We start from the raw sequence: 72,089 nt of genomic DNA, 5'->3' as shown, positions 1-72,089 counted from the left end.
TACTAGTGTAGGTACTACTAGTGTATGTACTACTAGTGTAGGTACTACTAGTGTATGTACTACTAGTGTATGTACTACTAGTGTAGGTACTACTAGTGTATGTACTACTAGTGTAGGTACTACTAGTGTAGGTTGAGCATCATTCATTCGTTGAAATGAGCTGTCAGTGACTTTAAGCCGGACCAAAAGCGGGAGCTTGAATTATGCCTTCACACATAAACTTGGTGAATTGTCCATAAGTGTCGTGGATAGGACGTTTCGAATGTACAAGACTGGTGTTGGCTTCAGGGTACTTCCGCCCTGTCTCGTGAATGAGATTCAGCGTTGGCTAAGGGGAAAAACCAAGTGCTGGTACTCGGTCAGCTCCAGAGGCACCACAATTTGTTCCAGTGTGATCGCAAACGCACCATCTGTAAAATAGTAAGGTAATAAAATCATGAACATCTGTGATGATATACAGGATTGTGTCAGCAAAAGTCAGAGTAGCTGAAATGAAATCTCAAAATGCACAACTTACAGAGTGAATCATTCATTCAGTATCTAGAAGGAGGTCTCTCCAGTACCCTTCCAATCTCTTTTCCAGTCGACCACCAGTTACTTTCAGGAGGGGACAGGTTCGCTTGGAACAGGGAGATCAGGTCTGTAGTAGGGCTGCCACGATTAGTCGACTCGTCGCGACGACGTCGATTACCAAAATCGTCGCCGACATATTTGGTAATCGACGTCGGCGCATGTTTTTTGGGAGCTGAAATAAAACTTTTTATTTTATTTTATTTTATTTATTTTTTCTTCCCTGAAGCTGCCACTGGCTAGCGTCTCCCAGTGTCTCTGATGTACATGCGCAGTGTCGGTCATCCGGGGCACACGTGACGTCCCCAGGAAAAACAAACAGAGAAATGTCTTCCCGTCCTCGTACCTCTAAAGTGTGGGAGCATTTCAACCACAACGTCGAAAAAAGAATGTAAAATATACATTTTGCAAAGCTGAACTCGCTTATCATGGCAGCACGTCTATGATGCGTGAGCATCTAAAAAGGAAGCACGTTGTGTCAGATGACGAGGAAGATGATGGCTCGTCTCGGTAAGCTAGTTAGCTTGTTATTGGCTAACGATATCGTTACGTTAAAAGCCTTCTTACATTATTTTACGTTATGTGCTGTAGGAGGAGGTGGTAGAAAAGTTTGACATCTCGCCTGCCAAAATAACGCACATTAGGGGCGTTTCCCCACACTATCTAAGCTGGCAAAATCTTTTCTGTGCATCCCTGCAACCTCCACCCCATCCGAGAGGATCTTCTCTGCAGCAGGGAACATCTGCTCTCAAAAGAGAGCAAGCCTCTCTCCAGAACATGTGGAAATGCTGACTTTCCTCGCTATGAATGAATAGTCCACACAGGAGAGAAACAATTTCTTTGCTCAGTCTCCTGCACTTTTCTTTGTTATGTTATTTGATTGAGACCAAAACTTTTCTCTACAAACATTTCTTTTTGTGGATAATTGCTATTTTTTAGTTGCCTTAGTGCCTACCTCATTTTATTTTGCAGCACTATTCAATACATTTAAAATGTATGTTTGATGCCAGAGATGAGTGAAGCAAAGCAAAACTTTTGTACTCTGTACAAGTATTTATTTTTGTTTTTGTATTTTTTGGGTTGCCTAGTCCCTAGTGCCTAGCCTACCTCATTTTACTCAGCAGTTTGCACTCTCTACTACTCTTTACATTACATTACATGCAAGTGATGCCAGAAATAAATCTGCAAAGTTCATTAAAATATCTATTTTTGAGTGAACAATCATTTTAATTGTCTTTATTTTTAGTTAGCACATGCCTACAACAACAACTAACAACTTCAAGCTAAATTTAGAAGCTGATTTAGAAGATGATAGCTAAATAAGAGCGATTGAGTAATTGTGCGATAAGCTGTAATTTATGATCCGATTAGTCGACTAATCGTTAAAATAATCAGTGACTAGTCGACTATGAAAATAATCGTTTGTGGCAGCCCTAGTCTGTAGCCTTCAGAGGCCTCTCTGATGAAGAAAACACCTCCCTTTCAAACGGCTGAAACATCTTTGTGAAATTGACGTCTGAGATCACACGTTGACAAACACGTTAACAACATGTTGTTTACGTATTGTCACTGTGTTGATATACATGTGAAAAATCAACACATAAACAACACATTGTTTGCATGTTGTTAACGTGTTATTAACATATAACGTGTTAAAATTCACATATTTTTGAACTGCATAGACTTCCATATGTGACACGGTTTCATTAAAAGGTCCGCATCTCGGCACTTGTGAAAGCTCGCAATCGAGCAAAACAAGTCTTGTTGTGAAAAAATGTGTTTTCCGTTTTTTGGCATAGATTGAAAATTGAAGCGATGAAGAACCCACTCAATATCATATCCAACAGTTTTACATTCACTAAATACCTACATTTAGTTAGCAAAGTCGGGTGGGGGGTATTAGTGTGGCAGTGTGTGCCACGTCCACCCCAGCTGTATGTAAGTAGCCATGTGCGTGTGGATCTGTTTACAAGTTTACAAGATGGATGCTGAAGCTAATGCTATCAACATAATTTCAAAAGCAGGCAGAAATATCGACAGTGGGCAATTAATGAACTCCTTCATATTGGACTATACATAATGGGAACTCCGAACGGGAACTCCGAACTCCGAATCTGACGAAGAAGACAACGGAATGTCAGACATTGATCTCCATATCAGTTCACTATTCATGGGACAGTCGTCTGCAGACAGACCTTCTGCTACCAAACAAGTGTTAGCTAGCTAGCTAGCTTTGTTAGAGATATAATAGATTATAGAAAAAGTAAATGCTTTTGTAATGAATGGTAATGTTGTGTGGAATCAAAAATAATGATTAATTCATTGATATGTAGATTTGCTGTAGAATAATACTGTGAATTGAAATGATTTCACTAGCCTACTTCTGTAATACAGTACACTGAGAGTCTATGGAAAACCTACACTAGAGAAGTGTCCACACCTCTGACCTGAAATGTGTGTTACAGAATGAGGAGGTGAGAGGTTCGGAGAGATGACACCTTCATGAGTCACCAGCACTTCAGGTATTTGTCATTGTCATTGTATAAGCAATTCTATTTTATGAAGATAGTAGTAGGCTATTTCGTAAATGTGGTGTTGGTAACAGTGGGCAATCATTTTAAATGTACTGTCTTCTTTTTTTATTACAGCTTTGATGCCCAGATGGGATGGGAAGGAACTACCTCGAAGTCCCACTAGATGCTTTATGGACTATAATGATAAATGCATACACACGGACACAACATAATAATGTTTTATCATTCTATTATTGTATTGCTCAATTGTATCTTGCCTAATTTTTTCCATTGCCATGAATTTTACTCTCTTGTACTTGTAATGGGATGTAATAAACGTTTGGCACACATGGCAATAACAAATCATGAATCTTGAATTATTATTATTATTATTATTATTATTATTATTATTATTTAGTAATTTAAACATGTCAGAACTGCAATTTTGTTACCTGAGGGTTAGCTGAAAACCCCACTGACAGATGACAGGTAGTGTAATGGGGGAGTGGTTAGGGTGGCGTTAACCAGCTATTGTTCCCACCCATTACCTCTGTGAAAAAACTATGTGAAGACTTTGAACCTGGTTTTCTCAAAATGGTCATTTGGAGGGTATCACCATTACCTGAAACAGATACTGGTCAGAAAAATACTGAACTCAATTGAAAACACACACTCATTTGAATTACTGAAAATCTCTTTTTATTGAAAATATACAGTAGTGTTTCCTCTTGTAAGAGTATTAAGCTTTTATCTAGGATTACTGGGAATTAAAGGTTAGAAATGTGTCGTTAAGAAAAACACTCCTTAGGCATATCAATAAGACCCCTTATCTTAAAGATCTTTTGCGAGTAAAAGTGATGATGGTGTTGAGGGTAGGCATACTCTAGCCCACATGCAAGATATCAACTTTGGCAGAAAATCATTGAGGGTGGATGCATGTGCATGGTGATGGATGCAGCCAGGCAGAGTGAGGTGTGATTTCATTGTTCTCCAACGGATTCAGTGAATGATGTTCCAGCGTGTCAGAGGCTGAGATAAGAGGTGTGTCTGGTCCAGGTGTCTTTGGAGTCCTCTACTCAACCCCCTTCATGAATTCAAGGAACTCTGTATGAGACAACGGAATCCAAGGCATAAGACATGTGGAACAAGTCGGCAACCAAATCAAAATGTTCTGACTTTTATTTCCGAAAAATGTAAATAAATGTCAACGTTGTTGAAAATCAATTACACACTCGCCAGTCAAGCCAAAATATTGGAATGGATTGGGTGAGTAATCCCCACTACGACCTAGTTAACTATAACACTACTTTACATTGTTAGCAGGCTTGTTCCCGCTTTCACCAGCTGCTGGTCACATTATGATAAATTGAAATGTCTCACTTGGATTCAAGCTGGGTGAGGTTTGGCATTGAATGGATGACTGTGATAAGTGATATCATTGTTAGCTACATGTAGCCATTTGTTGTTGTTCATCTTTGATATGTGCCCATCGTGGTGTTATATGATTTCCAGCAAAGTAAATAACTTTGAGCGTTCGTCTTCTTTTCCTACCATCGTAGTCGATTTTGCCGTCGTTATTTTTGTCTCCGTCCTTCATCAGCTCTTCAATGTCGTCCTCAGTGATCGCCTCACCAGTCGACTCCAGCATCATCTTCAGCTCATCCAGGTCAATGTAGCCGTCTGAGTTCCTGAAAGCATCATCAGGGGAGTAGGCACTTCTCTTATAACTGTACTGTATTATAATTGAATCTGTGAACACTCATAATTTTAATAGATTTTAAAAAATGTCATGATATTTTTCTTACAATATGTGTTTTGCAGTTACCTAGCCTGTCTGATGTTGTCCTTACTTGTCAAACATGCGGAAAAGTTCAGCCAACTCTTCCTCCGATTTTCCTTTGCTCTCCTCTTTCATGCAGCGCACCATCATCACCAAGAACTCGTCAAAGTCTACTGTCCCGCTCCCTGTGAACATACACACACACACACACCAACTGTAACATTTCTTTAGAAACAGCAATTCTATATAGCTTCATTATTTGTATACAAAAGATTAACTTCATGAGGCATTGTGATTGGCGAGTCTGACAACAAATGGATGAGAAATGTTAGTATAACCCATCCTCCCAGTTGACCTCTACAGTATGTGAACATGTGTTTGACTGAGGTATATTCATATCTACAGTATGTGAACATGTGTTTGACTGAGGTATATTCATATCTACAGTATGTGAACATGTGTTTGACTGAGGTATATTCATATCTACAGTATGTGAACATGTGTTTGACTGAGGTACATTCATATCTACAGTATGTGAACATGTGTTTGACTGAGGTATATTCATATCTACAGTATGTGAACATGTGTTTGACTGAGGTATATTCATATCTACAGTATGTGAACATGTGTTTGACTGAGGTACATTCATATCTACAGTATGTGAACATGTGTTTGACTGAGGTACATTCATATCTACAGTATGTGAACATGTGTTTGACTGAGGTATATTCATATCTACAGTATGTGAACATGTGTTTGACTGAGGTACATTCATATCTACAGTATGTGAACATGTGTTTGACTGAGGTATATTCATATCTACAGTATGTGAACATGTGTTTGACTGAGGTATATTCATATCTACAGTATGTGAACATGTGTTTGACTGAGGTACATTCATATCTACAGTATGTGAACATGTGTTTGACTGAGGTACATTCATATCTACAGTATGTGAACATGTGTTTGACTGAGGTATATTCATATTGAAGTGAGGTGGTTTAACGAGAGCCAGGTGTTTTTTCCAGACCACAACAGCGTGATGGTGACCCACCATCCTCATCCACCTCGTCAATCATCTCCTGCAGCTCCTCCGGGGTGGGGTTCTGTCCCAGCATCCTCATCACCTTCCCCAGCTCCTTGGTGCTGATAGCTTCATCCTCCGCATCCTGGATGAAGATATCAAAGGCCGCCTTGAACTCTGGGGGGGAAACCAACGTACAGGAGGTGAGAATAATAATAATAATAATAATAATAATAATAGTGTTTATACAGTAGGTTATAAGAACATGTGACCTGACCAGGAGCAACTGTGGGGCCTTAGTTTCAGCCTAGAACAAGACCTAGCATTTTTACCAGGTCAGGAAAAAATGTAATGGTCCTATACATTTCATTATAGATAAACATGGTGCCAAATCTTGTTAAGTGTGTTTTGTGTTATGTTCAAAGAAAAAAAGAAGGCTCTCACCATTTTTCTGCTCTTCTGTTAAGTTCTCAACCTGAAGGCAACAATGGGCAAGTCTTACATCAGTTAAGCAGTTTACATACGGTTATCATCGAGTTTTGCATTTTATGTGTATTTCTCTTTTTTTATGTATTCCATTTTAGGGAAATGCACCAGTCATGGTCATGCGACACTGGAAGCAATTGGTGCCAATTTCCTTATTGTCTTCACCTTGATCAACCCGAGTGCAATGCGTAATGCTCTCCATTACTATCCCAGAAGCCCCTTCTTCCTTTCCTTGAACTCGGCCCAAAACCTGTCAAGTACAGCCGCCCTGCTCTGGTGCAGTCTGACTGAAATGTCACGCTGCTTTCTTCACCTACTATTCTTGTCGCAAGGCAAGGGGGGCTCTGGCACCGACCCTGCCGACGGACATTTGACTGAGCCGACAGCTGTCCTCCCTCTTCTTCCTCCTAACTGTCCGCCCTCTTCTTCCTCCTCACTGTCCTTTGTTCTATTGTTGTCAGGCAGAGAAATGTCAGAAATCCCATACAACCTCACTGTCAGCTGAGCACTCGTTAAGTTAATGCCTCACCAAAACGGTTGTAATGCCATGACAATATACTACTGCACTGTACTATCACAGGAATAGGTTCAAACTTAACAGCCATTGCTATCAAAGTAGATGGACTCATAGAGAGTGATTCAATTGTTGAATCTATGTTCCGGCATGCTGGTTATTCAAAATAAATGAATTGGTTTTGAGTGAACTCCAAAGACCATAAATAAGTTAATCGAAATAGATAATTCCACGTTCTCCCGCCATGCAAGTTTGATGCACTGTACCTTTGGTTTTGTGGGAATACATTGAAAAGTTAATCATCTCACGCTATTAAAATGTGTCTTTTGTACATATGACAAGAAAACAATGCCCTGACAGTCATCTTCATCATAACTGTCACAATGGTTGCTTACAATTATGTTTGAACGACAGTGTCATATTGTCTGAGAGACAATGATGGTCAACACATTCAGAAAAGCCCTACTGGGCCTACTCGATTACCGCCCTCTATAAAAAGAAGGTGTTGAATGGCACGTGCACATGAGCTACGGTTTCCCAGCGTATGACCATGTTTAGTTTGGTCTCGACACTCTCAATATTTCTACATTTACTCTGGACCAATCAATGCCATGGAGTTAAACGTGTCTACAGACCGCTACCAATCAGTATCTATTCACCAGCGTATTGCTTATTGAGACACCTCAGAGGAATAACTTTACAACCACTCGTTTTTTGTGTTAAATATCTCTCAAATCAAAGTTCACTGGCAAACCATTACTCAGTTCATGGGAGCAGATTAGAGACTAGACGCCACGGACGTCCCATCTAATTCAGTTCAACCGCCACGCTACAGATCCTTCCCCCGGGTCTGTGAACCTCTGTTCACCCCCTGGCTAGTGTCCAGAGTGAGGATGTGTTGTACAATGTGAGCTAGAGGATACCCCACGGTCTAACTTGTGTTAAACTTAACACTACGGTCATGACAAGGCTGTTATTTTCACGTCCCTCTGTTGAGCCTCTCCATCTCTTCAACAGATACTCATCCACAATCTAAGCAAACAAACGCAACCTAAGAACAGGCATGTGATTTGAAGAGACAGGCTGGTTTCTCTATTCCACTACCTACAGTACAAATCAACCTACATGAACAGGTAAGCAGGTAACCTTGTATCTCAGATGATGATACCTTGTTGCAGACAGCTCATCTCATTCCAGTTCAATTCTAACTCATGGGTGCTGAGAGACAAGAAAGACTATATAGTATCCTCCAGTTGACCTCTTTTGTCCTCAGATCTGTCCTCGGCGTCTGTACTCACCGCTGCTTTGTATACATCATCCATGGCTACAGGCCTGTTTCTGTCTCACTCTCTGTCACCGGCACAGACACACACTCACTGATGCTCCAGCAGACAGACACAGGACAAAGGCTCCAAGCAACACCTACCTCCGCCTTTATTGTTGGAGGCGTGTAAGTGTAAAAAAAAACTCTGACCCCCCCCACCCACAATCCCCCACCCACAATCCCCCACCACCACCCCCCTGCGTCATCCCACTGTTCTCATCCCCAAGAGAGAGAGAGAGAGAGAGTGCTATAAATAGAGGAAGAACAGAGATGGACCAACAATAGGAGAGCATTAGGCTGCAGAACCTAAATTGGTGTCATTGTCTCTCAGCTGGAACTTGTGAAATGAGTGAATTGGTAGTCCAAGTAGGAAGTAAGCGTTTTTAAGGATGGCCGATGGTAGACTTACCTGGAGAAGGATAGGCGTGACGCTCACTCTGTAGTCCAGAAAACATTTATTCCAAAAGCACAAAAAAACAATACTCAACGATCTGACCTTGTTCCAGCTGCACCTTCACTCGCTGTTGAAAGAGCAGTGTCAGCCCCGAGCCCCCCCCTCTGGGACCAAGGCTATGTGTTTGCTCTATAGTGAGTGAAGGGTGAATGGTGTCTGGAGAATTATTTTTGTAAGTGACAATATGTTGCTGAATTCATTGATGCTGCCATGATAATAAAATCCTGAATAACGATGAGCTAATCCAAAATATCTGACCTCTCATCAGCCCCTATGGTTAGTGGTTAGCGTCTTTTGGTTAGCTTTTGGTTAGCTTCTGTAACTTGTAAGAAATGACCCAAAAGAGAGTTCAGACTATCATAGGCTTGATGCAGTTATGGCATGGAATGGATATGGGACCAAATACTAACATTAAGACTACTTTAATATACCTTATTAAAAGTTAATGTGTAACTTTTTTCCCAAAATGTTAATTATTTGACCAATTATTAATCTATTGAAATCTATTGAAATGCTTTCAAATGAAAGCTGACATTCTGTACATTTGCCTCACAGTCACCATTCATTTAATTTCTTTTGAATCAGTCCTCTTTTTGTCTCCTTCCGAACATGGATCCAGGATATTATTATGTACATGGTAGCTCTCAAAAGGGTCAGCGTGGGGAATTCTAATTAGCGCTTGTATTCCAATATCCAACAGTAGCGTATTACCATACTACTAAGAATGGAGCATGTATTGGAATGCTAGTGTGGATATTTGAATACAGCCAGTGTCTCCCAGCAAATCTACTTTCTATGCACAGTTCTCCAAACTATATTTTCACCTCTTGGTCTGCCCTCTCTATCTGGCTATGGAGTAAAGTGTCAACTTCATTAGAGAGTTGTGGCGTCAGGGTTGGGGTGCAGCACCATGTTAAGCCTTGCCATATGCTGTATTTAGGTCCTCCAAATAGCACACTAACACAAAGTGTTACAGAGTATACAGATCTCATATCAATTTCATTGTAGTCGTTTAAGTCTCCCTATGTCCTGTCATTTTAAAGGCAATTTGAAAAAGCAATCGCATGAAAACTGTGTGAACAGAGATTTGTTCGTTTCTAGTACACTCTTCATATGCGTAATAGCAACTGTGTGAAATGTAGATGGCCAACTGCAATTGGATGAAGAAGAAGGAAGAATATCCCCTGCCTATCAGAGGGGTGGATTTTACAGAATGGGTATGGGGAGTCATCATGACAGTAGATACATAAATAAAGCTATTTTGAATGTGTTGTGTCCTTGACTCAAAATAGTATGCCTGCACCAACATCTCAGCTGTCAGAGAGAGAGAGAGAGAGAGAGAGAGAGAGAGAGAGAGAGAGAGAGAGAGAGAGAGAGAGAGAGAGAGAGAGAGAGAGAGAGAGAGAGAGAGAGAGAGAGAGAGAGAGAGAGAGAGAGAGAGAGAGAGAGAGAGAGAGAGAGAGTGAGAGAGAAAGAGAGACAATGGTATGGTGATAAATTTAGTGCTGGAGAGACAGACAGCACCTGCCATTGTCGGGCAGCTTTATTGCAGGCCACAGGTCAAAGTTCAAATCTCTTATTCTGGACCTAAGATATACACAGTCAATAGTGTGGCAATTTATGGGGACGAGTGACCCCAAACTGCACAGAGGCAAACTGTGGTTATGTCAAGTAGGGTTTAGTAATGGGACTCTCATGATTGAGTTGCTCTTGATCACATGACTTGACCAGCCATAACTAGTCCAGAATACTTCCTGGTTAGGTCACATGGTCACAGGAAAAAATCAGGGTCGTTTTCATGTTAAGTGAATAATCGTGTGATAATTTCTTTGAATGTCTTGAACTCTGAGCCAAGATAAACCAACCACATGTTGCTCAGTGACCTTGCGGCTAGAGTGTCCTCCCTGTGATTGGGAGGTCGTGAGTTCGATCCCCGGCTGAGTCGTACCAAAGACTATAAAAATGATACCCGATGCCTCCCTGCTTGGCACTCAGCTTTAAGGGTTGGATTGGGGGTAAGACCCTGCGACATACCAGCGTCATGTCCAGGGGGTGTACTTGTACATCAAGCTGCCTCACGCTACTGAAACAGAAGATATGCTCCTGCCCCCTAAGGGCCATTAGGAGAGAGAAACATTGGTTCTCAAGGCTACTTACTTTAGGCTACTTATGTTGTGACATCTCTGTAAGTGTGGTGCAAGGTCTTGAGTAAGAGTCATTATTTTTGAAAGGTGTCATAAATTTCACATTGTTGCATATTTGTTTTCCTCCCACACTACACTACCCCTCTGAAATAACTTTCCCTGGAATCTAACTATAACTTTGTCTGTAATTATTATGATGACTTTGAGCACATACTACTACTATATACTATTTTTTGTTTCTAATTGTGTAATTCTCTTTTTGTGGCAACAGATACTGTCCTTTATAAATACAGTGGGAAATAAGTAGTCAACAATTTTATTTAATTCAACATATTTCCATTGCAGCTATTCACATGCAATTTAAACCAGACATTGGTATTAACCCAATACAACTACACAGCTAAAGAAATTGTGACACTCCACTCCAAAAAAGTTATGTATAATAAAGGGGAATGACACAGGAAAGAAGTATTGAACACGCTAACTGAAATGTATGTACTATTTAGTGGAGAAGTCTTTGTTTCCAATGACAGCTTCAAGATGCTTTCTGTATGAAAAACATTCTCTCTCACAGTGATCAGGTGGGATTTTGGCCCATTCTTCAACACAGACAGTTGTGTAGCTGTGTAGTTTTATTGGGTTAATACCAATGTCTGGTCTAAATTTAATGTGAATAGCTGCAATGGAAATATGTTCTGTTCCCAAAACAATTATGTGTCGAATACTTATTTCCCCCACTGTTGTTGGTACAATATACAAAGCCTAATAAATAGTAGTAGCTATTAGTAGTGACAATGCGCGTCACACTAGAATGACAACTCCTGTCGTCAGACAATGAAGTGCAAAATTGTAACATATTTGATCTTAAGTGTGAATGAGAGAAGTAAGTAAAAGTAGCCTTGAGAACCAATGGTTCTCGAGCCTAATGGCCCTTAGGGGGCAGGAGCCTATCTCCTATTTCTGTAGCGTGAGGCAGCTTGATGTACAAGTACACCCCCCTGGACATGACACTGGTATGTCGCAGGGTCTTACTCCTAATCCAACCCTTAGTGCTGAGTGCCAAGTAGGGAGGCATCGGGTACCATTTTGATAGTCTTTGATGATGATGATGATGATGATTTGTTGAATGAGGAATTTTGAAATGACCTGTATGTACCGGCCTCCTCCTCAGTCTGTTTACAGGTGTTCTAAAAACAGGATGCTGGAGGAGTGTTTACTTCCTCCCTCTGAGTGGGTTTATGTTTACGGCACCTTTTTAAATATCTCGTAAACAGGATGTGGAAAGGCTACAATGAAAAAAGAGTGGTATGATGAGTGTGTGGGTGTGTGGGTTCTGTAAAATTGTAAAGATAAAAAAAAGTGTAAACCAGGGGCGTAGGGAAGGGCTGTTGACAGAGTTGTTTCAGAGTGCAGTAAGTCCCTGCAATTGCGCTGGACATGCTGTGCTGTAGGCTACTGTAGAGAGCTGTATCAGGAAACATCGATGTTGAGTTGTGTTGTGGTTGTCATAGTTACATACATGTGTGTGTGTGTGTGTGTGTGCGTGTGTGTGTAAACAGAGGCCACGATGACACTGCATGGGGAAAACCGTGCGGTCAAGCAGGGTCGCAAAGCAGAGAGAACTGAGAATTTCTCAGGAGCGTGGTCTCTGTGTCTGCCTGTGTTTGGGGGTTGGGGGGGGGGGGGTCGACAAAGCAGCCATTCATTCACGTTGGGTTCCTATTGGAGAGCTTGCCCTCTGAAATGTAGTTTTTTTCTCCCTTCCTCCCAACTGTACAGGGTACTACTGCTGGCACATGGTCAAGAGGGTGCAGATAACTGTCTATTTGGGGCAGTCAAAAAGCCCTCCGTTGGTTGACGTCACAGTAATTTCTTGACCCTCGATAAGCATTTTGGAACTGAACTTCCTCTATTGGTTTGTTTGTTTGCTATCAGGGGCTGGGGTGGCAAGAGGAGAGGGTGTGGAGAGAAGAAGTAGGTGGTTTCTTAAAGACGAATGAAAGAGGGTCTTTGTCCATACATGTTTTCCTTTTTATTCCCCTCCCTTCCCACTCCTCTGCTTCCTCTTTCCACTCCTTCCTCCTCTCTCTCCTCTCACCTTTGTTTCTCTCCCCCCCCCCCCCCCCCCCCCCCCCCTCTAAAATATAATTTCTTGGGGGTGAGAGTATATAAAGGTCCTGCAGGAGTGGAGATTTGGAAAGTTGTTTCTGTCACCAGAGTGAGCAGACCATGGCCAGACTTGGGCTCTTTTGTCTCTGCCTATGTGCAGCCGCCTCACTCGTTGTTGGGAAACCGAGCAGGAGAGGTGAGAAGCTGAGGACCTCTAAACTCCGGGTAGCAACGGAAGACGCATCTGAACAGGACGACGCTCTCCTCCCCGGTAAGATTTGCGATGCGCCTGTGAAAAAAGGAGAGTTGGAAGCAGCCATGTGCATCTCGTGAATTCATAGACATTTGAATAAGAAAACTAAAATAAAAAAAAGATTGTGAAAAGAAGGAGAAATAGGTGTGCATGCTCCTCTTAGTTTCTAGTTTGTGTGGATTTTCATCACGTTTCCTCAACTCCAGGTTGATCCACAACCTTCAGATACATCCGCACCTCGGTTGTCTAAGGCATTTTGTGTTTGTTTTGGTGTGGATTGTCCCTATGGATTGTCAAGTGCAGGTTAATAGTGTGTGTGTGTGTGTGTGTGTGTGTGTGTGTGTGTGTGTGTGTGTGTGGGGGGGGGGGGGGTGTATGTATGTGTGCATGACATGTGCATGTGTGTGTGCATGCTTGCATGTGTGTGTGTCTGCAGGCCAGGAGGGGCAGTGCGTGGTGAATGGGATGTCCCTGTTCGACGGAGCCATGTGGTCGCCTCGGCCCTGCTCCGTGTGCCAGTGTCAGAGAGGCGATGTCAGCTGCCGCTCCGTCCCCTGCGCTGGTAAGGCGGCAGCTCCAACAACCTCATGAACCAGCAGCCTGTTTGCAGTCACTTGACACTTGATTCGGACAGTCCTTGTTGTCCATCGATGTTCAACTGATGGTGCACAGGGGTTCCGATTGACATGCAAAGGGTTACATATTTCAACCGTCGTCGCCAAGAAGGAAAGATATGTTCCTTCTTGATGGAACTATCCAAATAATAATAATAATAATAATTGCTTCAATGCTATCGTTCCTGATTTACTCTGCAGATTGTTATTTATGAATTCTATGATTCTTATCAATCATTTCAGTGCTCTCTCACTGTGACTGCCTTTTATGTGCCGTAAAGTGACGTAAACATCTGATTCAGTTTGCTTTTCAGATTGAAACAGTTTTGCTCTTTCTGCCTCAGGTTCAAACAGCCAGCCTTCAGGAGCTCCTAAAGGCAAGAGACCCTCCGTTAACGCAGAGAACAAAGAGGGGGTCACAAAACCCAAGAAGACTCTCCAAAGGAGAGCTGAGACGGCTAAACTCTCGGACTCCCGCGGGGCGCAGGAAGTGAAGGAGAAGAAGAAGGAGCGGGTAGTGTCTCCATCCAAATCGGTGGGTGGTGGTGATGATGATGGTGGTGGTGATGATTATGATGGTGGTGGTGATGATGATGATGATGATGATGGTGGTGATGATGATGATGATGATGATGGTGATGGTGATGATGATGATGGGACTCCATTGAAAAAGGTAGGTTCAAAGATAAATACACAAAAGTGGGAAGGCCTAAACCTCCACAGCACACCTGCCTCCTGTAGCGACTACTCGATATGGATTCAAGTGCTACTTGTGCAGACACTGAGCTCTGAGAACATTGAACCTTTTCTATCATTTGAAAACACAGTGATATTTTGTGAATGCTGGTCTATCATGGTCTATGATGGTCTATGTTCTTTACAGGCGCCTTCCGTTGTGACCGTGAAACCCGCCGCCACACAGAAGAGGACACAGGAAGCGGCTCTTAAGACCAACGTCAGGAGGGTTGAGCTAGCGGCCAGAGGGGGACGAGGGGGGGGTCACGAAAGACCGGCGGCGCATGACCGGAAGACATCCAAAGACCTCAGCCTTCCCTACCGGCCCGTAGCGTACGATGACGACGACGACGATCATGATCACGACCACGATCACGATCACGATCACGATCACGATCACGACGACTCCGACGACGATGACGATGAAGGCGACGACTTTGTTGTCCTGCCTGCCGGACGACTCCTTCTGAGAGCCACCGGGCGCCCGGTGACGGCGTCGACAGGACGGCCTCTTCTGACCTCGCCAGGCCGAGCGGCTCCAGCCCCCCCCAGGCGGCCTGTTGTTCCCAGGTCTCCAGGGTGGCCCGTGGTCACCTTCCCCCAGAGGCCCAGCTTCATGGAGTCTCTCCCTGCCGGCTGCCTACTCTCTGAGTCTCTGATCGCCTGTGGAAGCACCGGCATGGCCCACATGCCCATCCTCACCGACCAGGGGCTCACGACCCTCTACCTCGCAGGTGAGGAGAGAGACAGCTCTGACATCATGTGACACGTTCTAAGGTTTTGGTCCGCATGTCGGCATCCGATCTAACGTTCTGGCTTTTCTTTTCGAAAAATGTTCCTGTCTCAAGTTTCATACATTATCTGGCTGTATTTCTTTTTTTATCTCTAGAACTGGGGCTGAAATCACCAAACATCTGCCTATCAATAAATGCATGTGCATGTAGATATACCTTTTTTTCTCTTTGTCAAATTGATTTGAAGAGCGGCTTTAATCCTACAGTAGTCTCTCCTCCTCACAGGTAGACACACAGGCAGTAGTTTGTAAGAAAATATTGTTTCAGCTAAATGGCATATATTATTTCTCCATAAACATTGCCATGGCAGGTTTAGTAGGTGACGGCCCTTCTTTCTCTATAGGAACAATGAACTCAATTATGTGTTTATCGCTTTTATCTCTTTTCCCTCTTTTCCAGACAACAAAATCAGTAAGATCCCCTATCGGGCGCTGGCTGGGCTGCCAAACTTGGAGTGGCTGGATCTGAGTAAGAATAAGCTAGATGACACCTCCCTCAGCCCTGACCTCTTCAAGGTGAGTCTCAGCGCTTAATGTCACTAACATGTCACAGAGAAAAAAGATCGACGAAGATTTTCGTTCGAAAAGTAGTGGGGTCGTTAGTTTCCACCACTGACGGCAACACACGTTTGGCTTTGGTTCCAGTTGAGCTACCACTATTGTGCTGCCAGACCCCACGCCTACACAACGCCCTCATGCTACTGCTCTGTTGACCATTCTCATGCTACAGTACATCTGACGACCTGATATACTGTCCACAGTGCAGTGGTAAAAATATTACTGTCGTCACCTAGCAGGCATGTCACAGTGATTTAAGTTGTAGGTACTGTACCTGCTAATGCTTCGACAACATTCTCCATCTTGTGGTTGACAGCTAGGACTTCTGTTGTCTCCCTCCGGGGAACAGAACAGCCATACCTTCTGGCGCCATCGCTGCAGATCTCACTTAGCTGTTGCAATGAATGAAAATATTGTCGGTCAATAGACAAACCACTACTAAAAAAAGGACAAGCATTCTTTCTGGCTTGGCCCACTAACATTTAGCTGTTCTCACTGGGGTGTGATAGTCCATGATGCCAAAAACACAGAGTGCTGAAAAACTGCTTGTCATAGAGAGAGAGAAAGAGAGAGGGAGGGAGGGAGAATATGTATTGATCCCCCAGCTCACTATATAACTCAGAGTAGACAAAGACCTTCATAAAATAGATAATAGGAGCCTGTATTATTTTAAAACAGGAGCCTGTATTATTTGGATAAGACATTGAATTAAGATTTAGATTTAATCACATTTAGGTGGAAACCCTCCTGCAGGAAGATTTCTATTCTTCCTGCATAATTGAAAGAATACATTTTATAGATGTTTTCATACACTTTCAAAACAACAGCTCAGATATAGCTCATGTGCAGTTACAGAAAGTACAGTACATCATTCCAGGTAAGATGACATTAGCTAAGATGGCATTTCAACAATCTTGAAAAACAAGTACAATCATTTCTGTAATTTAACATTAGGGTTTATATTTGTCATTTCTTTCCGGTGTTCACCATTTACCCAACTTTTTTCTACCACTACATCTCTGGTTATACAGATAAACAGATTGCATGACATACAGGCTAGGACCTCTGAGGAAACCATTGAATAAGTTTCAATGATTAGATAATCTAATTGCTACCAAACAAGAGATATGGCCCCTCCATAGAACGCTCTCACAGGCCTCCACTTAAACTTGCTTTTCGACCAGATAGGGAAAATCCTCTATCTATTTTTGCAACTACTTAATTGAATACAAATTACAATTCAAGGTATTTAGGATAACCATTTACATTTTCCATGTTTATTTTCTCAGTCATCAAAACAATATTTGAGAATTTTTGTTCTGCAATTTCAATTCATATTAACAAGATTGAAAATGAAACCGACTATGGTAGTTTAGGCACAGTGTTATCGGTCCACAGAGTCTGGTTGGGACGTTGCCCGTTTATTGGTAAACACAAGAAACAAATTCAAAATGTCCTCAGCACACCCCCGCCAGGGGGGTATTCCATCAACGTCGCTAAAGGAAAAATCTGGGCTTATTTGGATAAATCTTGCAAGACAAAAATAAGCCTGGATTTTCCTTTAGCGACATTGATGGAGTACCCCCCCAGCTGTGCTGGAAAGTAACAAGTCCACAAATAATACAAATGTAATTGTCCTCAGCACACCTCGGTCAGGTGTCCAGCACTATGATGTCCGTAGCACGTCCAACCTTTTCCGTTCTCCCGGACCCTCTTCGCTACACCCGTGTCTCTCTCTGCCACAGCTGTCGTCCCTCCACCAACCCTCCACACTCTCTCCCAGGTCTCTACTAAGGCTATGTCCACACCAATACGTTTTTTTTATAAACGTTTTTCGTATATAAAAATATGACCATCCACACCAGCATGTTTAAAAGCAATATAAACGCTGTCATTGAGCATTCCACACCAGTAGTCGGCGATATAATTTTAACCTCATAGCCCCGCTGGCCAATCAGACGCCTCTGTCTCTCAATGTTCTCAATTTGTGCATTTATATGTAAACAGGTTAAAAGTCCAGTTAACAGTGAAAGAACTAGAAGCACTTTGTACACATGCATTTTCCTCGCTTGTGTAGCCTCGACCACCGTTGCCTGTTGTAAACAAAGTAGTTACTGGTGCCAGGATATGACATTGGAGGGAACAGCAAACAGCTGTAGTGCGCTTGATCATAGAAATCTACGCGCACGATGACGTGACGATTACAAAAAACTCTGTCTATCTCGTCCACACGTCGAAAATATACAGCGTTTTTAAAATTCTTCACTCTGGCAGGCGTTTTTAAAAATCTTCGTTTTCATGGGGCAAAAACTCGTTTGCGTCTGGACGAACCCCCCAAAACGAATATATAAATCCACGTTTATAAAAAAAACGTATCGGTGTGGACCAGGCACGTGCCGTGAGCTTTTAGATTGGGTAAGCATAAGATATAGAAATACACATAATTACACATACACGCTATCAGTGAACGCAGTTTCAAGGAAATGCAATTTTGATGCCCTAGAACCCGCTAATAAACTGTAGTGTCACTTTGTGATCAGATTACCAAAAACAAAAAAAACAGTTGCCAGTTTCGACTATATCAGGGGTGCTCATTGTTCAATCTTTTTTTAACCAAGATCTTTTCAAGTAGCCAGTCTGCTGAAATCTACAAGTCCAGTTTCAACATCGCAAACGCACACACGCACAACACAGACACACACCGTTTCCATCCTCCATAGTAAACTCACAACACACTTTCTTTTCACACTTTGTCACACAGGCACTTGACATCACATCACAAACCCTCCCTCTCTATCTCTCTCAAACACTTTTGGTCCAGAACCTCTGGCACGGACAGCGACATCAGCGATTTATTAAACAGCTCTCTCTCCAAACACAACGGCACAGGCCGACATTCAAAGGTAAAAGCAGAGGAGGTCTTAAATAAGAAGCCATAACCAGCAGCACAGCAGTACTCAAACCATATAAACAAGCACAGATCGCCACCAGCCTCGCGAATCATATAAATCATATAAACCGCTCATACCAGGCTTGCTGGAACCCCCTAGCGACTCTCCCTTTCTGGGTGTGAACATCAGTGAGCGGTGGCTTTCGGGCGGCCTTTAGCCAGTAGTTCTGTTTTTCCAGTCCAGTCCAGTCTATGAAATCCCTTTAGGTCGCTGACAGTAATGTCCATATTCACAAAATCAAGCAAGTTATCCTTATTGATTATTATTATTTAAATTGTTTGAGCTAGCTAGCATAAGCTATTCTGCCGGGCGAGAGAAAGTAAGGTGAAATGTTAAGTGAACTTGAAAGTGATAAGAGCCAATCAGTAGCTCTTATCGGAATGAAAGAACTACTGATTGGCTGTAAGCATGCTTACCCTGGCCACATTAAACAGCGGGCTGAGGCATCGAAAAAAATAAAAAAGACATTTTCACGCATTCGAATGTACGCAAGGGAAAGCAGAGAGAGAAGTGCTTATAATGCAACGCAATGCAAGTAAGCAGAGTAGGGAGTGTTTACTCCTACAGGTGGCGCCAAAATGAATGACTCCTGCTGCCCTGGGACCTAAAATACGACTCTTTTAATGAAAACAAACGGTTTACATGCACTTTTATTTTAATATTTTCACTGTCCTTTTTAATTTTTTCGTTGGGTAAGCACTGCTTACTCTGCTTATATGGACGACACGTCCTTGGTGTGGACAGGGCCTGAAGGACTGAAGCAAACACACCGGGTAAATGCCTTCGGTAATGGGATAATTAGCACCCGCAGGCACCCAATTATCCCACCATTCACACTCCTCCACCTGCAGCTCCCTCTACAGGCCAGACGCTGCATGCTCCCCACACCGCCATTCTCTGTTGGGCTGGTCTGATAGCTGAGCAGGGCTGGGGGAGCTGGGGGGAGGAGAAGGAGAACGAGGACGGAGTGGATCATTATAGCAGCTATATGTGGACTACAAGAACAAGGTGGAGAGGAAGCTGCAACACAGCAACACCAGAGAGGTGTGGAAGGGGATGAAGACCATCACCGGCTACAAACGGAAGAACAGTCAGGCAGCGGTCCCAGACTTGGCTAAGGCCAATGAGCTCAACCACTTTTTTAACAGGTTTGACTCAGCGGCCGGTGCCTACTCTGTCCCTGCTGCCCCTCCCACTACCTCTCCCGCTTCACCAGCCTCCCCCACATCCCACAGCTACAGGCTCGGCAGCACGGCTGGGCCCCCTTCCCCTCCCCCCTCCCTCCCCCCCCCCCTCCCCTCCCCTCCCCTTCCCCTCCTCTCCCCCCCTCTCCCACCAAGCCCCCCCCCCCTGTCCCTCACAGTGGAGGAGGTAAGGGCGGAGCTGAAGAGGCTGCACCCTGGAAAGGCGGCAGGTCCTGATGGGGTGTGCTCGCGGCTGCTGAAGGTCTGTGCAGACCAACTGGCTGAGCCCCTCCAGAAGCTCTTCAACCTGAGTTTACAGTCAGGGACGGTGCCGGTTCTGTGGAAAACATCATGTCTCGTGCCAGTACCCAAAACTGGGCGCCCGGCCGAGCTCAACGACTACAGACCGGTTGCCCTCACTTCACATAGTATGAAGACACTGGAGCGGCTGTTTCTGAGACATCTGAGACCACAGACTGAACATGCACGTGATCCCCTGCAGTTCGGGTACCAGGAAAAAGTTGGTGTGGATGACGCTGTCCTCTACCTCCTCCATCGTGCTTACTCCTACCTGGATGAGCCGGGAAGTCAGGTGAGGATAATGTTCTTTGACTTTTCAAGTGCCTTTAACACCATCCAGCCTCTTCTACTCCGAGAGAAGCTTTCAGATATGGGGGTTGATCCCTCCACTACTTCCTGGATCATGGACTACCTCACTGGACGGCCACAGTCAGTCAGGCTGGGGAACTGTGTCTCGGACACAGTAGTGAGCAACACCGGGGCTCCGCAGGGAACTGTGCTGGCTCCCTTCCTGTTCACCCTGTACACATCAGACTTCAAATACAACTCTGAGTCCTGCCACGTACAGAAGTACTCTGACGATACAGCCATAGTGGCGTGCGTGAGGGATGGACGGGAGGGGGAGTACAGGGATCTGATAGGAGCCTTCAGCGTCTGGAGCGAGAGGAATGGTCTGCTCCTCAACCAAACCAAGACCAAGGAGCTAGTTATAGACTTCCGTAGGTCTAAGCCACCTCGGTTGCCCATTAACATCCGGGGCGAGGATATCGAGGTGGTGAAGACCTACAAGTACCTGGGGGTGCATCTGGACGACAAACTGGACTGGTCCACCAACACAGAGGCACTTTATAAGAAGGGCCAGAGCAGGCTGTACTTCTTAAGAAGACTTAGGTCTTTTGAAGTGTGTGGAGAGATGCTGGCCATGTTTTACCAGTCTGTCATGGCCAGCATTCTCTTCTACGCTGCAGTCTGCTAGGGGGGAAACATCACCAAGAGGGATACCGGACGGCTGGACAAGCTCGTAAAAAAGGCGGGTTCAGTGGTGGGAAGGAGCCTGGACTCTCTGGGGACGGTGGTGGAGAGAAGGACTAGGAGCAAGCTGCTGTCCATCAGGGACAACCCCAACCACCCCCTCCATCATGTCCTCGCTGGGCAAACCAGCAGCCGCCGCAGAGGGCGGTTCATTACGATCCGCTCCCGGACGGAGCGATATAAAAAATCATTTATCCCGGCTGCACTAAGACTGTTCAATGGCAACTAAAGTAGCAGTCGGGGTCAAGGCTCCTGAATTTGTATTTATTATTTATTTTAATCATCATCATCACTTTTTTAGTATTTTAATATAAATAACTATAGCCATCCTTTTAATCCACTTTTATATCAGATCTCACAGTTTTTTATATACTGTACATGGCTGGCCCAGTGTTGTTGTCTGTCCTTTATGTTGTGTTGTGTTGTTATGTGTGGTTTTTAGTGGAGTGGCGCGGCAAAATGAATTTCCCCACGGGGATAAATAAAGTATATATCTATCTATCTATCTATCTATCTATGTCTATCATCAGAGTCTGTTAATAGAAGAAAAGAGGACATTTTATTTTGTACATCTAATGAATAGCAAAACAGTAACATGGTCCTTCTTCTGCATGGCCTTGTCGGGGGAGGGACACTGGTTAGGTAAGAAGCATGGCCTTGTCGGGGGAGGGGCACTGGTTAGGGAAGAAGCATGGCCTTGTCGGGGGAGGGGCACTGGTTAGGGAAGAAGCATGGCCTTGTCGGGGGAGGGGCACTGGTTAGGGAAGAAGCATGGCCTTGTCGGGGGAGGGGCACTGGTTAGGGAAGAAGCATGGCCTTGTCGGGGGAGGGGCACTGGTTAGGGAAGAAGCATGGCCTTGTCGGGGGAGGGGCACTGGTTAGGGAAGAAGCATGGCCTTGTCGGGGGAGGGGCACTGGTTAGGGAAGAAGTAGCACTGTCATGTTCAAGGTGGGTGGATGCTTGGCTTGTTGCAGAATCTGACCAGGCTGAGGAGGCTGATTTTGGATGGCAACAATTTGACCAAAATCCCATCGTTCCTTCCACCGTCGCTGGTGGAGCTGAAGATCAATGACAACAAGCTCAGCGCCCTCACGCCTAACAGCTTTAAAGGTATGAAACTCAACCGTTAGTTTTTCAGGTTAGTCTGGTCACCTGGTTAAAGGTAAAAAAAAAAAAAAAGTAAACAAATAAAAAAAAAAGTCTCTTTAAGGCTCTCTTTTAAATCTCTTATAAGAGCCTGAGCATGGTGCAGCATGTTAATGACCTTGTCTCTGGACTCATATCACCCTTGGTAGTGAAGTTCTAAATAATCCATTGCCACTTTCTATGTTGTCTCTCTCCAGGTTTGTCTAAACTGCTGACACTGGAGCTGGAGGACAACCACTTCCATGACGGGAATGTGTCCCCTTTGACCTTTCGACCTCTCAAGAAACTGATCTACCTGAGACTGGAGGACAACAAGTTCCGTGCCATCCCTTCTGGGCTTCCAATGTCCCTTGAGGTCAGTGATAGGAAGGACTAGGAGTGACTACTATCTGACCTAACTAGGAAAAACTTTGGGCCCAACTTCTAACCTCTATTATGAGAGCCTGTACCTAAGGTTTTTCCTGATCAGGCCACAAATGTTTTTTTATCTATAACTGATGACTAATCATTGTGCAGGATTATTAAATATTTCATTAAATATAAAACAATTATTAAACATTTTATCCCAAATAGTATCCCTCTAGGCTCTGTGTAGGAGGCTTGGACAGGATCTATCCCATCATGGATATCATTAGGGTAGATCCAAATTGGTTGTGGATACAAAAAGTATTTCAACAAGGGCCTTTATTTTCAGGAACTCCACTTGTCTGATAACAGAATCGAGGTGGTGCATGAGGGCATCCTCAACAAGACGGTGAACCTGAGGATGCTGGACCTCAGCCATAACCGAATACGTGAGGACCGCATCTCGCCAAGGGCCTGGATACACCTGCTGTAAGTAGGAACTAAATATGCCACAGAGATACACCTGCTGTAAGTAGGAACTAAATATGCCACAGAGATACACCTGCTGTAAGTAGGAACTAATGGCACAGAGATTTTGTACTCATCCCAAACATATATAAATATTTTCTATGTTCTATTTTGTCTCTTTGAGGCCAGGGCCTTGTTATTGTGGAGTATGACTGTCATTTAGGCTGTGCTATTTTATAATGGTTGATGGAGTTTTTGAATGATACATAAAAATATGTTTTTTGCATGAAATATAATTTGTTGCAGGGGGGTGAAGAAGTTTGCAAGGCACTGTACAGAAATGTGTAGAGGGATAGTGATACTGAAGCGCCACCGAGTGGACATGTTGGGATAGATCATAACATTCATGTAATTTCACAGAAAATGTGACTTAAGTGTTAACTTTCCTGTTATTGTAATCCAGGAAGGCTTTTCAGATAATTGTTCATAATTGTTTTACCTTGTCATAAGAAAGGTATGTGCAAAAGACAATCTTTAAAAAGATTTTGCAGAGGCTTTTAATCCAAAGCGATTTACAATTACGAATTACAGGGACATTCCCCCTGGAGTAACTGAGGGCTAAGTGCCTTACTCAAGGGTGGTGTTGCTTCAGGCGGGATTTGAACTCACAACCTTCCAATTCACCTGTCCCACTCACTATCCACTAGACCACCACACAAGAAGATCTTAGCTACCTGAATTTTGCATGATAGAATCACATTAATGCTTTCCTGCGCAAAGGTTTTCATCCAAAACTCTTAGTGCACATTATTGTCTGCCAGCTTGACTCCTGGCAACAAAGCGACTAACATATAATGAGAAGGAAAACAGGAGGAGAAAAGGAAAATAAGTTTGGTGTGTGCTGATGTGGCTGGCTACAAAGGACAGAGTCCAGCTTTATGATAGGTTAGAGAGAGAGTCAACCTCAAAGGGAGGGACAGCTGGCAATCTGGTTTTGTGTCAAGTCAAGTTTATTTTAAAGTGCCTTTACGCAAGACTCAACACACTTTACAGACAAAAAGAAAGTGGCAAACACAGTGAATAATGATGGTGATAGAAAGAAACATGCACAATAAACACGTACACACATTTGAACATAACACAGTCATGAAAGGGGGGGGGGGTGAGTGCAGCAGTAAATGGTGTGTGACTGGGGTGTGTATCCGTGTTGTGTCTCCACACAGGCCGTTGTTCTATCAGAAATGCGTTATTGACACATTTCTGATACATGTTTGTGAATGTATTTTCCCCCCACTATTTCAGAAAGTTGGAGTCGTTGGACCTGTCTCACAACAAACTGGTGCACGTCCCCTCCTTCCTCCCAGTGGCTCTCCGCCAGCTCACGCTGCACCACAACCAGATTGAGCGGATACCCGGCTATGTGTTCAGCCACATGCACCCAGGCCTGGACTCCCTCCACCTATCCCACAACAGGCTACGCGATGACGGGATAGACTATGTGTCTTTCTTGGGCCTGCACACCTCCCTGATGGAGCTGCTGCTGGACCACAACCTGCTGCGTTCCATCCCCCGCGGTCTGCTGAAGCTCAAAAGCCTGCAGCTCCTCCGCCTCAGCCACAACCTGATCAGGTAATTCTGCTTTATTTGCATATTTGTTATGTCCCTCTCAATAGTGTTGCCAACTTTATGACTCTAGATGAAGAGATTTGTTTGTGACCCTGTCAGGGATTAGTTGTTCTATATATGCTGCTTTAAAAAAAGAAAAAAGAATGACATCACACAGTGATCATATTCCCATTCCCAAATGCTTCCTAAATCAATGAGGAAATTGTGTTAACGTCACTTTATCTTCTAGCACTTTTCTGCCAATAGCTGCACCTCTTGAAAAAGTTGCCATCTCTCAGTCCCCCTTCTCCCACCTGGAAACTACTTTGAGAAGAGTTCAGCTCTGAAATCTCTGTTGAAACTACTTTGAGAAGTGTTCAGCTCTGAACTCTCTGTTGAAACTACTTTGAGAAGTGTTCAGCTCTGAACTCTCTGTTGAAACTACTTTGAGAAGTGTTCAGCTCTGAACTCTCTGTTGAAACTACTTTGAGAAGGGCTCAGCTCTGAACTCTGTTGAAAATACTTTGAGAAGGGCTCAGCTCTGAACTCTGTTGAAACTACTTTGAGAAGGGCCCAGCTCTGAACTCTGTTGAAACTACTTTGAGAAGGGCCCAGCTCTGAACTCTGTTGAAAATACTTTGAGAAGGGCCCAGCTCTGAACTCTCGAGACGGCCACCTACAGTAACGACCATAATGGCACATCCAAATCTCAAATTGCTACCTTAAACCTCAGCATGTAATTTGTCTTTCTCTCAGTTGTTATCGCTGTCAGATTTAGACCAAAGGTCTTTTGGCATGTGTGAGTATTTGTCTCTGTATGTGGTGACAGGGTGTCTGTTTGTCTCTCTGTGTGTGTGTGTCCCTCTACTCCACAGCTATGTCCCTCTGAATGCCCTGTGTGACACCCGCGACAGCATGGACTCACCCCTGGTCTCCGTTCAGCTGGACTACAACCTGATCGACCGACGTCTCGTCCCGCCTACGGCGCTCTCCTGCATCAAGACCTACCACAGCATCATCCTGAGACCCCAGAGTCATGAGGACCATGAGTAGCAACCCCCCCCCCCTCACACACACACACACACACACACACAAACACTCACCCCACGTCTGACCCATCTCTCCCTCCTAACCCCCTAGTGCTGATCTGTAATCATTGGGTTTCATGGTTGTAATGATTCCAGCCTACTGCGTGTGTTTGTCTTTGTGTGTTCATGTCTTTTACTGCAAAACTCTTTGAGGTCTCTAGCAATGTTAATGCTAATAGCACCTATCGGAAAATAAAGAGGGAGGCAGTTACCTGGGGACATGGGTGAGATCCAGATAGCTACGTGACTACATAATCACCCTTTTTTATATCATTGAACCAATGTGTCCTTGTCATCAACTTTATGACAAATCTGTGTAAAGAAAAATGAAAATGAAAAATGTAAATAAAATGTTATGTCAAATAATTGATAACCATAGTCTATAGCAACTATCATAACATCTCAGTATATAAAAAGTACTGATACATGGATACGTAGATGATACTGTCATTGGGCTCTATTTTTGACTAACCTAATTCATGGTTGATCCAGCCCAGTCACTTATACTGTATGATTATGTGTGCGTGCACACGATAGTAGTTACTGGCGACCACAGGTTTGTGCGTTCACATATCAGGCAATGGCCCCAGCAGGAATCTACAAATTGGTCTGTGGGGGCACTAAATTAACATGAACTAAATGTGACAGGGTCTGGTGAAAAATGTCATTTTTTCCCCAGATTATGAAAGTTGTAAGCTTTCAAATTATGTGTCATACATTGAAATCTGAAATTTAAAATAGTTGAAGAAGATATGCTTATTTGAATGTTGGAACACCTCAAACCAAATACCGGAGGAAATCGCTCTGAATCAAAACACACGTGTTTGCTACCATCGCGTTGGTAGCTAGCTAGCAGCTAAGAAAGAGCATCGCTATGAACATCTAACTGCATGTTTAGCACATCATAACTTGCTGGTAGAACATCACCATTCCAAAAACACAAAACATAATTAGATGATCACACAGTCCTTGCTTTTGAACACATCCTAAAACATACTTACAAGCCATGTATCACTAACCCAATAGCCTGAAGCAGGATGTTAGACAATACAGTGAATCCCATTCACAAATTCTAAGTATTTAGTGATCCTAAAACTGTTGTTTTTTATATTGAGTAGGCTCTTCAACTTTCATAATATGAAAAAATAAGCTTTTTGGTAATTTGCGCAACATGAGAATTGCCGGCATTCAGAATTTTCACCAAACACCAAAAATGTGTGTTGTCACAAATTAAAACTGGTGAAACTGAACTAGTAGTAGTAGTTCAGCTGAACTAACTAATAGTATAATTAACATCAAATGTGACAGGGTCTGGTGGAAAGTAGTCCTCAAGTTTTTTGTCCAGATTATGAAAGTGCTGATTGTAAGCTGTATGATGTGTCTGTTGTGTCATACATTTAAATCAAAGAGAAAACCGTAGAAAATCGCTCTGAATCAAAACACACACAAAACAGCTGCTAGTAGCTAGCAGCTAAAAAGGAACATCACTATGAACATCAACCCAAAAGGGTTAAAGGGTTCTCCGACAGGGACGGCTGAAGAACATTTTTATCAGTAAAAACATGACAAGTATTTGTTAGGTCTACCTATACTTCTTACTTTTGTTAAATGTCATTATCCTTGCGGATATTCATTAACCTAATGAGACAGAGAAATGTGAAAATATGTTATACTTATTTAGCCGTCGTCTAATTATCGAGCGGTTCAGTGGTTCGATCCCCGGCTGGCCATGTGTTGAAGTGTCCTTGGGCAAGACACTGAACCCCAAAATTGCTCCCAATGAGCGGGCCGTCGCCTTGCATGGTAGCTTGCCGCCATTGGTGTGTGTGAACGGGTGCATGAGAGACCATTGTAAAGCGCTTTGGAACAAGGCTCTATATAAGTCAGTCCATTTACCATTTTGGTAGCAAAATTACACAAAGGCTGGGCAAAGATTCTTAATCTTACAGAGGCCAAACCATTTCCAACGTTTTGATAGATGTTTTCTTAGACTCTTTAGCATATGTTTGACCAGAAGTCAAAGCCTTTGCATATCCCTATTTTTATGATGAAAGATGGTTGATAAATGTATGCCTGACTCAATTTCGCAAAAAAAAATATAGACTCATAACGTTTATTTGGTACCTAATTTGGCTCTGATGAATTTCACAATGTGATCCTCATGGGTCCTTTTACACAGAATCGCCCTAAAACCCAATCTTTAAATCCCATGATTTCTGGATAACGAGTCAGAACATAAACAATGGAACAAATACTTTTAAACAAGCAAATGAAACAGGTCAGACTCTTGTCCGTCTCAAGCTGGATTCAAACCCATGTAACATGACAACATTCTTTGAGAAATTGGCGCAATACCAAAATCAAGACATTGGTTAGACATCACTACTTCAGGTCTCAGGAAGGTGATGTCACTGCGAGATGATATCATAGAAGACGTTTCACAAATAACACTTGATTTCAATGACATGATTTGATGCTATATATCACGTATAATAGTAGGTCAAATTATGTTTTTGGTGATGATAAGGTTATGAAAAGACTGTTATTCTATTGTCATTGTGTTATTTCTAAGTCATGAAAATCTAGTCTGAAAATATTGCTGACAGTGGTAACAATGAAATGAAAGAGAAAAACTCTATCTCTCTCTCTTGCATGCATGCACGCACGCACACACTCACACACACACACACACACACACACACACACACACACACACACACACACACACACACACACACACACACTAAAACAGCAATGAAAAGGGGAATGGACAAACTTTTGGTCATGACTTAAAATACTTGTTCTCCCCCCCCCCTCCCCTTGGTAACTACTTCCGTGGTTTGTAAAAGGTCCTGTGCAGAGCTCTGACTCTGCTGGCAGACAGACACCTTCATCCCATGGAATGAATAAGCAAAATCCTGTACATTCATTGTAAAGTTTCCTTACCACCATCTTTTGTTTGGTAAACTTCTCGACAGACTTGGACATTTGTGTTTGTCTTTTTATAGCTGAAATGGTAAGTGCATTTCTGTTTCATATAAACATAGTACATATATGTATTCCTTGAGTTAGTAATAAGGATATGATTACTGTATAATTTACAGGTAGAGACTGTATGATTACTGTATGCTGGAGATTTGCCATGTGATTCTGCATCTAAGAAGATTCTGATAATAGATTGAATGTTAACTTTTGTTATCGTTAAAGTACCAGTCCAAAGTTTGGGCACACTTTCCCCTTCAATTGAATGGGGAAGTGTGTCCAAACTTTTGACTGGTACTGTATATTTACATAAAATGACAGAAACTTGACAATTATTTTTTAAAACAAGTATTTTTTATCCACTTTTATAGATTTGACCATTCACATAAGATTATGTCATGAATGTATCAAGGGACAGAACAAATGTTGCACTCTGACACTAGGTTATGGATAATATACAATAAGGATCATTTCACTGTCATTCCCATATTTGCGAGCTAACTTAGTCGTCACAGCAGAAAACTAAAATAACGACCCAATCCACTGAGTATAGGTAGCTTCATTTTCTCATGTTTTGAGGAAACAATCTCTCAAGTAGGTTGAGAATCAAATTGGAAAGCAAATCAGTCCTATTTGCATAACGGTATCTCAAACGTTGACAGTTATTTAGAGATCTAGATAAAGATCTACAGATCTAGAGAAATGTCAACATATACTTTGCATCAGCTAATGGGGATCCTAATAAATCAAATCAGATCAAATCTTCCCCTCTGCTGACATGACTGTCAGAGTGGGTCTCTAAAGGCCAACTCTGACCACAGTGGCTTCATGGCCCTTACTGTGGTAAAGGGTGTGGGAGCCTGCCTGCTGAGAGGCAAAGAAACCCAGGGAGTATCCCATTCACAGCACGTGGCACAGGCAGAGAACTTTAAACTGCAGTATAGCACCACAGCAAAGCCTTTTCATGAAAAAACTTTCTTTGAAGAGCAAGCCTTCACAATGTTTTTTTCTTTCTAGGATTACCTAACAATATCTTACAATACAATTCTACTTTGAAATAATGCTCTGTTACACAGATATAGAATGGACGTTTCTAACCCTAACCCTATATCTGTTGTACAATGTGATATGTTATAATTTGAATGCACAACTAAAAGAATGATGTCAGGCACAACAACCCTAACTCATTATTATTGTATTATCTAAGGTCCATGGTTTTATTGCCTCTCTAAGTGGCTGTAGATCATTATGCCAACTGATGTACAAAGGCCAGAACAAATGTAACATAGTCTGACGAAAAGGTCTGCATGTCGGCAATTCTCAAGTCGCGCAAATTACCACTTTTTCCCCCTTCCTATTACGACAATTTAAGTGTTGAAGAGCCCACTCAACAGTTTTAGGATAATTCTGAAAAATGTTAATAAATTTCAACCTTGATGAAAATCAATGACACAGCCAAAATATTGCAATGCAATGGCTTCGATGAGTAATCCCGACTACTACCTAGTTAACTATATCACTACTTCACATTGTTAGCAGGCTCACAAAACAAGCTGTGTTATTTGACTAGTGAGTGTGTCATTAATTTTCAACAACTCTGAAATGTATTTACATTTTTCAGAATAAAAGTCACAACATTAAATCGGCTGCTGACTTGTTCCCGGTTTCACCATCTGCTATCATGTTTTTGACACATTCTAATGCGTTGCTCCTCATGTTGAGATCCAATGTAATGATCTGACTTTTCTTTCTAAAAATGTGAATTGGTGACGTGACGTGTACATTTTGTGTCCGAATGTAATATTTTTTTTAAATTAACAATGAATATATAATACATTATGTTAACTGACACTATTTGCTCTCCTTTTTTGAATACACAAAGAGTTTATGGTGATTTGTTACAAATTCAGGCACTTAAAGCTCTTTAAAGGGTTGAAAAGTAATTTTGGTCCGAACACAAATGCAACCAGCCATTAAAATATCTAAAATTATATTACAACTATTATATAAACATTCTGGCATGATTTTACAAGGGTTTATAACAATATACTGCAAAATGGTTAAGGATTTTTATGTAGAAATGTTTGCTTTCCTCAAATCACTTTTGTCACGAAAAATTAATTTCACTGATGTCATTCGGAGCAACCAATTTCAAGGCACCATTTTGGATCAAATCAACTGATAATCATCATGTGACAGGATATGACATCATTAAGACCCCTGCAGCAGACCCTCTGAGTGAGAAGGAAAGTAGTCAGCTCTCTCTTAACTGTTTGATAAATGCACTTTCCCGCTCCCTGTTATGAATGTCCTCAAATATCACATCATTCGGTACAACCGCTAAAACACACTGAAAATTGTGAAATATTTTAGAAAGATATATTTAATATGAATTCTTATATTGCTAAATTCAAGCTCAAGGTCAAGTTCTCACATAGGTAGCTAAACATGTGCCTGTTTTAACTGTTTACTTGACGAAAATAATTTGGTATAACCAGAAATAATCATTCGGTACAACCAGAAATCTGTTGCAAAAAAAAAGATTTGTTTGTACCGAATGATGACAATCTATGCTAGTCCTATTTACACATCTTTGGGTGCAAAAATATATTATTAATGGAAATTGTGTTATGCGTCATTTAACTTTGACCGTCATTGACCCGAATACATTTCCGCATTGTTGAAAATCAATGACACATCGCTAGTCAACTAACACAGCTGGTTTTGTGAACCTGCTAACAATGTAAAGTAGTGTTATAGTGAACTAGGTAGCAGTGGGGATTACTCACCCAATCCATTGCGTTGCAGTATTTTGGCTTGACTAGCAAGTTTGTGTTGAAACATACTTCAAAAGAAAAGTCTGAACATATTGATTGTTGCCGACATGCGGACCAAATGATCAGAGTGTGTCACATTTGTGAATTGGATTCACTGTATGATCTGCCATCCTGCTTCAGGCTACTGGGTTAGTGATACATGGCTTGTAAACAAATGTACCTTTGAGGACGTTCAAAGAACTGTGTGATCATCTAATTATGTGGAGTTATGTATTTTTTTTACCATGTTGATGTTCTATTAGCATGTTGTGATGTGCTAGCGATGTTCCTTCTTAGCTGCTAGCTAGCTACCAACGCGCTGATAGCAAACTGTTTTGATTCAGAGCGAGTTTCTCCGGTATGACACATCATTTGAAGCTTACAATCTGCACTGCACTGCACAAATGACCATGCCCTACATGCAGACTTTCACCAGACACTGTCACATATTTCACTGGAAGGCCCTTTGTCAGCAGGTAGTTTGTTTTGGACTGCATTTTGCTGTAGTGTGCAGTATTGTCAATGAAATAACTCTGTAACAATGAGTTACTATATCCAAGACACTTAGAGATAATGACTGGAGACATGTTAATGCTACCATAGAAGGGTTCTCTGATCAAAGGATAAAACATGATGCTGAAAAGTAACTATAGTAATCTATTCGCATTTCAAAATATGGTGTTCTTGATCGTTCGCTCGCTTTACATACCATTTTTACATGTTGGTCGTTGAAAAGGGTAAACACATATTTGCCAATACAAAAAACTGCATATTCAGTATGGCTACAGAGGGAAGCAAAGCAAAATTCTCATATCCTGTAGGCCTACCTTTAAAGAGATGTAACACCTCAAACTCCAACATCATCAAACTTTACAAAATGTTATCATACCTCTGAAGAGTCCTATATGGCCTGTGCCACCACATGTTTTGAGGCATGTATTACATTTATCCATGACATGCAAATATCCACCAGGGGGGTATTCCATCAACATCGCTAAAGGAAAACCCAGTCTTATTTTGATAAGTCTTGTGAGAGTTATCAAAAAGAAGCCTGTATTTTCCTTTAGCGACATTGATGGAATACCCCCCAGCAATGGCATTCCTGGCACCAGTAATATCCTAGTCAGTTTAACATTTGAAAAAGTCCCCAAGTAGGGTCCCCAAGGTCATTTTTCAGTGTTTTACAGATTATGAAAATGCAGATTGTAAGATATTACAAAATAAATAAATGATGTGTCATACATTGAAATCTGAAAAAAGTTGAAGAAGATATACTTATTTTAATGTTTGTACACCTCAAATGAAATTCCGGAGAAAATCGCTCTGAATCAAAACAGAGACATTACTACCATCGCGTTGGTAGCTAGCTAGCAGCTAAGAAAGAACATTGCTATGATCTAACTGTATGTTTAGCACATCACAACAACGCTGATAGAAAATCAACATGCTAAAAACACATAACTACACATGATGACCACACAGTTCTTGCTTTTTTGTCCTAAAACGTAAGTTTGTTTACAAGCCATGTATCACTAACCCATTAGCCTGAAGCAGGACGGCAGACGATACAGTAAATCCAATTCACAAATCATAAGTATTTAGTGATCTTAAAACTGCTGTTTGTTATATTGAGTGGGCTCTTCAACACTTAAACTTTCGTAATATGAAAGAAACCGGAAGACACACATACAACAAAAGCTTTTTGGTCATTTGCGCAACTTGAGTATTGCTGACATGCAGACCTTTTCACCAGACCGTGTCACATATATTTCAAAATCCCCTCAGCAAACTATACCTGTCTGGGACTTCATATAAAACCATTCACTTCTGAGGTCTGAAAACATTTGACAAACGTTCATTTTGGCGTGAACTATCACTTTAAGGAATGAATTCCCAACTGTTGCTATTGTTGATTACTGCTTACATCTCTGAGTGTTCATCTTGTGCTTTAACCTCAAGAAGAGGGTCCAGATGACAGGCAAAGCCATGCTTCCCTTCTCCGTTCTACTTCTGCTGTGTGTCGTCACACTACCCACCCCATCTGTGGCCCTACCCTTTGAGCAGAAGGGCTTTGCGGACTTTGGGAAGAGTATTGATGTAGAGGGCCTGAAGATGATGATGATGAATGATGAAGAGGGCTCAGCTTTTGAAGTGGAAGTCCACCCAGAAGAACCTACTTGCCCGTTTGGCTGCCAGTGTAACTTGAAGATTGTACAGTGCTCTGACTTAGGTGAGTCAGAAAACAAGCTGGTGTTCTACAGATGCCCAGAGATGGACCTTTTGGGGGGCTTTTGTAGACTAGCCAGCCAGGCTAGTAGACTACAATTTCTACTAGCTCGGGGAACAATCTACTTGCCCACTGTATTTGAGTTTGGCATGCATCGCTCAAGCTGAAATTGGATTTACTCATGAATACAGACATACATAATATTTCAATTATATCTGATCTAAATAATATTTCTGATCTACTACACAATTATATTCCCCCATAATTGTCCTACACAACTTTGGGACTGTCAGCTGTTCTTTTACAATGAGAAGACAACAATTTCACTGACTCACTCGGAAAACTACTAGCCCCCAGCTAGCGGTTAGCTATTTCCATCCCTGCATGTGCCACTGCAAAATGAAAGTAGTTTCTCCAAAGCTGTTTTCCCCCTCTCTTTTTTTCCTCTATTGCTTGGTGCAACGTGGAGTCTTGGTCATTGCTGGCTCTGTTCTAATTATATGGGGAGCGCTCACACACAACAACAACGTGCAACATATCCATACAAACCAAAGCATGGCCTGACGTTTACTAAATTACAGCTTGATGATAAATCTAACCAGTTAACTGTGTTTGTGTCTGTGTGTGTGTGTGTGTGTGTGTGTGTGTGTGTCTGCGTGTGCGGTATCATGCCATAAATCAACTTAATTGTGACTATCATACTTGAACTGACAAAATGTAGACCTGTGTGTCAAGCAATTTGGGGTCGTTCATCTTGTGTGTGTTGATCTGCAGGTTTAACCTATGTGCCGTTCGACATCCCCACCGACACCAGACTCCTCGATCTCCAAGGCAACCAGATCACAGACATCAGAGAGAATGACTTCAAAGGGCTCAGCAACCTCTATGTAAGAACCGACGTTGAAAACACCAATGGTGTATTTGGGCCCTTTCAAATACAATTTTAGCCTGTCTTTCACATCGTCTTAAATCAAGTGTTAGTCTTAGATAAAGAAATACTGAATACATAGTGTTAACAATAGTACATATTTCAATTCATCTGAATGCATTTAAAATATTATGTTTAGTCTTTCAGAAATCTATTATTATTGTTATTATTATTTTTGATCATGTATATTCCAGCTGTAATTCTACTCCTCCTCCCCGCTGCTCCCCATCTCTCCTCTGCCCCCTCTCCTCCCCACCTCACCTCTGCTCCCCTCCTCCTCCCCTCTCCTTCCCTCCTCACCTCTGCTCCCCTCCTCCCCTCTCCTCTCCTCTGCTCCCCTCCTCCTCCCCTCCTCACCTCTGCTCCCCTCCTCCCCTCTCCTCTCCTCCTCCCCTCTGGTCCCATGCCTCCTCCCAGGCTCTGGTCCTGGTGAACAACCTGATCTCCAGGGTGCACCCACGGGCCTTCCTGCCTCTCCAAAGCATGCAGAAGCTCTACTTCTCCCACAACCAGCTGACTGCCGTGCCCAAGAACCTGCCTGCGTCTCTGGTGGAGCTCCGCATCCACGACAACCACATCAGCAAGGTGCCCGCTGGGGCCTTCTCTGCGCTTGGCACCATGAACTGCATCGGTGAGACACATACTGTCTCTTCCTATGTGAGAGGACTTTATTAAGGGTGTGTGTGTCAAGGATATTGATGCGTACATACTATATTCATACAAGCATTACGAACTTTTACAACAGTCAAGGGACGACAACTAACGCCATTGATGCTTTATGCTACTCCTAAGTATCCCACTCCAAAGTAAGCTGTGCCACCATATAGACAATGTTCAGGCAGCAACAACAACAAGACTGAACAATGGTGCAGGTGGTGGACTCAAACCGACTGTAACCTGCTGTACGCAGTGTTTAGTGTTTGGGCTTTCTGTCTTTAATCTGCTACGGTTAAACAAAACCTTGAGTACTGAACCAAGTTTTAGGTATCATGCAGGACCACATTGGATTAATGATTAATTTGTAGCAATTACAATTTTCAATGTATATGGTAGTATGTACAGTCGTGAAGAATAAGCGTGGCTGTATTATAGCATGTATGTATGTATGTGTTTATGAGTTGGATTTATATAGCATTTTTATTTTTTTTTTATTTTTAAGTGCTCAAGCTCTTTGCAGCTGTCAATTGACCCGACAGGGTTCTGTTCCTCCAACAGAGATGGGTCGGAACCCTCTGAAGAACAGCGGGATTGAGCACGGAGCGTTTCACGGACTCAGACTGAACTTCCTTCGTATTTCTGAGGCTAAGCTCACAGGCATCCCCAAAGGTACAATGAATGAATGAATGTACCTCTGTACATGTATGGATATAATGTGTATATTCCTGCATTTTAAAGCTGCAGTACAATGTTTATTTGGATGTGCTGCTGTGTCAGGCCCTGTGACATTCTTGACTTGTTTTGGGTAGTTCTCCAACTGGGTAGTTCTCCAACTGGGTAGTTCTGCAACCTGCAGCACCGTGGGGTTGATATAGCACCGTCTGAAACGCAGAAGGTCCATACCCTAATGCTCACAGTTCATTAACCAGGATGAATACAAACGTCGATGTCCTTGACAAGATAGCGATTATGTATGTTCATTTAACACTAGAACAGCCGTGAGTAAAGACTCATGTTATATCTTTGCACTCAATCAAATTTCAGGACCTTCCTTTCATGACTTTTCCTAGACATGTGCGTTCTACCACCCAGTATCCTTCCATTTTCAAAATCACATCCGGATAAGCTAGTATGAAGCTATTTTGCCGTTTTTCTGTGTAGGAAGCAGGCTAATTTACAAGCGGCCAACTAGTGGTCGTTGTGTGTAAATAGCAGCTTAGCATTTTAAAGAAGTTTTCTACCTACTCGGCTGTTCTAGTGTTAAACAGTGAGTGAGAAAATCTGTTGATAGCAGTGCAACCGTGATGGTAGAATTCACATTTCTTTATTGCTGTGTGCGTGGAACCAAAAGTATAGAACGGTGGCGGCTGTGGAAGGGTTGGCAGTGGCATCCTGAGGCTTTGAATAACAGGGATGTGGCAAGAACGTTCCGGGAACTTTCCTTAATTATGCAACGTATACATCCAGCACATTTCCACAGAAAGCCTTTGGTCTTTTACTTTGAATTTACTGGTCATATTTCACTTCCACCAGATCTTCCTGAAGGTCTACATGAGTTGCATTTGGATCAAAATCAAATTCAAGCCATTGAGATGGGAGACCTGCTACAATATGGGGATTTGCACAGGTACATTTGGTATCAATCAAGTGGCTTCATTACAGTTTTTTACGATTGCTAACTCACCATGTTCAATACTGAAACCACAGTTTCACAACTCTTCATACAGTCTGCATTCGTAACACTCATGTTGGCCAATGACTTCATTCATGTCTCAAAAGAAGCTCGTTCAACCACACACTGTCAACAATGTTCACTCAGAAGCATACACTGTCATTCATAACATTCTGACTTACAAAATACTAACAACAGGGAGCATTACATAGTTTGAATGATTTTCACAAGAATGAATATTTCATTATAAAAATGGTTTGATTTATAGTAATCATAGACAGAATAGTTGACTGTAAAAATGTAAAGTATTAGGCAACAAGAATGAATCAGAAATGCCGCAATTTGATTCTATCCTTTATCCTATCTTTTGCTTCTATCCTTTACCTTTTGCTTCTATCCTTTATCCTATCTTTTGCTTCTATCCTTTATCTTTTGCTTCTATCCTTTCTATCTTTTTCTATCGTTTATCCTTTTTTTTCAGTATCTTTGCAGAAAGTAATTTACGGTACATTTACTTCAAAGTACACTACACGTACTTGTGGAAAATGAAAAGTGAAAAATAAAGTGGAAGATGCAAAAGTTCAAACAAAAAAGAAAAACAGAAATTCCAGGGCTACAATACAATAGCAATCACACCAAAAATGTCTCACTCCTGAGGGTTTTGGTCCACCCTCTGGTCTGCATCTGGTCACATCTAATGTCTTCCCTGGCAATGCATCTAGTCTATTTCATTTCATTGTATATATTCTGCTAATATTTTCTAAACATTTCAATATGATTACTGCAAATAGTGAAAATACCACCGCTCATCTGTTATCAGACTTTGCTGAGGTTCTGGAACTGAAGAGTATCAATAGAGTGCAAAATAACAGCATCTGCACACTCAAACACTGTGCAAAAAAACTGTTTATTGTGAGCTTTCTGTCATATATGATAGGAATATGATTACTGCAAAATTGCACCAAATAATTCAGTTTTGAACGTGTTCTTCACAGTTTTGAACACAATGGTTTAACAATGAAAAAATGTGTTGCAAATACATAGTATTTTGCAAGTGGGGGAGTTTGAATGAGAGAAGTGTTATGGCATTTGGAGAACGTAGTCATTGAATGCATTCTGTATGAAAGCAATGCACAAATCACAGAGAAAGAGTCACCGTTTTGTTCACATGGGTTTCTGCTCTGCTGACTGTATGAAGAGTTGTGAAACGGTGGTTTCAGTATTGAACATGGTGAGTTAGCAATCGTAAAAAACTGTAAGCTGTGTTTGACTTCTGGGAAGTTTAGCACATTGTCTGTTTATTGTTGCCTTATCTTACCACTCATAGAATAACTGCAGAAACATAATAATAATAATAAAAAGGCTGATTTAAAGAGTTGTTTTGAATTCACAAAACATTGAATTATATCAGGTACTGATTATAGATACGTACAGTAATATTTTAACATTAGTACAAAATAAAAAATTGTTCGATGGGGCTTGCTGTACATTGTATCATCAATTGTTGTATTTCAGTATCTCCCCTCTGTGTGTGTGTGTGTGTGTGTGTGTGTGTGTGTGCGTACGTGCACGTGCGTGTTAATGGATGCATGTGTGTCTTGTGTGTGTGTCTATGTGTGGTAGGTTGGGCCTAGGCTACAATAAGATTCGCCACATTGAAGACGGCGCCCTTTATTATGTGCCAAACCTGAGGGAGCTGCATCTAGACAACAACATCATCCCCAATGTTCCTGTGGGCCTGGCTGAAATGAAGTACCTGCAGGTAAAGTGTCCCGTGGGGTTGTGAAGGCCCAGTTAAAAGAGTGTTCCTCTAAGCCCAGATCTAGGATCAGCTTGACCTCCCCAGTTCCTTAGTCTTTACTACAAGAGCGGAAAACACAGAAGTGATCTTAGATCAGCCTCAGGGATAACTTGATCCAACCTATCTTGTTGTGAAGCTTCCCTATTATACATTGTCTCTTCAACATGTGCAACATTATTGTTAGATATTATTGTCATTATTATTATTTTTTACAGGTGGTCTATCTTCACTCCAACAACATCAGCCAGGTTGATGCGGATGCCTTCTGTCCTCAGGGCTTCGGTACGAAGAAGACTTTCTACAACGGCATCAGTCTTTTTGATAACCCAATCAAATACTGGGAGGTGCAGCCCTCTACCTTCCGTTGTGTCAGTCACAGAATGGCCGTACAGTTTGGCAACCACGGGAAGTAGAACACAGAGAGGATCACACTGGGGAGGAAAAGACACAGCAGAGGGAGAAACTAAAGAACTCCACACTCATAGTTCCAAAACAATAACTTGATGCATGGGTGGGTGGGTGGGAAAGAAGGAAAATGTACATTTTTGAATGATATTAAATTGTTTTAATTTTTTGAAGACAGATAAGGTGAAGTCAAATAGCAACTTGTCCAGAGCAAATGTGTGATAAGTGATTTTTTACTCAGTGAGTTAGTAGGCTATTACTAACTTTTCAACTGACAACTCCATAACATTGTGATTGAAGAACATGTCAGTACAAGCAACTTCAGATCCATTGATACCTCTTTATAAACTTTGTTGAACATATGTTGTTTGTTGTTCTTGTTTTTGAGGGTTAGAGAAAGCAAGTAGGCTATGAAAATGATGCTGGATATATAGGTTTTGTTTATGTATTTGTTTGTTTATCTTTGAGCAAATGAATGTCGTTAGATAACACGACCAACAACATTTTTCGTAGACTTATATTGACCTATAAGGGGCACACCTACATAGACAAGGTGCGGCCACACCACATTGGTAGACACATTACTAGACTCTTGCTAGATTGTCGCAGGTTTGGGTGAGTTGCGATTGATATGCTTACAAATGCAACGTTGTCATGATCAGAGCTGTTGATCGGGTCCGGACGGACGGGTGCACTCGGGTCAATCATCTGTATGCCCAGTGTCTGAGACCTGAGACCCGATCATTAGGCTACATGCTTTTCACTACATGCTTTTCACTAACCACTATGTTATTCTCCCATCAAAAGTCACCCGAATTGCCTGTTTAGCAGGTGATAGGCAACATTTTCACAAATGTCCCTGTGCTCTCATCCTATATCCAAAGTCGTATGTAGAGTGTTATTGACCAAACGGTTCACACTAGAAACAGAAACAGTGGTGTTTGACAGAGGATCAGAGGATTTCAAATGATTCCGGCCAAACAGGTTTCTTTCGCGCAACGCGCGCCATAGCGAGCCTGCCCATCTGAGCTGCCTAAAGGACATTATCAGACATATCAGAGATTTGACACAACATTGCGGCATGATGGCATACCAACAACAGGTGAGTTTTACCCGTACTATTCTATGAAAATAGTGTCCGACTACATAACGAATTCACGATATATCAGTGCTTAAAGTGTCTGTGTTATTTGTTACTGCGCGAGAACATTACGCGCGAGAACACCTGTGATATTTATAATGCCTTGTTCTGTATTTGACCACTTGCAAATATGCGTTTATCATAGGCCTATTGAAAGAAAGTGGAAATGAATGGGATAAATGTTTTAGTGCATTAGCTCAGTGGCCAGTTTTTTTGTTCTTGATTAACAGTAGCTACTGTACCAACCAACACAGGTCTGTGTCTAGGCTCTTGAACTGGAGGACAAATTCATATCTGTAATGATATCCATTTTAGAAATGACAATAAACCCTATGGTGTTAACTGTTGCTAAACTATACTTAGTTGGCGTAAAATTACAAGAACTATGGCGTGGAGTCATTACCAGCAGTACCCACCAATGCTGTCAAACCTGCTCCCAAACAGGCTCGGTGATGTTTGTTAAGGTGGAGTATAGAAGAAGAAGAATGTTTTATTTGCCATGCAATCAACTTGTCAAGCAATTGTTGGGATGTGGTCTTTTTTGCTCTAGGCACAGGGTCAACCATAGTCTGCGCCGCTGGAGCTGTTAGGGGTTAAGTGCCTTGCTCAAGGGAACATGCAGCTCCCTCCTGAGGCGGGGTCTTGTAGGTTTTCGCCTACAAATCCAAACCATGTTTACAATCACTGAAAGCAATACATTAATAAAACTGAAAGCGTACCTTGATTTCATAGGAGTTGCAGTTGAATAGTCTTAGCTACCTAGCTAGCCTTCCGATTGCTAGCCGGCCTCTCTAACCTCTAGGCTACTGCCGCCGCCTGTATACTGTGTAATGCACTGCTCCTGTTCTCTTCTGTGCACAGTTGGATGAAATTGAGTCCACTGCCCAGTTTGGAGACTTGATCGAATTCTCTTACCCTATTGGATACTCTCATTGGGGTGTGTATGATGACGACGGACACGTTATCCACTTTTCAGTGGCAGGTGAGACACATGTATTCATTCCACAACTGTAATACTGTATACCAACAACACCACCGTATGTCCATTATTACCACACAGAGAGCAATATCATTTACTATTTATAACCTGCAATCAAAAGAGGCCAATTTATAATTTTATAAAGACCTGGTAAATTGTTGCAAATCTGGGGACAACAGAAGGTTGATCACAATACTGTGTTACCCAAAATTCATGGTCTTGAAGATTTCATAGACTCTCAGTTGCCATGCATTATCTTGAATATCAGCATGAGATGAACCCTCTACAATCATGCATCATTCTTCTATTCATCTACTGTGCTTGGCTATAGGTAAACGCTGAAAGTAAGAGTAAGATAAACAAACATATGATAACTTATAAATGCTTTATAGAGCATTCATTAAGTCTTTGAGCATTCATAAAGTAATTCTTAAAGTCAGATGCATCATAACTAGTCTATTTTCCTGAGTCATACTATATACTAATGGTAACATTATGTCACGTATGAACGTAATCACTGAAAGCAATGCATTAATCAAACTGAAAGCGTACCTTGATTTCGTAGGAGTTGCAGTGTTGAATAGTCTTAGCCAGCTAGCTAACACATATAATGCATTTCTCCCTGTTTCAGTCAGGTTGTTGAGTAAGCCAAATTAGCTGCATTAGTTAAGAAACTAAGTGAAACATAAACTAACATCTCTTTGAGTCAACTACTCACTACACTTTGTGCACTACTATATCTAGCTGATGCTTTCAATACTATATGCATTCCCTGATTTTGACTTTGACTTTGATTGGATAAAGAAGATGTTAGTTCACACTGCAAGAGCTCAGATGTATTATAGCTGTATCTAAAATGAATAACTTTTTCAACTATTTTTTCTGAATGTCACTCCTCTGGGGACCCTCCACTGGGGTGTGTATGAATGCCTAGGGTAGACTGTGTATGGATGCCTAGGGTAGACTGTGTATGGATGCCTAGGGTAGACTGTGTATGGATGCCTAGGGTAGACTGTGTATGAATGCCTAGGGTAGACTGTGTATGGATGCCTAGGGTAGACTGTGTATGGATGCCTAGGGTAGACTGTGTATGGATGCCTAGGGTAGACTGTGTATCAGGGTTTCCGTTAGAAAAAATTGCCGCCGGACATCGTGTCCGGGAAGATTTCGATTTACCGGACAAACGTGATATATTCCGGTCATCATATTAAAATATAATAAAAAATAAATAAATCTAAATCATATATTTTTTTTTCAAATCTAATATAGCTGTTTGTCGCGGTGATTACTGTTGTGTAGCGGCCTATATATGCCATTTAATGTCTATTTCTCATCCGATACGATTAGATGCGAGCTATATAATATATAATAATATAACATGATTCGCATGCGCGCTATGCCATTATGTCCAGCGCTGAACGGGCGCCTCACTGGGAACTGAACAGACAGCATCGATCAATGAACGGACTCCACATTACGTTAACTGAAGTTTGTTAAATTGTTTGGGATTAATGTGAGTTTTCTATTTTCTCTTTCCAGTTTAAATTTTTTTTTAATCAATAAAACAACGTCATTTCTATAGGGGGGTGTTCCATCAACGTCGCCAAAGGAAAATCCAGGCCCACTTCGCCAAGTCTCGCGAGACTCTTAAAAAGATCCAGGCATATCTTGATAGATCTCGCGAGACTTGTCAAAACAAGCCTAGACTTTCCTCCAGCGACGTTGATGGAACACCCCCCAGGTCTCGCTGGTTGGGAAGGCATTTCGTTTAGCTGCCTGTCAAATCATACTTAATCGGACTCGGGAGTATGACAATGAGGAGAACATAACTGTTTATTGAGAAACGATTGATAGGCAGGCTGGGATACGTATATAAAGAAATACCACAATGTCTAGATGTATAACATTTTATTGAACATTGCAAGCATGTAGGCTTCTGGCGTGACACGGCTAGCCTAATTTCCGTTCATATGCCTTTTATCAGATAAAATAAAATAGAATAAAACTCTTTGAAAATAAATAGGCTTTAAATTAACTTGCAATGCGTATAGGCTAATTTCCGTTTGATGTTACAGCCGGCCTATGCCTTTTCTCAGATAGATAGGGGATAGCCCTGTAAGCTCATACGGGTCTGTATGTCGTCCTGAAGACCGGCTGTTAGATCATATCGCTGAAGTTTGTCTCCATCTTAGTGTAAATGTTGTCCGTTTCGTTTGTTATCCTTGTTATTGTGCGATAAAGTTAAGGCGCTCCGCTTCGGGCCACCATTTTCAGCTGAGCACCAAACACACACACACCCACACACTGCCCAAGAGAGAAGGACCCGGCCCCTTCAGCCAGCCTATAGGCTAACTAAAGGGGGCGGGTCCTTCTCTCTCAGGCAGTGCCGTGTGTGCATGAGTGTGTGTGTGTCCGGTGCCCAGCCGAAAATGGTGTCCCGAAGCCAATTTGAATACAATTCGCTACGAAATTGTGCTTAGAGGGAATTATTTTCACCGGACATTATGTCCGACGAGTTTTCAATTTGTCGGACTTCAACAAATTTTACCGGACAAAGACCGGTAATTACCGGTTAACGGAAACCCTGCTGTGTATGAATGCCTAGGGTAGACTGTGTATGAATGCCTAGGGTAGACTGTGTATGAATGCCTAGGGTAGACACTGGGGTGTGTATGAATGCCTAGGGTAGACTGTGTTTGTTGTTGAGTGTGTATGAATGCCTCGGGTAGACTGTGTTTGTTGTTGAGTGTGTATGAATGCCTAGGGTAGACTGTGTTTGTTGTTGAGTGTGTATGAATGCCTAGGGTAGACTGTGTTTGTTGTTGAGTGTGTATGAATGCCTCGGGTAGACTGTGTTTGTTGTTGAGTGTGTATGAATGCCTAGGGTAGACTGTGTTTGTTGTTGAGTGTGTATGAATGCCTAGGGTAGACTGTGTTTGTTGTTGAGTGTGTATGAATGCCTAGGGTAGACTGTGTATGAATGCCTAGGGTAGACTGTGAATGCCTAGGGTAGACTGTGTATGAATGCCTAGGGTAGACACTGGGGTGTGTATGAATGCCTAGGGTAGACTGTGTTTGTTGTTGAGTGTGTATGAATGCCTAGGGTAGACTGTGTTTGTTGTTGAGTGTGTATGAATGCCTAGGGTAGACTGTGTTTGTTGTTGAGTGTGTATGAATGCCTAGGGTAGACTGTGTTTGTTGTTGCATGACTGGGGTGTGTATGAATGCCTAGGGTAGACTGTGTTTGTTGTTGAGTGTGTATGAATGCCTAGGGTAGACTGTGTTTGTTGTTGAGTGTGTATGAATGCCTAGGGTAGACTGTGTTTGTTGTTGCATGACTGGGGTGTGTATGAATGCCTAGGGTAGACTGTGTTTGTTGTTGCATGACAGGGGTTGTTTTGGTTTTTGATGTGAAAAGGATGAAAATTGCTTTTATGATACACTTGTTTTTCTAACACTCTTTCTCTTTATTTCCTGTTCTCCCTTGATCCTAGATGAGGGAAAACTGATGCGTACCTTCCGGACTCACTTGCAGACAGCCTTTCCCTTGTGTGGAGACCTCCTTCTTGGCCAGACCCGAATACGCAGGCAGCCTATCGCTGATGTCACTGTTCCTGATGGAGCTCAAGCTTTGGTCAGCAACAGCCGTCATGGTCGCCAGCCATCCTCAAAGGAAGTCATGAAGCGCCGCCGAGATGCGCTGTTGGACAAGGAGTTACCATACCGACTATTCACCCTTAACTGTGAACACTTTGCCACATTTGTACGATATGGAGAGGCAGTGTGCAACCAGGTCAGTTCAACCACATAGCTTGAAAGACTGAAAAATGTATTAAGAAAGATTTCAGGCAGATAAAAGTTTCTTATGCTTACAGTTAACCATTGTGGACGCAACAAGAAGTAATATTAAATATCAGTGTTTGAGTACGTAATGACTAGTAACGCTTAAGAAATGTCAGCCAAAATATTTTGATCACTGTAACTTTATCAGTCCATCTAAGTTTGGTGTTTTGTTTCTTAAATAGCTTCCTGGAAGAACCAAGAACAAGGAGTGTGAAGAAGGAACAGGAGTGTTCCAAGACATTGTGTCAGAATCCCTCCCAGCATCCAGTTTGTTCTGGGGCTAGCTAGTTCCTGTACTTAAAAAAAAGCCAAAAACGTTCACCTGTTCATGTTTGCATACCATACACTCAGAAAGTAAAGACAATGTTGCTTGCTCTGAATTTAGCCAATTTCCACTATCATTGGCTATTATGATAATGATAGTTTGATATTATCGTAGGCTTGTAGTGTAAAAACCATTTGTATTATACATAGCCAATATTGAGTATGTCTGCATTTTTAATCCTTCTATAGTATTTGGTTTAAATATGTTCTGACTTTGATGATAATAATCAAAATACATTCTATACAAATATTTTGTAATAAAGATAATTTCTCCTCACTGTTTGTCATTTGCATGGATGAAACTTTTACATACATACATTTATTAGATTAGATTAGATTCAACTTCATTGTCATTGCAGTACAAGTACCAAATACGAGTACAAGTACCAGACAATGAAATGCAGTTTAGCATCTAACCAGAAGTGCAAATAGTGATATAAAAACATGATACAAAAACACGATAGTGATAGGTACAGTATGGCAAGTATGGTAGTTTAGAGGTATATACAGTTATGGGCTATGTACAGTTAAGGTAGCTTATGTACAATATGTAATGTACAGATGTATAAAAGAGGCTATGTCAAAGAGGTATGTGCAAAACTGGAAATATATTGTATGAGCAAAGATAGTATTGGAAACAGCAGTAGAGCAAAGAGTAAAGAGTGATCACATTGTCCATTGGGGGTGTAGAATTGCACTTTACTCCCAGAGAAAACAAACCCATAGGCAGATCATAGACTTTTATTCCAGTACAGATGCCGGCAATGTGTTCCCTTTTCAGATAGTGTTCCCCCTTTATTAATTGTGGGTTTAAGATTACAAATTATTACAATTATTTTAATGTCACCAGCGCATTCCAAGTGTTTTCATGCATGTTTAAGTCTCGACCTTTCACTGCTCCACCACAAGTGGCATTGCCCATAGGTGGGGTGAGTGAGGGTAGTGACAATAGACACGCTTGAGGGGAGGGTAAAAATATTATTAGGTTTAATGATTAATAAGCTACAGGAAGCAATAGGTATACACAGTTAGAAGGTACATACAGGTTTAGTATCAGGGTTTAGAGACAGGGTAAGATATTAAATAGGAAATTCCCTTTGTAACTAAGGTCACTTATGCCCTTCTGGTCAACAGTAAAATCTCTAGATTCAATGCGTATTATGGGAGCTGACATTGGTTGTCCTAGCCCAATCTAATATTATCGCCTTTGGGGAAAGATATCCTTCCCGATAAATGAATTACCTGCAACCACAACAACTCACACTTTGTAAGGATAGAGCTGTCGTTAATCCTAGGGACTCATGCGCTATACCTATTTATGGGTTATTTCATTTGTAAGGTTTTATGTGGTGAGAGGTGGCAGGGTGAATGAATCTATCCAGCACGGCAAAAAAAAAAAAGGCACGGCTGTTCTAGTGTAATATTTTATCATGAATTGATATTATCGCAATATGTCAATTTAACACCAAAATGAATAATAAAAATTAGACTTGAGATGCAATCAATAATATAATGCAAGCATCAGCAATGCCTTACAGATACAGCTGAAAAAGATGCACATTTTGAATACATAATTATATTCAGCTGAACTTAAGTACATGGGAATATCCAAATCACTGATATAATATTTACAAAAATGTGATGAACAAGAGAATAACATGATGGACAATCATAGCTGAAGTAGTAATTAAGCATCGTTCGTGCAACGTTTAGTATAACATGAATTCATGATATCATAAATAAACTGTCAGATGGGTAACACTCTGACACCACACCGGTGTCCTGTCGTGCACATTTTGGAGCAAAGCGTTGTCGTTGAATAGGACAATTAACACTAGAACAGCCGCGAGAGGTAATTGACCTGTGAATAAAGAAAAATGTTAGATCTTTGTAAAATTAAACATTTCAGGACCCTCCTTTCATGACTTTTCCTAGATATGCGCGTTCTACCACCCAGTATCCTTACATTTTCAAAATTCACATCAGGATAAGCTAGTATAAAGCTATTTTGCCGTTTTTCTGTGTAGGAAGCAGGCTAATTTACAAGCGGCCAACTAGTGGTCGTTGTGTGTAAATAGCAGCTTGAGCATTGTAAAGAGGAGATCATTTGACCCCCGAGGCGACTCTTTTAGTAGGTAAAAAGGCACGGCTGCTCAAGTGTTAAGGCATTATTGAGCATTGGCATCTTCATCTTGACTTGCCATCTCAAATGAAGCAGTCTGTCCATTTTCAGCAGTAGTTCTTATCCACTGAGCTGCATGCAATGCCACCGGCTCTGTTTTCAATGAAGTGCAGATAATAAACGTTTATTCCTGTGCATATGCCAGTAAACGCTGGTAAAACGTCCAGGGTCGTGTGAGGTGTGGTCTTCTCAGGTGCGCTACCATCATAACATAGTCACAGTAATAGAATATTACATTCTGAAACTACTCTGTGACCGCACCTCTTGGGATTTAGATGCACTACATCGAACAACACCGATATTCGGTGGTTTACCACATAGATAGTATATCATATTATGGTTTACCACATGTTCTCTACCTATATGGAGGCCCTCGGAGGCCCCTCCTACACACGAGAGAGATGTGTGACGAGCCCGGAAGCATACGCTACGGTCCAGCGGATGTTCCCTCATCTTAGCCACCTAGCAACCTGAGACACGAACATGGCCATGATAACTGTTAGCCTCTGGAACGAGAGCGATATCATCCCAAATAATCGTGTTTTCTGATCTTGGAGAAGTTGCCGTCTACCCCAAAATACCTAAGTAAGAACACATTTGCTATATATATATATTAGCTACGACGTAACATTAACAGGAGTCACATATTAAGGCGACGCCATGTAAACATCTTTAGTTAGCCTGGTAGCAGGACGGGACCAGACCGGTGACGTCCAGGACCAGCCTCTCTAGCTAGCAGCTAGCCTACAGAACAGGAAAGAATATGTGTCGTTAACCGTTTGACAGTTGTGACCACCTTACCTAGGTAACTATGAAGCTGTCGTTAGCTAGCTGCAACTAAACGTGAGCCAGTCGGTGTTTCTATCACAACTCTCCAGTAGCTAACCAGGGGGTGTTCCATCAACGTCGCTAAAGGAAAATCTAGGCTTATTTCGATAAATCACGCGAGACTTCCAAAAAACACCAGGCTTATTTTGATAAATCTCGCGAGAACTAATCAAAATAAGCCTAGATTTTCCTTTAGCGACGTTGATGGGAGTTACATCGCTAGCCAGCTGTCATTGTTGTTTGCTACCATCACCCTACAGCTAGCACATGCTATCGAGTTAGCTAACTATATTATATATTATATCTCCTCTGTCTAGTTGTTAAAGTGGCCTTGGCAGCGTTAACGGCAGTTCGATGTAGACTGATTATGTTGTTTAGATGAGCCAGATGAGATGATTATATCTCTCGCTGTCTAGTGTGGCGCAAACACTAACGTAACGTTAGCCCGATAAACAAGACTGTAGTAGACCTTGCTAGCAGCTTAGCTAACGTTATGCAGCAGTCGTAAACACATGCCAGTTAGCTAGCTACCTGACTACGTAGCGTGTTGATGTTAGGTGCGTTCGTAAATTCGCTCTGAGAGTGCCGGAGCGCACACTGGGTTCAACGTCATAGAGCGAGCATGTCATTTAATTGGACAAGAGGCATTCCATGAGTGCTGATCAGATTTCCAGAGTGTATTTACGAACGCACCCGTTAACGGTCATGCCTTCTAGCTGGGCAATGACAGCTGATTCAAGTGATTGCTAGTTAGCAGTTGGGAGTCCTCCCTCACATATGATATGGGTGTTTGGATGTGTTTATCTTTTGAATGCGTTTCATTATGCTGTATTTATTTATTGACACATGCAATACTGCAATTCGGGATTCGAGGTTGGCTATTTATTGCTCTGTGATTCCACTGGGACTTATTGTATGATTCAATGTGAATCTTGTGTACCTGTGAAAGGTTTGCAGAACGGTAGATAACTGTGTTGTCAAGACTGAATAGTGTCCCCCCCCCCCTCTTTGTTTTGTGTCACAGGAAAGCAGTTGAAACACCGCGCATACATTGTTGGGATACCCGTGCCCCCCCCCCCTCCCCCCCCCCCCCCCCCATCGTCATTGTCTACCCCTGGCGCAAAGTGATGACCTCACAGCAGCAGCCCCTCCCCAATGCAAACGTCAACCCTCCCCTGCTCGTCCCTCAGAACTCCACAGCTCACCAGGGCCGGCCCCACCTCCACCCCTCCAACCAGCTGGACTCCAGTCAGAGCAGCGCGGCCCACCCCCCCCCCCCCCACAGGTCTCTGATGGGAGGCGTCGGCTCCTCGTCCGTGGGGACCTCCAGCGGCGCGGCGGCCAACCGGAGCGCCCAGTCCCCCTGCGCCGGCGGCTCCGCCTCCTCCCGGAGGCCCTCGACGGGCCGCTCCGAGCCCTGGCCCGAGGAGGCGGTGGACAACGCCTACGGGCTGTACTCGCTGCACCGCATGTTCGACATCGTGGGCGCCCAGCTGACCCACCGCGACGTGCGCGTGCTGTCGTTCCTCTTCGTGGACGTCATCGACGAGTACGAGCGGGGCGGCATCCGGAGTGGCCGTGACTTCCTCCTCGCCCTGGAGCGCCAGGGACGCTGCGACGAGACCAACTTCCGGCATGTCCTGCAGCTGCTGCGCATCATCACGCGGCACGACCTCCTGCCCTACGTCACACTCAGGAAGAGACAGACAGGTGAGTTAGACCTCCTGCCCTACGTCACACTCAGGAAGAGACAGACAGGTGAGTTAGACCTCCTGCCCTACGTCACACTCAGGAAGAGACAGACAGGTGAGTTAGACCTCCTGCCCTACGTCACACTCAGGAAGAGACAGACAGGTGAGTTAGCGCAGCGGCCTGGAACAGGAACACGGCGTTGGCCGTCACAGGGTTCGACATTAACGCTTGCTACGTTACACACAACGCTGCTCCACCTGTTTAAAAAAAAAAAAATCATTAGGTTCTCTACATTCTCTAGTAAGAATTATAAGGAGAAAACTGTCTCAAGAGGTTATAAATCATTCTGAAAAACTACAGCTGCAAGTCCCTTGCCTGGAAACAGGAAACTGTTTTTAGAAGATGCTGGAAACCAATACAAGTTTGCTGGAAATAATGTTGTCATGGACATAGTTCCTGTTATATTTCAACAACCAATCAGTGACCTTGTGTAAAATCCGGCTGCATAAAACCGGTTTGATTGCCGTGAGGGCACGACAGTTTGGCACGAAAACAACGTTGGCTTATAGCACAAACAGTCTGGGGTGACCAGGCAAGCCAAATCCCTTGAATATCCTCCTTTCAGCCTATTGGTTGGACATGGTTGATGTTGTGCTATATTGCAACATTGTAGTCAAGGCTCTAACCAGAACTACTCATGTGCTCTGTGTTTCAGTGTGCCCAGACCCGGTGGATAAGTACCTGGAAGAGACGTCGGTACGCTACGTGTTTCCCAGAGGAGGAGTGGAGAGCAGGGAGGCTGCTCCGCAAAGAAGGACAGGTGTGTGTATGTGTATGTGTGTGTGTGTGTGCGTGTGCGTGTGCGTGTGTGTGTCTGGCCAGTGAACTGTGGTAGGCCAGTACGCCTTACTGCTTGCAGTTGCGGTCCAGAGCAGGCGTGCTCCATCACTGCTCTGAAACGACCGTCCAGCCATGTGGACATGGCTTAGTATGCGGGCCGAGCCACTGTGCAACACATTTGTTTTTTCTGATGCTCCCATGCCCACCATCACACATTAACGAACACACGCTCCACACTCTGTCAAACACTCCACAGTCTGTCAGACACGTCTCGTTCAACGGTTACCGAGCAGTCAGAAGTGTCGGTCGGTGTTCAAAATGAAAGTAGTGACAAGGTCGTAGCACCAATCGGTATCCCAAGTGACATTTAAAAAAAAATGTTTAGGGCATTTCTGCTCTATCGGGATCGAGACAGTAGAGACTGACAGAAAGGATGGGTGAGAGAGAGGAGGGAAGACATGCAGGACAGATCGATGGCCGGAATCGAACCAGGGACCCCTGCGATTCCGTGGCATGCACGTTAGTGAGCTACGCCACCCACGCATCCCAGCACACCCATTTTTAATTTTTATTTAAAACTTCAAACAAGCACTTTGTTTTAACTAGTTAACTATTTTGTCTTTCATGTTCGAGGAAGATCCATTCACATTGGCTCTTTTATTTGGGGTTATTAGGGTTGGATGGTTTCCCTTTTTTTTTTGTTATACAGTTAAAACCCGTTCCCGAACAAAACCGCCGTTTTCCGGTTAACCGGATTCAAAACCACATTGTTGTAGAGCTTTCACTGAGCCGCCGCTCTCAAATGATTAAGGCTCCTTTCTGCAAACCTGCTCGAACACCTTCCACGAGCAGTTGAAAAATGCGCTTCAAATAAATGTTGGGCCACATTCTCACTCCCCGCATATACTCACTCCCCTCTATGTGCGTTCGCTTCCTTTCAATACAGCTTATTTCATTTAGTTAAAAACAAGTGCTTATACCATGCCATCATACCAGAACATCACAAGAGGAGCAACCCCAAAAATCGATCGTATATTTTAGGTTGTAAACGTTAAGACGAACACATCGCGATGCTAACCATGGAATGGCACTAGTGATAGGCGATAACATCGGCGACAGACACTTAAATACGTGATGGTTTACAGTAATACATTGATGTATTACATACAGCCTGTCGGTACCCTAGAAAGCACAGGCTTGTTGTTACAACATGACCGCCTCGCGTTCACATGCTGCCCTTCTACTCACCCCTTCAAAAATGATCCCAGTGGTGATGCCTATCGTGTCAGTAGAATATGAATGAAACGTCTTTAATGTTTACAACCTAAAATATATGCTTAGTATGTTATCCAGTATTAGTGGAATATCGGAAAAATCGATTCTTCGTTCATACAACCCGCCGATTATTCGACCATGAAAAATGGGACTTGTGAACATCCCTAGGTGGTATGTCTCCTGTGGAAAAAAAAGCTCCACATTACATTAGGCCTACTGAACTGTACGCTCGTTATCGTTTGTAGGCCCGTAACCGATACAGAGATTCAGCCCATCTCACCGGTCCACTCTTGTTTCTCCACTCTCCACCACCAGGCCCCCAGCCAGTGATCTGCTGTTCTCCATCGGGGCCCCAGGTAGTTCCGCCCCGTACTAAGCCAGGTCCCCCGTTACCCAGCCGCAAGAGGAAGAGGGCTCACGCCACGGGAGACTGCAGAGAGAAGCAAACCTGTGGTAAGGGCAGTGTTCATGACTGTTTCTGGGTGATTTTCGAGTACACATTTTTTTACGATTGTAGGCTACGAGACAAAACTTCTCAAGACAGTCTGTAGGGGCAGCAACAAGGGGTCATTCCAAGTTTGTTCTATTTCATTGACAACGCAAGATGTAAACAGACCTTTGGATTGCACGACGAATCGGCTGTTCTACATTTGAAAAGGTTCAAGCAATAACCAAGTTAGAGTTAGTACCCATGGTACTGGATAGGCCCACCATCTTCTGAGGTAAACATCACTCACATTGCTCATTTGTCTTCACAATCTTTTAACACCTCCTTATTTTGTTTTTCCTTACACACCTGCAGACATCCGCCTACGAGTGCGCGCCGAGTACTGCCAGCACGAGTCGGCGCTCCAAGGCAACGTCTTCTCCAACAAGCAGGAGGCTCTGGAGCGGCAGTTTGAGCGCTTCAACCAGGCAAACACTATCCTGAAGTCCCGGGACCTGGGCTCCATCATCTGTGACATCAAGTTCTCGGAGCTCACCTACCTGGACGCCTTCTGGCGAGACTACATCAACGGCTCCCTCCTGGAGGCCCTGAAGGGGGTGTTCATCACAGACTCGCTCAAACAGGCCGTGGGCCACGAGGCCATCAAACTACTGGTCAATGTGGACGAGGAGGACTATCAGGCCGGGCGGCGCAAGCTGCTCCGGAACCTGGTCACGGCAGGAGGAGGGGGGGGGGGGGCCGCCAGCGCCGCCGGGGGGAGCAGAGAGGCCGTGTCCTAGAAAAACACGGACGTCTGCAAATGTAGCCGAGGGGCCGCCCCCCGAGGAAGAGGAACAGGAACAGGAACTGGAGTGGGTGAGATGTTGGGAGAACTATTCCGAGGCTTAAAAGCGGGGAGAATACGTTTGGTATTGAGAAGTATGAGGGAGGATGGTGGGTCCCCTACCCCGTCATCTGTGAAGGCAATGTGACATCGTTTGAGTCAGGAGATCGAGTGTCACAGACAGGTGAAGTGTTGTGAATGACATGGCTTTTCTTTTTTTTTCTTTTTTTTGTTTTTTTTGTTTGTTGCTATAGGGTCATTGCTAATATTGTAACTTGTGTATTGACTCAAATTTGATTTAACAGTTATCGGGTATCACACAGCTCATTGCCATAAACATTCTTGAACTCATACCCTTGTAGAGGCTGAACTATGACTTCCACATGGCTAAGACTAGGGTTCAGACTAGGGTTCAAGTCCTTGTTTTCTCCCACTATACCAGGACAGAATCTTTGTCAACCAGAGACATCAAATGTTTCAATTATGTGAAAAATAAACAATTTAGATTGATTCAGAACTGGTAGTACCTTGTTGTCCCGTTAATAAACCTTGGGTGGATTGTTTTTATTGATTTTGGTTCAACAAAGATTCTCAAGATTCCTTTAGTTGCCTTACTGAGAAAGTGGTGTCAAAAGTACTTAAAACACACAGGCTACATAAAGTGAATATAAAATGCTGAAATGTTATTGAAGACAAAATGTCATCATGTTGAAGTATAAGTTTGCTCCCATATACTGTATCCACTATCCTGTCTGAAATATTGGGAAGTGAAGCTTTTTCAACAACATGTAGTCCATTAAATGAGCAATCTGGGATTGGTACATCTCTTTTTTTAAATCTTTTTTTATGGATGATATATAACCATTGATTCTTGAAGAATATAACTTGCCTCTTGAGCTTAGTTCAACTCTTCCCATCAGAACAGAACATATACGCTTGTTTTACTCCATTGTTAACATTAACAAACACTGTAACCTATAGTTTAAAATAGGTATGCACTTGTACTTGGTCTGAAAAAGAAGTGGTATTGGTGCATCACTAGTTTAAAAACATGGTTCAAACCATAATTTTCATTTCATGGATGGTCCTTGCATCAATAGTTCTGTCTTTGAATTTGAGAGTAGCTCAATTTCTCAAACCCCGTCCCATAGCTGTTTACTGAAATGGCTGGGTGACTGCTTTGCTGTTGTTTGAATCCTCCCAGATTGCCCCTTTTAAATGTATTTCCGGATCATGTCAGGGAACAAAATGTGTTATTTCACTAATATATAGGCCTTAACGTATGGGCTTACACTCTCTTGCACGTTTTTGTTTGGCTCTGGTGACCCTTTTCTACTACAGCCTCTAGGTTAGGACTTTCAAATGAATAGCTAATTTAGAAATGAACTCATTGGGAAACAGTCAGCACAGCAGAATCAAACACTATAAACTATGAAAATCAAACATGCAAGGAACTGTAGGCCTATGTATATGTTACACTGAGCTTGTATTTGTGATTCCCCTATCGGAACAAGGTGGATTCTTCTAAACTAACCGGAAGTATAATGGGCAACATTAGATGTCCTTTTGAATTTTGCTGTTCAACTAATGGCTAAAAATGTATTTGTTTAAATGTCAATGTTTTAATTACTTTTGAAAAATATCTACTTGTATTCCTTGAACATTTTTTTTAATATATATATGAGACAGTTACAACTAGGGATGTTCCGATCTGGATTTTTGGGGCCGATACCGATCACCGATTTTTTTCCTCAAGATCAACCGATACCGATTTTTTTAAAAATACATAACTGTAGGCCTACTGACTGGATAGCCTACATATTTTTTGCTTTTTAGACAAAAGTTTTGATCCATTAGGCACCAAGCAAACGCAGACCCATTTTTATGGCATAGTAAAAGTCTGGCCTATCACTCAGTTAGGGCCTGAAGCCCAAGTCAGTCGATATGGCTGTATAAAAGACATCATAAACGTGGCCTTCATGGTTTACATACTGTTACGTCCTCCTATGTTTTCTGTTCAGTTATCTGTCTTCCCCAGGAAAAAAAAATAATAAAAAAAAATCGGTTTTTGCGATCGGCCATTTTTGCCGATCACCGATCGAGTCATTTGGAGTGAAATCGGCCGATTTAAATCGGTGGCCGATAAATCGGAGCATCCCTAGTTACAACCAACAGACACAGGCCAAGTTGCCCCTTCCACACTCCAATGTTTCTTCTGCTCAGGATATTTCTTTTGACCAGTAGTAACACACTTGGGAGCAGTAGATGTGGTGTGTTCCCTCTTCTCCTGTCAATCACCGATTCCTGAGTATTCAGTTGCAGCAGTCTTTCTACATGGACCATGGACCTTTTCTCAGTCTGTTGATGTCAACACAAATTGTCATGAATATTTGCTCAGAAATTCGTAGTAATTATGAATGATCAACCAATCAGTATTTTGGGGGTCAAAGCAGTCATATTTAAGTCACCCAACCCACCTTGCTACCTCCATTGGCTTAGTTACTGATCTGAATAGAGTTGGGGAGCTTTACACACTACATGGTCAACCCCAACTAGACAGGGTTTAGTTTCCTAAGTAATATGGTGTTTCTTTTCCGACAGCCAAGCCGCAAAGCCGACCAGAGTAAAAATAGTGAAATCAGTGTTCGCAGGTCACATCTGCTTGAAAGAATGACATTTGTTAAAGGAAGAATGAGTAGGAGAGGGGAGGGCTGGGCTGGGTGTTCAAGAGATAAAGTACCTTTTCACCTAAAAGCTTTCCCGGAAATTGTACTGTTGATATGTTCTTGTCCTTTCAAGTCCTGTCTCCACTAACCAGGCCAGCTCAGTACAGCTCAGTCAGCTTTGGCTTTGTAGTGTCCATAGGGGTACAATGTTGTGGTATCATATTTTTATTATGAAGTTATCATTTTATCAGCTCTGGAAGGAATGTTGAAAATATTGATTATTCTAATAAATGTAATTCAAAACCCAGAAGAGTTCTAAATGGAGTCTCCTGCCGCTCCTGATCTTCTGTAACTCTGCTGCAGTCACACCACACATGCTGAACAGTCATTTAAATAAGACCTCAAACTTAGTAAATGGAGGAAGAAAACAGTGAGTAGGAACATTTCACAGTATGAAACATTTAATTGAAGCAATTAACAAAATAGCTTGAATGTAATATGACAATTTTCCAATTTACAGCTGTCAAAAAAGTTAAACAATTAGCCATTGTTGGATTTATTTAATTGGGAATCACCAAATGTCTATTTAAAAAATTATTGGTGTTGCCATGGAAAGCAATTATGGTATAAATGACCCTGTGTCTGACTGGAGAGGTTTGTGAGTATTTTGAAAAACATTTTGATAAGAATGCTATTATGTTCTGCTGCATAGATTGCTCATTCAAGACTGACTTGATATAGCCTATACTGTTTTACCACAGTTCTTAACCATGTAATCACTCACATAAAGATGCAATTTAGTGAAACAATTCAGTGATCATTTTGATTTCCTCATTGTTTAAAAAAAAATACAGTTTAAAAGTACTTGATATCTTAGTACTACTTAATGTATCATAATCCCCAACATGTCTAGCAGAGATGTGAAGTAGTTTCCTAAAAAAAACCTTCAAAAGGGAGAATCAATCTCGAAACAAAATAAGTCCAACAAAGTTTGGACTTGACAAGGCAAATAAGAACTATCTATCTTACAGTGATGATCAAATACATAACACCACTCATGGAATGTAATCATTGACATTTAGTTATTTGCAAGTGGAATTGTTGCATAAATCACCTTTAAGGTCATGTTCTCATATTAAGGTCCGAATCGAGACCCGGAGCAAGTGGATGAGTTCGCAACATTGTTGCATAAATTATTTCTCTGATTTGAGTTCTCACAGCCCTTCATGTAAACAAAGTAACATACGCAATCGAAGCAACAGACGTGGTAGTTGATAGGTCAGAAAAAGAGAAAATTGCCCGTTGGTCCCTCTCTTATCCAGATCAACACGCCTGCGCTGTTGTTTTCCTATGGACTGCGTCGGGCAGCGTCCTCACCAAAAGCGAAGCAAAGTGATGGATGCGTCGTTTCTTTATGCCCAGTTTATGCTTCTGCGTAAAATCGACGGCGTAGCTTGCGTAGGCCCACGTAGCCTTGCGTAGGCTACGGCGTAGATTGACGTGAACCTCTCCAAACATGTAACTACGCCTCAGTTTCTACGCAACCGTAAGCACAGTGATTGATCCGCTTGGTAGCACATGATTCCGATATGATTCCGACTCTCTCGTCGCCCAAAATGCGGAAGCCATGACAGAAATGTAATTAACTTTTTCTGTAATTACTTATTAATTAAGATTTGAAAAATTATGATAACCATCGTATTATCTTAGTTTAATGACATTTCAATGCATCATAGAACTTTTATTTACAACAAGCATAACAAAAATACGTTTCGCTATTATGCCGCTTTGAGTACACCTTTCCAACGGAGCGCCCTATGGAAGCGTCAGGCACAGCCTTCCTATAGGAGCGCGATTCACATTTACGAGATGTACAATCCTGTTTATTTAGGAATAAATGATTAGTTACAGGGAGCCCCATGGCTGTTCGTTGGGTTTAAATTATATTTATGATAGACATATTTAATGTAAAGTTATCTATAACAACTGTGATTGGTCCGCTTGGTAGCGTCACATTCCGACTCTCTCGTAAATGCGGAAGTCATGACAGAAATGTAATTTACTTTTTCTGTAATTACTTATTAATAAAGATTTGAAAAATGATGATAACCATCTTATTATCTTAGTTTACTGTCATTTCAATGCATTATAGACATTTTCTTTACAACAAGCATAACAAAAATACGTTTTTTGATCGCTATTGTGCCGCTATGAGTACACCGACCAACGCAACGCGGTCCGCGGACCAACGCAGAACTATAAACTTGGAGGCTACGGCGTAGACGCTAAATTCGACGCAGAAGCATAAATCGCGCTTAACCGAAGCGAAACCACCATTTTCAAGCGGAGCATCCGAGGGTTCTTTGCTCCGGGAGTTTGCTCCGGGATGCGCGTAAATTCGAAGCAGAAGCATAAATCGGGCTTAACCGAAGCGAAACCACCCTTTTCAAGCGGAGCATCCGAGGGTTCTTTGCTCTGGCCTTAAGGCCGATTTAGACTTCTGCGTATTATCAACGCCGTAGCCTTGCGTAGTCCCGCGTGGGCCCGCCTTGCCTACGCCGTAGGTTGATGTGCACATCTCCAAAAATTTGAGAATGCGTCAGTTTCTACGCAACCGTAAGCTCTGTGATTGGTCCGCTTGGTAGCACATGATTCCGACTCTCTCGTAGACCAAAATGTGGTAGCCATGACAGAAATGTCATTGACCTTTTCTGTAATTATTCATTAATAAAGATTTGAAAAATTATGATAACCATCGTATTATTTTTTTGATTGATTGAGAACTTTATTAGAAGATTTGCAGAAGTAGGTACATGAAAGTACATATTACATACAAGGTCAACTAACAGGATAAAAACCCAAGAAAGCCACTGGCTTATTTCAATTGGGGTCCTTGATACTCAATTCATCGTTACATGTAAGACAGACAAAAAAACTAGTACTATCTACAAGATAATACAGACAAATAACTAGTACTATCTACAAGATAAACATACATCCAACATGGGAAGAACAATACAACAAAACATAAGGTATGTACAGCGGGTAGGACAGGTGGGGACATACACCACAGGTGGGGGCGGGGGACAAAACACAAAGTATGTACAGTGTCAGTAGTCTCCATTCAGGTCATCGTCAAGTTGAGGATTGGGGGATGGGGGGGGTTGCCCATTGTTCCACGGTTTCGGTAGAAAGTCTCCGGGTGGTGGGGGAGGGGGGGTCGTCGCCGGGTGGGGGGGGGAGGGGGGGTCGTCGCCGGGTGGGGGAGGGGGACGTCGTTGATGGTGTTTCTACCGGCCGTGAGCTGCCTCCAGGACTCGGTGAAACGAGCCATGAAAACTGCATTGAAGGCCGGGAAGTAGCCGTAGTCTCCCCAGGTCTCGGTGGTTGGAGATGGGACATCAATGGGGGTTGTGTGAGAGTGCTGGGGGTCCTCGGTCTCGTCTGAGGCGGCGGTGGTGGTGGTGACTCCTCTGTGTTCACTGGATAGCTGGTGGAAGCTAGGTGGGGGGCTAATGTTGTTAGCATAGCTCCCCTCTGTTTTGTTAGCCTCGTTTGTATCCAGGAAGTCCGCTGCCGCTGCCGGTGTGACGACAATGGCGTCGCTAGCAACAGTTGCCTGGGAAAAGCACAGCTGTTCTCTGGCCAAACGTGTAGCTTGCCTGGTTGTAACTGGACCGGGATTCAGTTGAATGTCTCCCGAGAGAAGTAGATAGAGAAAGATCATGGTCCTTCGGTCCATTCTACCTGTCGGGGGCTTGTTCTTCCGCGTCAGGTTAGCAGTCAGCGTCGTGTGAATAGTTGCCGCTCCGAAGTTTAAATACTTCTTAGCGGCGTGGAGATAAAAGTCGCTATGGGTTTCATCTTTTCCAATAAAGTTTGTCTCCTTCTCCATAAGATGTAAGTTCTGTGGTGATTTAATGTATAAATCCGTAATCCACAGAAGGAATAGAAGAAAGTGTGGAATAATCCTCGCCGTTGCATTGTTGTTGAGGCAGCAGCAGGAGCGTTGAGAAATGCGACTGTTCATGTTGACGACTGACGATTATCTTAGTTTAATGTCATTTCAATGCATCATAGAACTTTTATTTACAACAAGCATAACAACAAAAAGATCGCTATTATGCCGCTTTGAGTACACCGTTCCAACGGAGCTCCCTATGGAAGCGTCAGGCACAGCCTTCCTGAGCGCGATTCACATTTACGAGATGTACAATCCTGTTTATTTAGAAATAAATGATTAGTTACAGGGAGCCCCATGGCTGTTCGTTGGGTTTAAATTATATTTATGATAGACATATTTAATGTTAAGTTATCTATAAGAACTATGATTGGTCCGCTTGGTAGCGTCACATTCCGACTCTCGTAAATGCGGAAGTCATGACAGAAATGTCATTTACTTTTAGATCATATAACATCAGATGAAATTACCATCAGAATTTGAAATCAAGACATTGGACAAGGCCTTTGATAACCAGGTAAAGATATGGAAGAAAATTGCAATAAAACTTGTATGTTTCAAGCGACAGGATTGAAAATGTTTCACATTTTTGTTAGATATCTGTCGCCTTTTCACATTTTTAGTAAACACATAACTAGCTGTTTACTGAAAAGTTACTTTAAAATGAAGTGTAATCCAATTATAGAATAGCTGGATAATAATAATAATAATAGCATTTATTTGTATAGCACTTTTCCTGCAAACGTTGCAGCTCAAAGTGCTCCAATCATTATATAATCATAATTTAATAATTTAGTCAATATTAAAAAGATGGGTTGTCTTGAACATATTGCTGAGGTGAGGTTGCATCCCTAATGTAAACTGGCTGTGCATTCCACAATTTGGGTGCATACAATTAGAATGCAGCCTCACCAAATCTCTTCTTTTGTACATGTGGTACACAGAGAAAACCAGCGTCAGAAGACCTGGGAGCTCTATTGGGCTGATATGCTAGCAAAAGGTCTTTCAGATATTCTGGTGCTGTGCCAGTGAGAGCTTTATAAACAAGCAGAAGGATCTTGAAATCTATTCTGAACTTAACAGGAAGCCAGTGTAGAGTCTCTAAAATAGGAGCTCTTCTGCTTGTTTTGGTTAAAACTCTGAATAATAAGAAGTGGTTCCCATAGCCATCAATGGAGCCTTACGGTAAAATAAACTTCATTTGTGGTGTCTGCTTAGCGTATTACAAAATAAATGCTGCAGACGGAAACCCACTGTTACCCTGGAAATGTTGTTTCATGTTTTCCAAATGGAATTAAACACAAAGTTGCAAACTGTCATCTATTATATAGGTTGTGTGTTGTCTTTATACTGTAGATTGAATGTAAATGATAATATCCCCAGAGGTGTTACAGAGAAGCCTCTGATTCCAAAAGGTTGAATTTTAAACTTTTTAAAATGCATCTTTCAAGCAATTTGGGATCCCAGGTTGTGTAATGTCAATACCATACAGCAGAGAGGACACACTTTATTTTTACCTGTAGCACACCGTTCAGAAATCAAGGACATACAAGCAAAAATATGCAGCACATTGTTTGGCAATTTTCACCGTATGTTATGTCAGCTATTTTGTATTCTTAAATGATTTCATTTGTATTGGCCAAGAAAGAGAGTGTGGTGTTATGTGAATATTTACTTATAGATTTACTAATAGTTGTCTAGATAGATGTCTGTACAAATCAAAATAAGTTGTAAAAACCAATAAAATGTTGTATAATGAATATAGCAACACTTTGGGCACCCTTCATCAGTTTCATATTTAGGTCAACAGTAATTATATGGGTGGTCTGTTTATTATGATGTATTATCTATATCTGAATAATACATAGCTGATAACCTCTTTTATGAACCCGTATAAGGTCAACCTATTTCTTTTATTATAATTTTGTTTAAATATTTTTATTATTTTTATTTTTATTTTATACTACAACTTTGATGAACATTTTCAAGTTTCCTGATATTGCAGCACAAGAAAATAAGGCAATAGGCAAGATAAGTCATCAAATGCTACTGGAGTTTTTCCTTTTTTGGTCTCCAGAAAGCCCCAATTACAACCCTACAAGTCATCCAGATGACTAGCAGCATAAAGGCTACAACACTCAGGATCAATGCCAACACATCTAGGTTATGGTAGGCATACCAGGGCATCTTGTAGGAGTCAGTGCGCAAATGAGCTGCCCCCTTGTGCCTCATAACATATTCTAGCCAGAAGAGGGCACTGTTCATTGGTGTGAGAGGCTGGTCATGGTGAAGCAGGGACATCCTGCGCATATTGTCACCATAGGGTTTCCTCTTATCCAGGATGTCTCTCAGAGCTTCTGTCACAACCTCCACCTCCAGGGCCGTCACATCTAGAACTACAGCTACCCCCCTGGCCTTAAGTCGCACCATGTTGTCAAACTGATCAAAGATGAGAGGAAGGCCTAACATTGGAACCCCATGGTAGATGGCCTCGTAGATTCCATTGGTGCCCCCGTGGGTGACAAAGGCTCTTGTTTTGGGGTGGCCTAGCAGGTCATTCTGGGGAAGCCAGTCCACCAGTAGGGTGTTGTTGCCCAGAGTTGAGGGCCTCTCTCCCAGGTGTCTCCACACAACCTTTTGAGGCAGGCGGGCAAAGGCAGATGCAATGACCTCTGAGATCTCAGGGAGGAGGCTTCCTAGTAGAGTCCCTAACGACATGATAACAACCCCATGTTCCCCTGAGCTTTGCACAAATGCCTCTAACTCTGCTGGCAAAGGCTTAGAAGGCTTACATTGGAAGCCCCCCATGTAGACCACGTTGGGCATGGTGGGGCGTGGGAACTCAAAGACAAAGTCCACTCGCATCAGCCATAAGTCAGCCCCTTGGATGAGTGAATAGATATTGGTGTTTGGATCGATGAAATCATTGCATACACTCTGGTACAGGGGCCTTGTTACACAATAATCAATGTAAAGTCCAATTCCATAATGAAGCATGTTTTTTAACTTATAGATGAAGCTAATTTGATCTGTGACCAGGGACATAAGTGTCGGTACGTAAGAAAGGGGTGAAGGTGCAATCGCAAAGTGTCCCTCTGCGTTGGTGATCCAACGGACGTTTAACACCATAGGAAGTCTTAAATACTTTCCCACCAGAACTCCTCCTGCAAATCCAGGATCGGTCAACATTAAATCGAACTTGGTCGCGTTAAGCTTTTCCACCAATTGCCTGTCCTCGATGACCAAGCGGGCCATTTCAGCACTGGCGCCATGGGCCTCCTCCAGCATGTTAATAGCCTCCGTTTGCAGAGCGATGAAGGAGGCGATGGATCGCTCCTTCATCCAGACAGTGTTTATCTGAAGGTTCCTCTTCAGGAAGGAGGCCATGTACTGGGGGTCCTCCAGACTGCTGGCCACAGGGACGGGCACAGTGACAGAAGTGTAGTGGGGGGCGACCTCAGGGATGTACCAGCTGGTGGATGAACGGACCACCGTTAAGGCGTGGCCTCGCTGATGCAGCTCCCGTAGGAGGATGTCCATGTTCAGCCAATGGCTGCCGTCCACAGGGTAGACCAGGATCCTCCCAGCTTGGCCCTGTGCTGCGAAGGCCCACAGGAGACCCAACAGGGGGAACAGAGCAGGAAGTTGAGGGAAGCAGGGCGGTGCTGCAGTGAGTTTCATGGTTTTGTCTGTAGAAGAAATCCAAAAAGTATTAACAGTATCAATTCTTCTTAGATTATTGTTGTTTATAAGAGGATTTTAAGAATGTGTAGTTGGATGAAACTTTCAAACTGTTCAGTATGGTAATATCAAACATATTACCACTTAATATGTAGTGTTACCTGGGTGTGGGCTATTATACAATCTCTGTAGTATATCTCTGTGCATTGAATAATGACAATAAGGACAGGGTTAGAAGTATGAGTCTTTAGGCAAATTCTAATTGGCTGCACATTGGCTGCTTTGACTATAATGCTATCCTTAACACTATAACACTGGAGCACGGGAAGCATTCCTGGTGTGCTAGTCGATCTGTGGCTGCGGGGCTGGTGTTAAAGAACAACCTGGTCTCACACGGAAGCCGTCAGTATTCGACGTCTGTCGTTCGTCTCCAAACGTCGAATTCCGACGAGAAAACGAGCTCTGAAAGCGCAGGGGTGCGCGTGATATGTGCGCCTGTCGGGCTGCACGCCACATTTTGAGATACAAGCGCTTCAACGTTCATTCATTTGGAACTGCGAGAATGAGTAACATTAGCCCGATTGCACTTGCATTAATAAAGCGTTAATATATTTATTCTTTAAACAAACAAATCTGGGGGAGTGGTCGGAGTTAACGAGATATTGTTCCAATCCATTACCTGGCCATTCAAGTTTGCATTGCCTAGCGTGTAGGCCCGTGAGAAATTGAGAGCATATAAATCACTAGACGCCTACAACTACGCAATCTGTGGTCATGTACAGTACATCAAATACCATGACATAGATTCTAAATAAGAACAATATTCCATTTGCTTACAGATTCCGGGGTGGTGTTATTTGCCGATGTCCGTGTGAGTCGTCCGCGAATACATGCGTCTTCCTCTTTGCTGGATTTGACTGCATCAAGTTGTTTAATTATAAATAAGAACAATATTCCATTTGTTCATTTGCTTTAATGAAATGACAATAATTAAACAAGTCCTGAGCAGGGCGAACGCAGGTGTAAACATTAGAACAGTCTATCTATTTCCTTTTCCGGTGCGTGCCCCCCCCCCCCGTGACCTCCACCAATCACAGGAATGCATTTGCACACAACACAGCTCACAGTAACAGTGCTAACATTGAATTTCTGAGCATTAATTGCAACATTAATGAACATATTATTACACGGTTGCTACAATACTTTACCTGATATAAAATGGGCGGCACATGCACAAGCATTTTTTTTTTATCTTGTCCTCAGTCCAGTTGACGCCGCCTGTTGCTCTGAAATGGTCTGATCCTGATGGAATTCGGTAGAACTTGAGTCCGATAGTCGTGGAATATCGATTCTGACAACCGAACACGCAACAATCAGACATTTCTTTATGCTAGTAGCCGTTGTAAGCTATTTTAAGCGTACCTAACTCTATGGAGGGTGGATCGTGCCACATTTAAATGCAATACACACATCGGAATGCAATACACACATCGGAATGCAATACACGTGTAACACTAAATACAATGCAAAAACACGGCATATTTGTGCCAAAATAAAATCAATGTGTATTACATTTGAGCGCAGCGTATTACATTTGGTCATGAGTGTATTCCATTCGAGTGTCGGTGGAAGAGTTTGAAGCAGCGGAGACAGGGTTGCCAGATGGGCTGTTTTTTGTGGATTTAGCTGTTTTTAGACTGGTTAGGCTCGAAATTGTCAATCCCATCTGGCAACCCTGAGCGGAGAGTCTACAGATAGTATGTTTACAGATATCGCACTGCTGGAGATGCACTCTACACGTTCTTAAAAGAAATAAAGCTTTATTGTACTTAAAACAATATTTCGTATGTGTTTTTTGAGAGTTCTTTAGATCAAATTATATACATCATGTCAGCTGTGTGCCAATCAATCAGGGGGGTGGCAGCTGGGGTGGCCAATCAGATTTCAGGGGTGGCACGTGCTACCCCAGGCCACCCCCTGGACACGCCCCTGGCTGCACTTGCATTAATTAGTTAGGCCACATCATTAGTTAGGCCACATCATTTTGAGATACAACCAACGGAGAACAGATTTTAATAGGCCACATTTTGAGATACAACCAACGGAGAACAGATTTTAATAACAACAGCAGAAACAATTGTCATCTTCACTGTTTTATTCGCTGTCAATAGGCCTATCAAACTAGGCTATTTTACAACCCGACGGCAGTGCGCTTCAACGTTCATTCATTTGGAACTGCGAGAATGAGTAACGTTAGCCCGATTGCACTTGCATTAATTATAGGCTACATTTTGAGACCGGTCGGATCTATTCATACAACAAGGGACACAGCACTTTCCCGTTTTCCCCATATTGTCAGGGTATTTGAGCCTCGGAAAAGCGCTATATAAATATAATTTATTTATCAAAGTGGGTGTGGCTTAGACAGTTAGGGGAGTGGCTTGTATCAAAGTAGGTGTGGCCTGTCGGTGGGGCCGAGCCGAGTCGGAAAATATCTGAACCGTGTCTGTGGCACCTACGGTTGCGACGCTAAAGTCCTTTAACCTTTAATGTCACACTAGACTAGGCCCAAAAGCCTGAATTAAAGTGCTGGGGTACGTTTGGGCCCAGGGAACGGGCTGCGAAAGAGTCACACTCACCAAACTTGACACACTCCTTCCCCTTCATGGGACATTGTACAATTTCAACTTTCACCCTCCTAGGACATTCCCTAGAGGCCTTCATAGGTCTGTGCCCTTTGACTGAAAGGTGCTCCTGCTGGGGTACGTTTGGGCCCAGGGAACGGGCTGCGAAAGAGTCACACTCACCAAACTCTACACACTCCTTCCCCTTCATGGGACATTGTACCATATCAACTTTCACCCTCCTAGGCCATTCCCTAGAAGCCCTGCACGCGACGAAGTGGAAAACTGTAAACATTTGTTTAAAGAATAAATATATTAACGCTTTATTAATGCAAGTGCAATCGGGCTAATGTTACTCATTCTCGCAGTTCCAAATGAATGAACGTTGAAGCGCTTGTATCTCAAAATGTGGCGTGCAGCCCGACAGGCGCACATATCACGCGCACCCCTGCGCTTTCAGAGCTCGTTTTCTCGTCGGAATTCGACGTTTGGAGACGAACGACAGACGTCGAATACTGACGGCTTCCGTGTGAGACCAGGTTGGAAAGAAAGACATGATACGAAAAAGATACGGAAAATGAGCGTCACAGCCCACTGCTCCATCTCCTCCAGCGTGTCCTCCTTTCGTGCAGCCCTGACCTTAATAACTAATGCTTAATGATTTGCTATTTTGGTACTTATTATACCTTTTTGTGTGCAGCATGTTGCTACTATTATTTGTATTACTATATATGACATTGAACAGGACGGTGAGAGGGGGCTAAGTCCGATCGCCCAGTGTGATAGCTACTACCGGGGTGCTTGTGCAGTGTATGTTGCATCAAGACAATGTAACGTGGAGAATGTGTCTTGCAGTATGAGATCCTCTCGTGGTTGGAATCGTCTGCATTCAAGTTCAAGCTAAGTTAATTTTAGTGTGCTATTGGTTGACATTTTTTCTGTTACTCATTTGCAGAATATGATAAGATCTGATAACACAACCTTTCCCTGAACTCAGTGTATACGGGGGCCACACAAGAGGCAGGTGTTTTTCAACACACTTAAGGCTGTTTTATGGTTTTTAATGTGTCAATGACATATCGTTGCTCGACTAAAGCCTGGTACACACATAAGGATTTTTATCTGAGAGAGATCCCACACATGAAGATAAAAAATCATGGATTGAACAGTTTTGATCGTATTGTGTGTGGTGTGCTCCTATCCGCTTGTTAAGTGGTGACGTGTTTCCGGGTCCAACGTTGGCTGAGGCGCTGTCTTCGAAATGCCGAAATAATAATAATAATTAATTATATTTATATAGCGCTTTTCCGAGGCTCAAATACCCTGACAATATGGAGAAAACGGGAAAGTGTTGTGTCCCTTGTTGTATGAATAGATCCGAGTCTAAAAAACGATTAAACTGTCATTCTACCGCTGTAGTTCCATAGTATGGAGGGTGTATCATGCCGTATTTAAATACAATACAAACATCGGAATGCAATACACACATTGGAATGGAATACACGTGTAACACCAAATACAATGCAAAAATACGGAATGTTTGTGCCAAAATAAAAGCAATGTGTATTACATTTGAGCGCAGCGTATTCCTTTCTAGCATGTGTATTGTATTTGGTCACGAGTGTATTCCATTCTGCATGTGTATTACATTTGAGCGCTGTAGGTATTATGGCACTCGCAAATACAATGCAAATTAGTATCCGCCCATATGCAAATTAGTATCCGCCCATAGGTTCTGCCCTTTCCGGCCATAGGATTCGCGATGCCAACGATGACGACAGTTTCTGTAATAGCTTATTAATAAAGATTCGAAAAATTATGCTGACCATCGTATTATCTTAGTTTAATGTCATTTCAATGAATCATATAACTTTTATTTACAACAAGCACAACACAAAAATCGCTATTATGCACCGTCTTTGTCCGCGAATAACACCGGCTGTGGAGGTGGTACAACCTTTGCTAACTTCACCATCTGTCTACGGTCATTTTGAGCCCTTAACCACCGCGCTGACACCCCGAGAAGTTATGCTTTTAACCGTAAACTCGATGAACCGGGAGTTCACCCGGCCGCTGCTGCTCGCAGCACCGCTTGTCCAGTTGACAGCTGGGGCAGAGAATATTTCTACCCCGGAATTCCATTCAAATGCCCGCGTCAGTCAGCCTTTTCCGTAGAAATACATCGCTCCGTTATATATCTAACGTTACATGTTTTAAGGCTGATCTGTGCATGATAGTGCTGCATTATGTTGATCTATTTATATCGATCTATAAACGCGGAGATTGGAGCCCCAGACAGCGCTGCACTCGTATCTATCAGCCTGTCTGTATAATGATGTCGTTGAATGCCGATGCTGTGGTACTGTGCTGAATGAACCATTCGCTGACTGTCTTAATAAATCAAGTACAGAGATTCCAACCCGTGTTGAACATTCTATTTCCTTGTCAAATCGTGTATGCTGTCATTGCTGTGCACCATGAGATGACAACGCATTTAAGATCACAATCCTCAATAGATTGATTCCATCGTTTTACCGACAAGAAGATTCTACAATCTATCAGCCTTTCCGTAGAAATACATCGCTCCCTGTATAACGATATATATCTAACGTTACATGTTTTAATAGTAAGGGCATTTTACCAGATATTTGACCAATCTGCGAAGTAAATCGTTACCAAGAAATTTCTTCACCAATGTGTTTCTAAAGGTGTGTAATAACATGTCCTAAAAGGTTGAAATTCAACTCCTGTGGGAAACCTCATAAAAAACTGCTCAAAGTTGGGGTACCGATAACCGATTTTCGAAAATTCGAAAATGCTTAAATTGGACTTGAGTAACTTTTGAGGGGTCAAACTAGGCATTTTTCATGATTCTGAGTTGATTGCAAGCATTTATTTGTCACCAAGAGCACTTCAGGAAGTGAAGTGAAGTGCAACCCCCAAACCCCCCCCACCCCCATTGGTGGTTGGCATTCAAAGTGAGGAAGTTTGGAGGTAACAGGTAACATTAGACAACATTAGACAGCACCAGCAGAGAGGCACTATCATGGGCATGGACTCTTAGTCATAGGCCTCACTACATGTGGAACAATAGAACCAGGCTGCTTGAGCTACTCACACAGCCCAGCAGAGAGGCACTATCATGGGCATGGAAACAGAGTCATAGGCCTCACTACATGTGGAACAATAGAACCAGGCTGCTTCAGCTACTCACTCAGCCCAGCAGAGAGACACTCTGCTGGGCAGTAACTTACCTGTTATGGAGGCCTAAAAAAAGGGAGATTAAAGTGAAGCTGAATAGCTTCACTCTCACCTCCCATTGTGGAAGAGATGTACCAACATGAGATGTACCAAGGACTACCAGAGGTGTTCAGCTAGACACACAGCCCAGAGACAACACACCTTCCATGGGTGCTGTGACTAGGCCTGTGGCCCTATGCTGGAGGTCACATGAGCTCCAGGGCCTAACTGCTACTCTGTCAGTCCGATTAGGAGTGCTCTCACTGGGCCTAGCTGTCTACCATTCACCCCTCATCTGGAGCTCTGACCTCCAGGGCCTAACTGCTACTCTGTCAGTCCGATTAGGAGTGCTCTCACTGGGCCTAGCTGTCTACCAGTCACCCCTCTTCTGGAGCTCTGACCTCCAGGTACTATGTGATACACTGCCAGTCCGATTAGGAGAGCCCTCACTGGGCCTAGCTGTCTACCAGTCACCCCTCTTCTGGAGCTATGACCTCCATGATAGTGCCTCTCTGCTGGGCTGTGTGAGTAGCTCAAGCAGCCTGGTTCTATTGTTCCACATGTAGTGAGGCCTATGACTAAGAGTCCATGCCCATGATAGTGCCTCTCTGCTGGTGCTGTCTAATGTTGTCTAATGTTACCTGTTACCTCCAAACTTCCTCACTTTGAATGCCAACCACCAATGGGGGTGGGGGGGGTTTGGGGGTTGCACTTCACTTCACTTCCTGAAGTGCTCTTGGTGACAAATAAATGCTTGCAATCAACTCAGAATCATGAAAAATGCCTAGTTTGACCCCTCAAAAGTTACTCAAGTCCAATTTAAGCATTTTCGAATTTTCGAAAATCGGTTATCGGTACCCCAACTTTGAGCAGTTTTTTATGAGGTTTCCCACAGGAGTTGAATTTCAACCTTTTAGGACATGTTATTACACACCTTTAGAAACACATTGGTGAAGAAATTTCTTGGTAACGATTTACTTCGCAGATTGGTCAAATATCTGGTAAAATGCCCTTACTATTAAAACATGTAACGTTAGATATATATCGTTATACAGGGAGCGATGTATTTCTACGGAAAGGCTGATAGATTGTAGAATCTTCTTGTCGGTAAAACGATGGAATCAATCTATTGAGGATTGTGATCTTAAATGCGTTGTCATCTCATGGTGCACAGCAATGACAGCATACACGATTTGACAAGGAAATAGAATGTTCAACACGGGTTGGAATCTCTGTACTTGATTTATTAAGACAGTCAGCGAATGGTTCATTCAGCACAGTACCACAGCATCGGCATTCAACGACATTATTATACAGACAGGCTGATAGATACGAGTGCAGCGCTGTCTGGGGCTCCAATCTCCGCGTTTATAGATCGATATAAATAGATCAACATAATGCAGCACTATCATGCACAGATCAGCCTTAAAACATGTAACGTTAGATATATAACGGAGCGATGTATTTCTACGGAAAAGGCTGACTGACGCGGGCATTTGAATGGAATTCCGGGGTAGAAATATTCTCTGCCCCAGCTGTCAACTGGACAAGCGGTGCTGCGAGCAGCAGCGGCCGGGTGAACTCCCGGTTCATCGAGTTTACGGTTAAAAGCATAACTTCTCGGGGTGTCAGCGCGGTGGTTAAGGGCTCAAAATGACCGTAGACAGATGGTGAAGTTAGCAAAGGTTGTACCACCTCCACAGCCGGTGTTATTCGCGGACAAAGACGGTGCATAATAGCGATTTTTGTGTTGTGCTTGTTGTAAATAAAAGTTATATGATTCATTGAAATGACATTAAACTAAGATAATACGATGGTCAGCATAATTTTTCGAATCTTTATTAATAAGCTATTACTGAAACTGTCGTCATCGTTGGCATCGCGAATCCTATGGCCGGAAAGGGCAGAACCTATGGGCGGATACTAATTTGCATATGGGCGGATACTAATTTGCATTGTATTTGCGAGTGCCATAATACCTACAGCGCTCAAATGTAATACACATGCAGAATGGAATACACTCGTGACCAAATACAATACACATGCTAGAATGGAATACGCTG

The 72,089-nt window shown here is 42.6% G+C and overlaps 6 protein-coding genes across 6 annotated transcripts; 4 read left to right on the top strand and 2 right to left on the bottom strand.

Moving 5' to 3' along the window:
• Nucleotides 1-4,155: 4,155 nt before the first annotated feature.
• Nucleotides 4,156-8,209, bottom strand: LOC308159420 (troponin C, slow skeletal and cardiac muscles-like; the record flags this gene model as incomplete). Its single annotated transcript, XM_080533202.1, has 6 exons — nt 4,156-4,187; nt 4,635-4,771; nt 4,934-5,048; nt 5,918-6,064; nt 6,332-6,362; nt 8,186-8,209. The coding sequence occupies 6 exons, from the start codon at nt 8,207-8,209 to the stop codon at nt 4,156-4,158; spliced, it is 486 nt and encodes a 161-aa protein (XP_080389328.1).
• A 4,829-nt stretch (nt 8,210-13,038) lies between these two features.
• LOC308160433 (extracellular matrix protein 2) lies at nt 13,039-25,956 on the top strand (the record flags this gene model as incomplete). The annotated part of the gene is made up of 10 exons (XM_080534347.1): nt 13,039-13,189; nt 13,608-13,733; nt 14,130-14,320; nt 14,669-15,254; nt 15,714-15,829; nt 22,314-22,449; nt 22,683-22,840; nt 23,180-23,319; nt 24,601-24,927; nt 25,779-25,956. The coding sequence occupies 10 exons, from the start codon at nt 13,039-13,041 to the stop codon at nt 25,954-25,956; spliced, it is 2,109 nt and encodes a 702-aa protein (XP_080390473.1).
• Nucleotides 25,957-33,775: 7,819 nt separating this feature from the next.
• Nucleotides 33,776-39,487, top strand: bgna (biglycan a; the record flags this gene model as incomplete). Its single annotated transcript, XM_080534967.1, has 7 exons — nt 33,776-34,019; nt 34,791-34,903; nt 35,362-35,575; nt 36,160-36,270; nt 37,135-37,228; nt 38,897-39,035; nt 39,290-39,487. 7 exons carry the CDS (start codon nt 33,776-33,778, stop codon nt 39,485-39,487), a joined length of 1,113 nt encoding a protein of 370 aa, XP_080391093.1.
• A 1,076-nt stretch (nt 39,488-40,563) lies between these two features.
• LOC308160432 (phospholipase A and acyltransferase 2-like) lies at nt 40,564-45,930 on the top strand (the record flags this gene model as incomplete). Its single annotated transcript, XM_080534346.1, has 4 exons — nt 40,564-40,581; nt 41,482-41,602; nt 45,094-45,392; nt 45,625-45,930. 4 exons carry the CDS (start codon nt 40,564-40,566, stop codon nt 45,724-45,726), a joined length of 540 nt encoding a protein of 179 aa, XP_080390472.1. The 3' UTR covers nt 45,727-45,930.
• A 3,973-nt stretch (nt 45,931-49,903) lies between these two features.
• dedd (death effector domain containing) lies at nt 49,904-54,515 on the top strand (the record flags this gene model as incomplete). Its single annotated transcript, XM_080533334.1, has 4 exons — nt 49,904-50,486; nt 51,184-51,288; nt 52,899-53,036; nt 53,386-54,515. The coding sequence occupies 4 exons, from the start codon at nt 49,904-49,906 to the stop codon at nt 53,808-53,810; spliced, it is 1,251 nt and encodes a 416-aa protein (XP_080389460.1). The 3' UTR covers nt 53,811-54,515.
• Nucleotides 54,516-62,527: 8,012 nt separating this feature from the next.
• ugt5e1 (UDP glucuronosyltransferase 5 family, polypeptide E1) lies at nt 62,528-64,162 on the bottom strand (the record flags this gene model as incomplete). Its single annotated transcript, XM_080534345.1, has 1 exon — nt 62,528-64,162. One exon carries the CDS (start codon nt 64,160-64,162, stop codon nt 62,528-62,530), a length of 1,635 nt encoding a protein of 544 aa, XP_080390471.1.
• Nucleotides 64,163-72,089: the final 7,927 nt, after the last annotated feature.

This window comes from Nansenia antarctica (genome assembly GCF_963989245.1).
Source record: "Nansenia antarctica genome assembly, chromosome: 6".
NCBI classification, from domain to species: Eukaryota; Metazoa; Chordata; class Actinopteri; order Argentiniformes; family Microstomatidae; genus Nansenia; species Nansenia antarctica.
The sequence above is the reverse complement of the archived record's forward strand: the minus strand, read 5'-3'. Positions and strand labels throughout refer to the sequence as shown.